General features: G+C 44.9%; 7 protein-coding genes and 1 long non-coding RNA gene across 10 annotated transcripts in view; 1 reads left to right on the plus strand and 7 right to left on the minus strand.

The window, feature by feature from the left end:
- LOC123055351 (uncharacterized) overlaps window positions 1-3,726 on the minus strand; it is a 4,631-nt gene extending 905 nt beyond the window's left edge. The window contains exons 1-3 of one of the 3 annotated variants that reach the window (XR_006426629.1): window positions 3,415-3,726; window positions 1,624-2,794; window positions 1-1,138 (exon numbers count right to left, since the gene is read on the minus strand). The exon at window positions 1-1,138 is cut by the window's left edge and continues 905 nt beyond it. This is a non-coding gene — a long non-coding RNA (uncharacterized lncRNA). Of the gene's footprint in view, window positions 2,795-3,414 lie in introns of all 3 variants that reach the window. The other 2 variants (XR_006426630.1, XR_006426628.1) reach the window with 2 other exon arrangements.
- Window positions 3,727-6,361: 2,635 nt separating this feature from the next.
- Window positions 6,362-8,007, minus strand: LOC123050791 (cationic peroxidase SPC4). The gene is made up of 3 exons (XM_044473524.1): window positions 7,665-8,007; window positions 7,129-7,323; window positions 6,362-6,997 (listed from the first exon to the last, which is right to left on the minus strand). The coding sequence occupies exons 1-3, from the start codon at window positions 7,959-7,961 to the stop codon at window positions 6,467-6,469; spliced, it is 1,023 nt and encodes a 340-aa protein (XP_044329459.1). The 5' UTR covers window positions 7,962-8,007; the 3' UTR covers window positions 6,362-6,466.
- A 4,741-nt stretch (window positions 8,008-12,748) lies between these two features.
- On the minus strand, window positions 12,749-14,401 carry LOC123050792 (peroxidase P7). The gene is made up of 2 exons (XM_044473525.1): window positions 14,077-14,401; window positions 12,749-13,700 (listed from the first exon to the last, which is right to left on the minus strand). The coding sequence occupies exons 1-2, from the start codon at window positions 14,329-14,331 to the stop codon at window positions 12,930-12,932; spliced, it is 1,026 nt and encodes a 341-aa protein (XP_044329460.1). The 5' UTR covers window positions 14,332-14,401; the 3' UTR covers window positions 12,749-12,929.
- A 4,264-nt stretch (window positions 14,402-18,665) lies between these two features.
- On the minus strand, window positions 18,666-20,049 carry LOC123050794 (peroxidase 2). The gene is made up of 2 exons (XM_044473526.1): window positions 19,738-20,049; window positions 18,666-19,637 (listed from the first exon to the last, which is right to left on the minus strand). The coding sequence occupies exons 1-2, from the start codon at window positions 19,990-19,992 to the stop codon at window positions 18,873-18,875; spliced, it is 1,020 nt and encodes a 339-aa protein (XP_044329461.1). The 5' UTR covers window positions 19,993-20,049; the 3' UTR covers window positions 18,666-18,872.
- Window positions 20,050-23,549: 3,500 nt separating this feature from the next.
- On the plus strand, window positions 23,550-24,931 carry LOC123050795 (serpin-ZXA-like). The gene is made up of 2 exons (XM_044473527.1): window positions 23,550-23,948; window positions 24,071-24,931. Exons 1-2 carry the CDS (start codon window positions 23,550-23,552, stop codon window positions 24,929-24,931), a joined length of 1,260 nt encoding a protein of 419 aa, XP_044329462.1.
- Window positions 24,932-31,983: 7,052 nt separating this feature from the next.
- Window positions 31,984-37,017, minus strand: LOC123055352 (peroxidase 31). Its single transcript, XM_044479348.1, has 2 exons — window positions 36,717-37,017; window positions 31,984-33,123 (listed from the first exon to the last, which is right to left on the minus strand). The coding sequence occupies exons 1-2, from the start codon at window positions 36,969-36,971 to the stop codon at window positions 32,350-32,352; spliced, it is 1,029 nt and encodes a 342-aa protein (XP_044335283.1). The 5' UTR covers window positions 36,972-37,017; the 3' UTR covers window positions 31,984-32,349.
- Window positions 37,018-38,495: 1,478 nt separating this feature from the next.
- LOC123050796 (protein NRT1/ PTR FAMILY 5.10) lies at window positions 38,496-46,600 on the minus strand. Its single transcript, XM_044473528.1, has 3 exons — window positions 46,395-46,600; window positions 46,073-46,290; window positions 38,496-39,890 (listed from the first exon to the last, which is right to left on the minus strand). Exons 1-3 carry the CDS (start codon window positions 46,534-46,536, stop codon window positions 38,610-38,612), a joined length of 1,641 nt encoding a protein of 546 aa, XP_044329463.1. The 5' UTR covers window positions 46,537-46,600; the 3' UTR covers window positions 38,496-38,609.
- A 16,155-nt stretch (window positions 46,601-62,755) lies between these two features.
- Window positions 62,756-70,097, minus strand: part of LOC123050797 (protein NRT1/ PTR FAMILY 5.10) — a 7,734-nt gene continuing 392 nt past the window's right edge. Inside the window, exons 2-3 of the mRNA XM_044473530.1 lie at window positions 69,939-70,097; window positions 62,756-64,151 (exon numbers count right to left, since the gene is read on the minus strand). The exon at window positions 69,939-70,097 is cut by the window's right edge and continues 59 nt beyond it. Coding sequence (XP_044329465.1) covers window positions 62,871-64,151; window positions 69,939-70,097 — 1,440 coding nt within the window. The 3' untranslated portion in view covers window positions 62,756-62,870. The remainder of the gene's footprint in view (window positions 64,152-69,938) is intronic.

The following is a 70,097-nucleotide window of genomic DNA, read 5'->3' on the forward strand; positions in this document are numbered from 1 at the left end:
AACTAATAAAGCGAGAAAAGTATAGCAGTGCACAAGGCTGATTAAAATACCTAGTTATTTTAGTCACAGGAGCTTGTCCCTTGCCTTTCAATCGCTCCATTTGTGTTTTGGCTTGCTCTTTTCCTTGTGCTTCCTTTGTGGGTCACTCACTACAAAAATGAGACTTGTAAGCTTAAATCGAACAACAAACCAAGCATGTAGAACTATCAAATAGTGTAGTTGTAGCACACTCTACCATGCAACCAAATCAGAAGCCCAAGAAAAATGATAAGTACCAGCAGAAACCAACCAAACGAAATGGACCACATAAATAGTCTGGAAGCACCTAGCTCCTATGATGCAGCGAGGAGGAAACTGGAAATCATATGCATCTCGCCATCATATAAAGATGTTCAACCTCATCTTTTTTGCGGGGAACAAATATTTTGGATCCGTGAGAAGGATTTCTGGATACCTGTGCATGTGCTTTATACATGGTACCGCAAACCAGATGGAAGTTCGTGCTGGAAGCATATGATCAATCAAAACACATAATAAACAACATTTTCGCCTATATGAATATCTATAAATTTATATCAAATTTCAAGAGCTTCTCAACAACAAATTGAGGAAAAACATATACATAAAAACAAAGAAAAATGTGTTATAACTGTATATGTAAAATTTGAACAAATCAAATCAAGTGTTTATTTTGTTTAACACCATCTATTGATTGAATGCTACTCCAACTATAAGGAGTTTGTAAAGTATGAATTGTATTCGGCCAATAGCATGTCACATATATAATAACATCTTATAGGCCAACAATGCCTGGGAGCAATATATCGATGCATCCATGATACAACTAATTTTCCCATACATAAGAGCTAAAAAGTTTTATTCTACGATTAATGAGCAAATTGAATTCCAATAAGTATGCAAAGATGCAACGGGCAGGAACTTTAAAACATTTGCATTAACATGATTTATACCAAAAAAAACACCCGGTCAGTACCAGAAGCAATAAGTAATGTACAGAAACATAACGAGATGAAACAAAAACCTGAGGCGGGAAAGCCAACCTTGGTGGGAAGACAAATAACCGACGAGCCAACAGAGGGGTAGACGGCAAACCAGCTGAAGATACCAACAACTGGACCTGCAAAACAAAAGGAGAAAGGGAAACAATCTGTAAGAGGTGCCTACAAAGAGATTCCAAGGGCATGAATGATCTACAGCGTAACAGGTAGAATAAGGACACAAGAATTCAGAATATATGAGCAAGCAACAAACAAAAAACCTACTGGAACCTGAGTGTAACTTCCATTTTACTGGATGGTTAGTTAGTTTGCACTTTGCAGGCACCGGTTAGCAACAAAAAAAACCAATGACTATGCATGCACGAGCGACCAACCGAACAAAAAGAGCAGAGGCATAAGGAAGTAAACAAAAGACCCACTGGATACTGAAACCACATGCTAATTTTACTGGATAGCCATCTAACTTGCATGCATCGGTGAGCAACAAAACAACCAACAAACCTGACAAGGAACCTACCCTGCCAGACATTGAAACCAGAGGCTAATTTTCTTGGATAGCTAATAAACCTGCATGTAACAGTGAGCAACAAAACAATCAACCGACCTGACAATGAACCTGCATGTAGTAGCTTCTTAACAGGTACGACCAAGTAGCAAACAAAAGAACTACTGGGCCCTGAAACAGTAGGCTAATTTGACTGGAAGGTTAACCAACTCTGCATCAGGAAGAACACACACTAAGTGCACATACTAAAGCAGGAGCCAATCTTCAATTGTTGGCATGCAAATACGTATAAGAACTCTTCGCATGCACAGATCAAGACTGAAAAAAAGAAAGAAAGGGGAACCATGGTAAATGCCAGCGTAGACCATGAACAAAAACACAAAGAACAGAATCAAGTAAAATGTATGAACCGCAATCCTAGACGTTGCACAACAAAGGGCAACCGTCGGCAACGTTTGTGAACATATCAGCCTTGGCTCCGTCATAACCTTTCTTATTTTTAACTTTTACATCCAAGAGTACTGAAAAATGAGAACAAAATATTCACTTTAATAAAAAGAATACATAGCTAATTTAAGGCATCGATGTAAATTAAGAACCTCAGGATCAGAATCATCTTGAGACTGTCGTTAGCATCAAACAGAGAATTTTCAGGATGATATATGGAAGAAGTAAATTGCTATCAACCAACTTTTCTTCCCATACAAGAGTCAGATTACTTACTCTGACGTGCTGCGATAGAGCACTTAGTCCAAAATCACCTTGAGAGTGCTGTTAGCATCAAGCAGAGGCTTTCCAGGATGATACATGGAAGAAGAAAAATGCTATCAACCCACTTTTCTTCCATAGAGCATATCAGTAACCACCACGCCACACTACCTTCAGATCACGGTGATAAACGCCTCTTGTATGGCAGCAGTCGACAGTGTTGATCAGCTGCTATAAATATTTCCTCACATCTCCTCTTTCAGATCACAACAAATTAAGCACATAGTCACAGTGGGAGGCACAATCCACAATGTTCACTAAGGTACCTGCGTCTCCTGCCGCCCTTGCCATTGTCGCCTCCCCACTGGCTGCACCTGGGAGTTGGCCATCGCCGTCTGCCGCCAGCTGAATGGAGGTGGTCGCTGGGCGAGGGCTCGTCCATGGCAGCAAAGAAGAGGCGTCGGCAGCTTGGATCCATCCTGATTCGTCCCCCTCTATTCGTCAGGGAGAGAGTACATAAGCTTCATCACCATGTGTATCTTTTCCCTGTTGACCATCTCCTCTACAAGACACGCCAATTAAAAGTGGAGATAGTCATTTACATAGTCGAAGGGCAAAGCATAATTTTCAGAAAGCAAAATATAAGTAAACTATGGGGGGAAGATGACCAAATATACTCTGTTTTCCTTATACTGCAGGTTCCAAATTCGTACACGTCACACAAAAAAAAAATCAATTCGACAAGCTAATCTGGCAAATTATTGGCACACGATAATTAGTTAAAAGCTAAAACATCCACCACAGCCAAGAAGTCACACGTTTGCAGCAAGGAACCAGGGGCCCTTGCGCCATCATTGAACCTCTCCTAAAGTAGAACCGGCCCATGTCCGATGTGTATGCCAGAATCGCCGGCAGGCATAGAACAGATCTCCAGCAAACCATAGTTACGTGAGGATCAAACATATGAGCACTACAAATGCTTGATAAATTCACCAAGGCAAGAACTGGCCGTACAAAATCAGGCTAAGAGACATAAGGAAAACGTAAGAGCACTTTTCACCAGCTTGAGCTTGCCCGCGCGCTGTCCTGGTTGACTCTGATTTGAGGGCGACGTGAGGAGGCAGGGGAGGAGGGGGTAGGAAGAGGATGAATCAGAAGGAACGAAAGGGATGGAAGGAAGACCTGCGATGGCGGCGTCCTTCCCTGCCTCGTACCCTCCCCAGATGGGACCCGGGGCAGCGCTCCCGCCTCCGTCTCTCGCGCCCGAGCGCGGCGCCTCTTCACAGCTGGACGCTGCCGCCACCGCTCCTCTCGTGCCGCTGCCGAGGCCGCATCCGCCACTCCCCCGCCTCGAGCCAGCCGCCGCCGTGGAATTTAAGCGGAGGAGGAGAAACGCGAAGGGGGGGAGGCGGGTGGAGAGCATGGAGGAGGGGACGCGGGGCTCGAGGAAACAGGAGACGAGGGGAAGGGGGGCTCGAAGACGCGAGGGATTGGGCTAGGGTTTTCACCACGCGCAGCACGATCCATCCCGCACGTCTCACTTTGTGTACATCAAACCCAAGAAAAACAATCTCATTAGCTGGACCCATGTCTAACGAGACCCACTTGACATTCACCATTGAAGAAACCATGTACGTGAAACATGGATTAACGGCTGAGCAGCTGCCAGCGGTAAAAAAAGTAGGGCAATTTAGCTATCGAGCGGTCCAGCTTACCTGGCGATCGCAAGCCCCTCGTATGGGCGGGTAGCCTAGCGAGATTTATAATGTAAATGATCTTCATACGGGAATAAAATCCTTCATGCGATCTCTATATAAATTGCTGTGCAAATGCTACTTCTACAAATTCCCGTGACAAGAAGGCACGTTCATCAAAGACGAGATATTCCAGAGACCAAAGGACCTGCATAGATCATATCTTCCATGACTTTTTCTTTTGTTCATCACATATACCCAAACTCGGAACCTCCACCACTTCATCTAAATGGGTCCCCTGTTAGTGACAGATGAGATTTTCAAGTTGAGAAAGGAAACAAATCAGAGATGGTCTTTATCGGAAAAAAGTGTTTGTGCATGGTGTTAATTAGACAAGCTCATATAATTTTTGGAATGCGGTCCCTTAGGGCCTGATTCATTACAAAAGGTCGAACAAATATGCCCGGTTAATTAGCGGAAACCCGGATGAAAACCGTTACAACACGCCCACAAGGAAAGGCACATGGCCGACCTGGTACCTACAAGACCCACACACACCACCAAGGAAAGGACACCGTCGAGGTTGCTAGCAATGTCATCGTCATCACCTCTCCCTGAGCAGGCGACTACGACTTCGACGTGGATGACCCATCAAGACCCCTCCGAACGAATGGTACACGAGAACCCTGCTGGCCAAAGCCAAACAATCGGCCGCGGGCGTCGAGGATGAGGCAGCTCTGACCTTGATGACAAGCCTCGCAGGAGAAAAGGAGCACACCTTGCACTGACAATGTCCGATTTGCCCATCGCATGGCATCGTTGCCGCTGTGTCGCCCCGCAATGCTGTAGCTCCGACTTCACGCTCAAGAGCATGCCAAACGGTTTACGATGAAGGCAAGCCACAACCGCGTTCATCTTGCAACCATCATTGCCTCCACACAAGTCACAACGCCACTTCCGCATCGCTAGTCAGGCACCTGCCGACCACGATGTCATGCACGTCCAGCCCCGAGGGAGTGTAGGAGGGATCAAAGTCTTCAAGACGGCGCCCCCAAGAGGGAGAGCGACGTTGAAGACGCCGCCGCCACCCGATCCTACACAAGGATCTTGGCTTTCACCTAAAGAACTCGATCTGAGAGAAGAGGATTCTTTGATCTCAACGGCGCCTCCAAGAATGATAGCGATGCCCACGGGCGTCACCACCACCGGCTGGCAATCACCGGCTAGACTTTCGCCCGGAGCAGTAGAACCTCACTCCAACGCACTTGGCCACCACAAACCAGCAACTCCAACGCTCGAACCTCCACTGGCCCGCACATCCCCTACACAACAACCGCACCATTGTCGTACATGGACCACCACTGCAACTCGCTGCCATTGATGCCGGCCAGCAGCACCCGCGGTGAGCCAGATATGGCCACACGCCAGACCCAACACCCCTCCACCGCAGGGCAGCCACCAGAGGAGCTCTGCTCCCGGCAGCGACGTGCACGCAAGCCGCACGATGCATGAGAGCTGGGGTCGGAGTCGGAGAGCTGCCACCCCATCCCAACCAAGCCGGACGGATCTGAGGCGGAAAGCCGAGGCCGCCGCCACAGAACACTGGGAGCCCGAAGAGCCGTCGCCAGAAGCAGCAACAGGAACCAAGAGGAGGACTGGAGGGGCCACCCACCGGATCCAAGGACAAGGCCACCGGGGCGTAGCAGTTCGTCGGTAGCCGAGCGACGAGGGCGCGACCTCCCTCCGCAATGGATGCTCGTCTCCGCGCCGGGAAACGCCCCGCCACCGCCGTCCACAACGCGGGCTTAGCCTGGCCGCATCCTCCGGCAGCGGCGAGGGGAAGGGGAGGGGAGGGGGGTGTGCCGGCCGGTGACTACGTTCCCCCGAGTCGCATGGGAGCGACATGGGCGTCGGACTATAGTGTCCCGCAACTCCTGTAAAAACTTTGCAATATAGAACAGAATCAACAAACTATTTTGATAATAAGATTCCGAACCGCGAACCAACCTGTGGTTGGATGGTTAGAGGGACTGTGGTATCCCCAGCCCATCAGGGTTCAAATCCTGGTGCTCGCATTTATTCCTGGATTTATTTTAGGATTTCCGGCGATGCGCATTCAGCGGGAGGAGACGTTCCCGTCGACGACGAGGTGCCTACGGTGACTTCGTAAATCTTGAGATGATATGCCGGCTCAGTCTTTCGGAGATACTCATAGGGATAGGGTGTGCGTGTGTGCGTTCATAGGGGTGAGTGTATGCGCGTGTATACGAGGGCTTGCGTCTATACTAATGTTCAAAAAAAAAAGATTCGGAACCGCCTCCAACTCTGATACAGTTTGCAAGTACTAGAAGTAGTAAATTTCGTGTGATAAAGGGGTAGAGCCAGGCTGCTACTCCTTCTTATTACAAGGAAATTAACAGTCGTCTTCAACATAGTTACTATGTGATCTCCTCTTATTTTGAACATAAAAAAAAACGATCCCATCTGAAGGAAGCAGAACGCAGGCAGCAAACACCTCCTAGGTTGGACGCACGATGAGACTAGTAGCACTGCTGGCGGATGCGGCCGACGTTCCCTTGAGGTCCCTGGAGCATCCCCATCTTGCTCATGGAGCTGCCGAACTGGTTCCAGAACCACCACTCATTGTCGGCAAAGTCGTTCACGTATCCTCGGGTAGTCTTGTTGAGGAGGAGCTGCACATCGGAGGTAAGAACCCCCTTCCCCTGCTTGAGGTTGATGTAGTACTTGTTGTCGAACTTTTCCGGGGTGGTAACATCGAGGTCCTGACGGCGGTTCACGTCGGTGGTGCAGTTATCTTGTAGCCTTCGAACAAAGTCATCAGAGTCGGAGTTGGGGAAACGGTCGCTGAAGGTGGCGCAACGAGCTTTCCCAATGGTATGCGCACCAGAGAGCACCACGAGGTCTTTCTCGTCGAGGCTGCGGCTTCTGAAGGCAGCTATAAGTTGGTCAATGCTGAAGGTGGGGGGCGGGAGCTCCTCGACAAACCTCAGCGGCGCGGGCTCGAAGCTGTCAAGCCTACCGAGTGGCACATGGTAGGGTTCGCCACCTGACTGCAAGTTGCATTAAAGCATATGATTTAGCGTGCGGATAGGGAAAACAATTAATCTTTCATATTTAGTAACAACAGTTAAGGAAGTTTAGCCACATGCTCTGTAATTTTTTTCTTCCAAAAGTGACATACCGCTACAACGGCGTCGTGAGTGGCAAGGGCCATGATGTCGGCGCAAGAGACGGTGGGTCCACAGGCTTCGTGCACCTTGGCGCGGATGTCTTCCATGAGGAACGCCACTTTCCGCCTGATATCTAGAGAGAGGTTCGGCGGCATTCTCATCTCACTCCATGGAGTTCCCAGCAAAAGAATTGACGCATCGCATCCCTGTACACATACATACATTTATGTGTATGTACAGAACACAGTTTTGTGTAAAATAGTTAGTTAGCTAGCTAGGGTTACCAGCATGTTTAGTTCATGACTAACATTCCCACAACTAATCTTCAGCTAAGTGTGCTAAAGAAAAGTGTAATGTACAAATTGGCAGCACAAGTGCGGCAAGAGTTGAATCATATATATATGGCCATGGCTAAGAAAATGTGGCAAGCCACAAGTGTAACAGTGCACTAAACCCATAAAATTAGACCTGAGATGTTGTTAACCTACGAATCGAACATGTTTTGCATACTTAATTACCCGGAAGAAGCTCCACTAAAAAAAAGTACCTGCGGGAAGCAGTCGTGGAAGAACATACGGAGGAGGTCAGCGGCGATGGTGATATCTCCCTGTACGGCTTCTACCACGGCGGTGCGCACGATGCCCCGCAGATCGGGGCACGACACGTCATGGTAGTCCGCAGTGAGACCGTCGGCTATGGTCACTACTGGACGTGTACTATGGTACTGGCCATCGGTAGTCATGGAGATAAGCTGATCCGGCCGCGTGGATGACAAAGCTGCTGGGAAGAGCAGCGCGGCGACGACGAGTCCTATCATGGCTACCATTGCTCTACTGCACGCCATCGAACTTTCCTAGCTCTACTACCAGTACTGCACTACTATCTGGGAGTGTATCTTCCTTACGCCCAGGATGGTGTTATTTATAACTCAACAAATAGCTACAGGGTTGGAGATCGAGAGAGGGCAGGTCCACCGATAATGGAGGGAGAGGTTGAAAAGACCGAAACGCCCTGTTAGTAGCTCACTCATTTCATTAATTAAGATCATGACAAAATCATCTAAAAAATTCATAAGATCGTGGTAAGATCAGGATAGATTATAACATGGAGCATCTTCCTTTCTTTTTTAGTTTTTGTGTTCCAGATGCAATTGCCTAACTTTGGATCCAGCATTTAGTATTAATCTACTTTATACATGTAAGAGTTTTTTCTAACACAGTACAAATGTAGATGCTCAAACATATACAGATACACTCACCCCTATAACCGTATGCACACACCCTACTCCTACCAGCACCTTTGAGAGACTGTGGTGACACATCATCTTCAGATTAACGAAGTCACCGCAGATACCTTTGTAGTCGATGGGAACATCTCCTTCCAGTGAACGTACATCCCCGGAAGGCCTGAAATGAATCCAGAAAAATGTGAACATCAATGACAAGTCTAGAACTTGAACTCTGATGGGTTGGGAAAATCACTATACTCCTAAACATCCAACCAAAGGTTGTGTACACGTGTTAGCCATGTTTAGGAATTTTATGCTTACTTGATCATATCCTTTGGTGGAACCGTTCTCTTCTCACTTCTTTCTCCGAAGGCACCTTTCTTCCTAACCCGAATTGTAGTTTATTCCTCGCCTTTTCGTTTCACGATGATTCCCTTCCCCCATCCGATGCCAATGTTTCCCACTCATAAACTTGTTAGGTCCAAAGTACGGAGGTTTGCAGTAAGTAACATATTTCGTTTGGTGACCCTAATTTGTCAATGTACAAGAAACGATGTACAAGCAATTCTCTCTGCAACAACTAAAGGAAAATATCTTGTGTGAAATAAGACATCAATCAATAATGGAGTAAGATAAAAGAACAAGACCAAATTCCCCGAGAGCTTTACTCCATATGGTAGCGCATGTCCCGCAGTCATTTGCATTACTTAGATGGTGACAATTTAAGGATATTTGCATTCCAAAAATACCAAAAAAAAACCAAGAGTTTTAGTTGACTTTGCATTACTTGCAAAATAAAGAGCATCTTCCTAGCTCTATCAGTTCCGTGATCCACATGGAATTTGCTAGGTCTCGAACTAGAATTGGTAACAGATGGATCAACAATGGATCCATTTGTTCAGTTATGGCACATGCAGAGGCCGGGTGATGCTCATCATGCTTTGTATCTACTTGATGCTATATTTTGAATCAATAAAAATGCCCTTCATCGAAAAGCTATGGCACATGCATCCCTGAGTCAAGAGGTAATTAAGCTATGGCGCATGCATTTGATCCTGGTAATTTGGCCCTTCATCGAAAATGTCTGAAGCTCGATTTATCATCTAAGCTGGTTATTGTACCTGCGTATGTCTCTAGTCTACACAGAGTGTTGAATTGTGTGTATTAGTAAGAGCCCACGATTTAGTTCATCTCAGCTACCTAGCTCTATAGCTGGTTTGGCCACGGCCGAGATTGGCAAAGTTTGGATCTAGCTACCTCGTTTGGGCGCTAATCAATTTGGAGACTGGTGACGTCCTGAAAATACAACAATCCCTAATGACATTATATACTCTTTTATGTTCGTGAGCTGAAGATAATGATTATGAATAAAAGAAGTTTTCTCTTCCAGTTTCGCGCTCTTGTCTTGCGTGAGCGCGTGGTTGCCACGTATGAATTTTTATCACATGGATTGATGGAGTCGAGCTACACACGGCGTGCAAGCCTGGATGCCTCGTGATTAAGTTAATCTAGGATTCCATAACTCTACATGTGGCTTGTCGACTATGTGTCAACCAAAAACCAGGCAAGGTACGTACACCTGCTACCTAAGGAATCGTATCTGCCAAACAAATGAGTTAATGCCCACTTCTACAGATGTCTTGATGTCCGTGAAGGTGATGAGGTGGTGGGAGGACGTGTTACAGATCAACTTTTGAGATTGTGCCGATCTCAAAGATTTTCGCTGCTTAATCGGCAATGGGCTCTAGCATCCTACCTTGCTCAATCAGCAAAAGGCTCTAGCAACATAATGACTTGTCCCCCGCAAAAAAAAATGGACTTGTTGACCTGTGTTGGTTTTGATCGAGTTGATGCATGACTATGCAATTAAGTTTGATCAAGTTTGTATGTGCATATATGAAAGCGAATATGAATGCACTGAACAATTCTGATGTGAATTCTCCACGCCAACTATCCAATCTAAGTCAGTAGCTTGCTCTATTACCGTAGTATTGAGTGTCTGAGCGAGTGCGTGTGCCTTCCTCACGTCTCCAGTGGGTGGTGTTATTAAGTGATCCTTATCCGGGCTGGAGAGAGGGTGAGCACATGAATCCATAATGGAGAGAAGCAAAAAATCTTGAAATACCATTAGTATAGTAGGACACTCATTATACCATATTATATTGACATACTACGATAAGGATGGATAAAAATAACTATTCTTCATGTCCTAGTTTTGTGTTCCAGAGACGATTGACCAAGTTTGGATCTAGCTACTGGTTTCGAGACCTTTACATGCATGTACTCCCTCCGTTTTTGAAAAAGTGTACTTCCAATTTTGTTGGAGGGTCAAACTATCTCAAAATTTGACCGAGTTTGTGCAAAAATATATCAATGCTTGTGAAACCAAATAGGTATATGACGGAAATATATTTTATCATGAATCTAATGCTACTAATTTGATGACATAATTGTTGGTCTATTATTGTATATATACGGTCAAACATAAAAAAGTTTGACTTTCCAACAAACTTGGAAGTACACTCTTTTAAGGACGGAGGGAGTAATATTGAGTGTTAATTAACACATGTATTGATGATGGATCGAGATCACAATTAAAACACGACGTGCATTTCTCACATACAGGATATGATGTCATATCTATAAAGAGGGAACCTTAATTATACACTGATTAAGGCTGGTGATCATATGGATCGATAATAGACAGAAGAACATATAATGAGATACCCTAGAGTATTAGCATACAAAAAAGAGCACTCAGTATATTAAGATCCCGAGAATATTAGGATGGATTAAATAAAAATATCTTTATGTATTGTTTTGTGTTTCACATGTGACTGTTTGTGTTTTGGATCTAGCCAGAGCACTTTGATCTACTACAATGCATTGTTTACACATGGATCGACAATGGATAGAAGGGAAATTAATTAAGCTACCATACCATGTGCATGCTTGGTCGATCTTGATCTATCGTGATGATCCAGAAAATGCATTGTATTTAGTAATTAAAATTCTAGTAATATGAGTCAGGATTAAAAACTTCTCGATCAGATTCCATAACATAAGTCTACATGTGGTTTTGGTTGGATGCCAATCTGTACTGTGGGATCAAGTTACAACATTGGAGTCTATGTTCAGTTGGTTCATTAGCGTTCAGTAAGGTACTTTTACGGTGGATCTTGTTCTGGCCAAATTCTATTGGAGTTGTGTTAGGGAGAGCTTCAGGAAACTCTAGAGTAGTTCATGGTTTACACGGCCTAAACCATAGAATTGCTTGGAGGGCATTTGCGACGTTTTCTTGAGCACTATGGATTTGTCGTTATGAGCTTGCGATTGAAGGTGTTATTCTGAACCATCCCATTGATCTAGTTTCCTTTAGATTTGGTTGGCTTTGGGAAAAAGGAAATGACAGGCGACGTTGAGCGTGGTGTTGGGCAAGATTAGAACTATGCACTACATCAACATAAATGAAGCTTATTACGCACCACAATAGTCTTTATTTTGCTTTGCCCCTAGAATTTTTCTCCTCATTTGAGCCTCTTTGTATTTAATTTGTGGATACCCTACTATGTCCCTGTTTGAACTTTGTACTGTTACCTGTTTGTGGCTTTATTAACTTAAGGTCGGGCGCTCTCCTTGGTGGCACGGGAACCCTAGATGCCGCCTATAGGGCCTTCTCTCCTGTCCCCTATGCTTCGTCGCTGCCGGAGAGTGTGCCGGTAAAGTCCATGCTGACTCCAGGAAGGTGGCGCGGTGGTGTTGTTCCTTTCGTGAATGCGGTGCGAAGGTTGCCGTGTGGAGGCCCGTGCTGGCTGACATGTGGCTTTCGTGGGATGTTGTGTCTACGGTGCAAAGGTTGCAGTGTAGATGCCCGTGATGGCTGACTGGTGGCTCGTGCAGGCCATTGTGGCTGTTCCCGGGTGGATGGCCGCTGGATCTAGGTCCCCATCCCTAGCGGCCGCGGGGGAAGGAAGTGCTTTCCCATCTCCGGTGGTTGCGGTGGCAAGCATGCGGCTTGAAGGCCAGGAGGCAGTGTGGGGGCGGGGAGGTTTGCCTAGTGATGTCGGGGAGACGGTGGTGTGCGGCCCGCCTCGCCGGCATATATGGTACTCTGGACCATTATTCCTGAATCTTGGTGCAGCATGTATTGAGGCCGATGCAGCATTAGCAGTGTTGCTCCGGATACACAATCGGTGGACAACGACTTCAGACAAAGGGCATGGATGTGCACTGGCGGCAGTGGATTTTTGGCTGGATTGGAAATCTCTGTTGAGCTGGAAATTACATTTTTAGGGTGTATATCCGAACATATATATATTTTCCAATGCGGCTAGGAATAGCTTGGTTGCACTATCTTCTGATAAAGGAACAACAGAATCATCGACAGCTTGACAACCAAACCGAAAAGATCCAAACATATTGCGTAGTTTTTATTACCATTATTTCGCAAACCGAAGTATAGTCCATAGGAAAACATAGATTTATTGAAATGGAGATATAAAAGCCAGACAAGAATTCTAGCTAAGCTAGCTCGCTCTTATTTCATGCACGCATGGAAGGCCGTTAACGACATATGATGGGATCTCAAGCTGATGCCGCGAGATCAGCAGTAGGCCCCTTCGGGCCATGCAAGTTGGCCCAGAAGCAGCTGTACTTGCGGATCTCACCATTGTTTCCGAACTCACTCGGCAAATGTGCCATCTTCCTCATGGAGGTGCCGAACTGGGAAAAGAACCACCCTTGGTCCTGCGCAAAGCCGTCGACCAGCCAGCTGGTGCTGGCGTCATGTGTGAGGGCCATGTCGGAGTTGAGCACCCCCTTCCCCTCCTTCAGGTTGTTGTAGTACACGTTGTCGAACTTCTCAGGGGTGGTCACGTCCAGGTCCTGCAGATGGTTAGGGTTTCTGGCGCAGGTGCCTTGGAGCCAACGAACAAAGTCGGCGTTCTCTCCAAAGCGGTTCTTGAAGCTGCCGCAGCTTGACCTCCCGATCGTGTGCGCACCGGAGAGGGCCACGACGTCGGTGATGTCGAAACCGCGACTCTGGAAGGATTCGATGAGCTGGGTGGCGTTGAAGTCGGGGCCCGGCAGCTGCTCTACGTTCTCTCTGGGAGCGGGCGCGCGGCTATCCAGTAGACCGAGCGGCACCTCATAGCCTGGCACCTCGACGTGCATCACGGCCTCGCGGGTGGCGAGGTTCATGATGTCCGTGCAGGAGACAGTGGGCCCGCAGGCGTCTTGAACCTTAATGCGAATGCTCTCAATGAGATACACTGCGTTCCTTCTGATTCCATTGTTCTGAGGCATGTTCAGCTCGCTCCAGAACTTGTCAAACAGTAGAAGCGACGCATCACAGCCCTGCATGCATAGTGTTTGTGGTTACATATCCATAAATCCGTGGATCCGTCCATCAAAGTTGACAGAGATTTTATTATGTCTAAATACACTCTCTAAATGTGCAACAAAAATACACTCTGAAAAGTGAAACTTGTACTTTTCACCAGACTCAACTGTTTAGCAAAATCGTATGTCTGGACATAATCAGCATCCTCCTGAAATCAACCTTTTTTTTACCTTAGCGACAAAAAGGCCCCCAATTCAATCGCTTGAAACTGATAATACAACCAGCATCCTGTCCAGCTTAACCGCACAACACTCTCCAAGCTACGGCGCACTTAACATCTCTCAAGGCCAACAAGGTAACAAGTAATAAAAGGTAGCTAGGGTTGCGTACCTGTGGGAAGCAGTCATGGAACATGACGCGGAGGAGGCCGGCGACAACACCGATATCCTCCTTGATTGCTTCCTCCACGGCGTCGTGCACCATCTGCCGCAGGTTTGGACATGACTCGTCGTGGAAGTCATAGGAAAGGCCGTCGGCGTTGGGCATAGAGATCAACGATGGCGCCGCCGTGGACAAGGCCGCCCGGGACAGCACTGCGGCAACCAGGCCTACCATGGCCAACATTGCTGCCCTGCTGGGCTTCATTGATCCTATTCCTATCCTACCTTACCGAGGTTGAGCTAGCTATCTTGCTCTACTGCCTGTGTAGTGTGACTGTGAGTGGGAGTGTGCCTTCCTCACGTCCAAGAGTCGTTTATTTATAGCACAAGCACATAGCTTATGCCGATCAAGGCTAGCTGGTGAACACAATGGATCATCACTTATGTCAATAAAAAATATGGTGATAGGGGCGAAAAGACTCACGTACCCCCGAGTTCCAGATTACAATAGCTATCGCGAAATGTATTTGTGAGTTTGTGATCATGTATGCATAAGCTAATCTTGAAGAAAAGGAAAAAAAATTGCTGCCAGTTTTCTACTCTCGCATGATTCCACATGCATTCAGAATTGTTAACACATTGGTCGATAATGGATCGCATCGTCGTGGCAAGCTATGCGCGCGCGGCGTGCACGGATCGATCGACGATGCGCCCTCACATGCCCCTTGATGACCAACTAATTCTAGTATTCCGTAAGCCCACGAGGCCTCTGTCGACAATCGGTGTACACCCAGCTAAGGTACCCCTTACCCCTAAAAAAAGGGCTAAGGTACCACTTATATTGGATCTAAGCTCAGATATTTTTCTAAGCACAGATATTTGCACATACGATATTTTATTTTAAGGTGTAAGGGCAACTTCAACGCCGTGCAACAATTTTCTGCACATATTCTTGTGCAGGCGGCTGCCTTATGCTGGGTAATGTGGCTAACCAGAAATGATTTGGTTTTAAAAATAAATGTGTTTTTTTCTCCTTTGCAGGTTATTCATGCATGTACGCGATGGCTCCATACTTGGTCTATCTTGCAGAAGTCGGAGGACAGAGACATTTTTATGATGGCGTCTACACGGCTGGAGCGTACGACCAGGGAGGTTTTCTCCCTCCAAGGATGGCGGTGTAATCTCCGTATAGGATCTTCCCCACCCTAGGCTGGATTGATTTAATTTTGCTGCAAAACTATTTTTACTTTTTGGTCGTATGGACTTGTTGGCTGTGTGCATCACGTTATGCAGAGGCCAGGCATTCTTTAGATGCGGTTGTATCACCTTGATAAATCAATTCAACGAAATGTCCTTTATCGAAAGAAAACACCGTGCATCAAACCGGACATAGACATCTGGACAGCACGGTAAGAATAGGTTGCGTTGTCCAGCGTCGTGCATCAAACGTCGGTGGATCGGTCAGCGTGTTCAAATTCTCGCAAGCCAGAATCAAACCTGGGAAGGTTTCCGGGCGTCCGGATAGCCGCCACGTAGGCGTCCGACACCCCAGGTCCAGCCAAAACCGAGTAGGAGCCCGCACATTTGGACATTTCCACCACTTTTCCGCGCGAAAGCGTGTCCTTTTCTCCCGCTTCGCTGTCAGCCGTTGCGATGGAGCCAATCGAGACGGTCGTCATCAAGCCGAAGCCGGAGGACCCATTGGTGGTAGCCGCCCGCCAGTGGACATGGTGACATGCAACACCCGCCACCACAAACAAAAGAAGAGGGAGGACACTTGGGCGGGGGGTGGTCACCCAATACCTCCTCCGCAAAAGCGTGTGAACCGGCAGTCCCCGGTCATGCAATCGCCAACTCCCGGGCCGGCGCAGCTGCGCTACCCTACAACTCGGCCCGCAGCAGCAGTCTGCATCCACCATCACCACCGGCCAGCAAGTGTCGTTCAACGCCAATCTTAACGGGGACTACACCTTCGTGGAGCCTCAGTTGTACTCACGGGCCCACACCCTTTGGTACCCGATCTCTATTTCTTGGAATGTCTCAGACAATCGCGGTGGTGGATGTGGAGGAGGCATTGATGAACATCCATGACTGCGGTGTCCATGAAGACGTGCAATTAGAGGACTCTCGGCTGGACCCAGACATCCAGGGGAAGCACATCCAGTGAATGCACACCCAACAACTAGACGGTGACCAGACGTACGGTGATCCAACTGACATCTCGGCGACGGGTGTGGGCCCAAAGAAGAAGAGGTGGGGAATTTCAACTTAAAGGAGGATGAATTATTGGTTAATGCAAGGTTTTCCACAAGCATTGATCCGATTCATGGCACAAAGCAAAGGGGTGGAACCTTTTGGACAAGTGTACATGCTTGGCTCAGTGAGTAAAAGCACTATGATCCCTACTGCAAGTAAGTGATCCGTGAGAGAAACTTGAAGTCACTCACTAATTGATGGTACACCATTCAAGTGGCCACGGGCAAGTATTGCAGCTTTTACAAACAATTGCAAATTCGGTGGCTAAGTGGCGCGGAACTCCAAGAGATTGTGAGTTTTTCTTGCTCTATGTGTGTTCGTAATTTTCTGGATATGCTCTGTTTGTTGATCATTTTGCCGGATATGCTATATGTGTTGTTCATTTGGCCAGATATGCTCTATGTGTTGGTCATTTGGCTGGATATGCAACTTGTGTTGGTCATTTGGCTAGATATGCTCAATGTGTTGGTCATTTGGCTGGATATGCATCTTTCTAAACATGTCTATTCATTCTAGGTCGTTCGTGCTTGCATATTGTTCCTTAGGACGGAGAAGAAGCACTCCTCTTCATGCATTGTTGGTTGAACTTGAATGTGCGCCCTAAGTGGCTCAACGTCACTGCCAATTCATTCAAAGCCGTTGCCATGGACAGTGTAGATGAAGATGGTGAGCCAATAAAAGAATACCTTGCTCTCGTCAAAAGGATGGCTAGGAGCGGGGGAGGAAGTGGGAGGAGGAGATGGAGAAGCGAGAAGGTGCGACGGCCAAGATGATGGAGAGGTTCGAGGATATCATGACGAAGAAGGAGGAGGTATGCGTCAAATGCAATGACACGAAAGAGGAAGAGAAGACCGAGGGGTTTGAATACTACATCTAGGCGCAAGCCAAGAAGATGATTAAGTTTTTACCAACATAGGTATGTTGTGCATAGTTTTTTTCCGCTCATTTTGCCTTGGCAATTTAGCCCTTCTTTTTTCCAATACCACGATTTTTTCCTCAATTTATCCATGCAAAACAAAAATTCCCATCATAGTGGGCAGTCATCTTTTGGCGTCATACATACGCTTTCCCATTATACAAATACATTCTTGTACATATTTTTCCACTACAAACAGTTACCATGCTAACACCATCAGATTGAGGGATAGGATCATTTTGGCATAATCTACATAGGGTTGTAATTTCATTTTGCATGCACTATTCCAATCTTGCCATTTGCCTTGCAATTTGGTTCAAATTTTTGTTTTTTACATACACGGCAAAACACCATGGCAACTATAGCTAAAACACCATGGAAAATTTTAATTTGCATATGCCATGGTTCTTATACAAAGCATGAGAATTATAGAAAAACACCATGGCAAATTTTAATTTTCATATGCCATGACAATTTTCTTCTTCTTTTTTGTGTTTTTTACATACATGCCAAATTTCTCACACAAAAAATGGCAAATTTTGATATTAATTTTCCTAGGTAATTTTGTTTATAATTTGTGTTCGTATTGTTTACTCTATCTTTCCGTGGCAATTTCCATACAAAGCATGCCAATTTTATTTAAAACACCATCACAAATTTTAATATACATCTGCCATGGAAATTTTGTACATAATTTGTGTTATCTTACATAAACGGCAAATCTCTCATGCAACATGGAAATTTAAATTAAAATAGCATGGAAATTTTTAATTTGAATCTGCCAGGGCAATTTTTTGTTCATATTTTTTTCTATATTGTTCATTCTTATTTTTCAGTGGTAATTTTTGCCATGTCAATTTCTGAACATAAATATTTGCCATGGCAATTCTATAATATTGCCATGTGGGTGTTATCAGAGATGTTGCTAGAATATTCTTGCCATGCTTTTTCTTTTACAAATTAGAATGTTAAAAAAATTGCCATTGTGGGCAAACCGTAAAATAGTTCAATCAACTCGAATGGCAAATTTTCTGGAAATTTTCATTTGCATTATCAAAATAGTTCGGCCAGCTTCATTTAGGTGGCATTTTTTACATTTATTTTGCAAATTCACCTTCCGAGCCATGGCAAATTGCCTTTGCTGGAAAATGCTACGTTAGGTCAGTACGCTGCCTTTCTCAACGCCGCCATGATGCTACCTTAGCTTGTGATGTGCACTGTCGGTAGCTTGTGAATGGGGGTGTGGCTTCCTCACGTCCAAGATGCTGCCATTTTATAACAGAGGCAGCTGGCTCTAGTTAACCAGAGTTGGAGGCAATTAACCGGAGTTGTTGAAGTAATTAAAGTTCGTGGGCCCAGGGAGCAAAGATATCGGTAATGGATCGAGCACGCTGACAGTAATTAACTTTCCATGACACAAAGGATAATGAAAGCTAAAGTAAGGAAATTAAGATAGTTTGTGAACTGAAACGATACAGGGGGCCTGCCTAGTGGCTCTATGCTACGTGGCCATACGCTACTTGCAATCAAGCAAAACATAAGCTATGTAGCAAGCTCTTATTACATGCATGGCATGACATGCCGTTGATCATACATGCAGTCGACGGCGCTAACGGTATGATCAATCTGATCTGTCAAGCAAAGGCCGCAAAAATCTCAGCGGCGAGGACGACAGACTCTCCATTCCCATTGCGCCTGAAGCAGTTGTTGCGGATCTCGCCGATGTTTCCTCCTGGCAAATGCGCCAGCTTCCTCATGGAGGTGCTGAACTGGCTAAAGAACCACCCCTGGTTCCCGGCGAAGTTGTTGACCCAGTTCCTGGTCTCGCCGTCCTGGGTGAGCGCCATGTCGGAGTTGAGCACTCCCCTCCCCACCTGAAGATTGTTGTAGTACCTATTGTCGAACGTGTTGGGGGTGGTCACGTCGAGGTCCTGCAAGTGGCCAGGGTTTCTGGCGCAAACTTGCTGGAGCACGCGGACGAAGTCGGCGTTCTCCCCAGCGCGGTTCCTGAAGCTGCCGCAGCTGGCCTTGCCGACGGTGTGCGCACCAGAGAGCGCCACGAGGTCCATCTTGTCAAACCCGCGATCGGCGAAGGTTCTCACGAGCCGCTCGACGTTGAAGTCGGGTCCGGGCAGGATCCCGACTTGTTGGGCCGTAGCAGGCGCGAGGCTGTCTCGGCGGCCAAGCGGCACGTCATAACCCGGCAGCCTGGACTGCATGACGGCCTCCTTGGTGGCGAGGCTGGTGATGTCGGCGCATGACACGGTGGGCCCACATGCGCGGTGCACGGTTGCGCGGATGCCCTCGATGAGGTCGAGCACGCTCCTCCGAAGCCCACCGTTCTGAGGCATGTTCTGCTCACTGTTGCCTCCCGTCAGCAGGATCGATGCGTCACAACCCTACACCCCCACGATGCACGCGATAAGTTCAGCCAGTACTAATGATGATAATGATACTTTTGAAATGAAGTGCATTAATAGTGTTGGTAAATGTACGCACCTGAGGGAAGCAGTCATGGAAGAAGAGGCGGAGGAGGCCGGGGACGACGCCGGCATCCCTTGCCATCGCTCCCTGCACGGCGTCGCGCACCATGTTCTGTAGGTTGCTGCAGGACAAGGCGTGGAAGTCGTAAGACAGGCCGTCGGGAAGGGGCACGTCGGTGGTCATGGAGATCAACGACGGCTGTGAAAGGGCTGAAGTGGCAGCGAGGCCCATCATGGTCAGCACCATCGCTGCCCTGCTCAACACCGCCATGATGCTACCTTAGTTAGCTTGTGCTGTGCACTGTGAGTAGTAGCTTGTGAGTTTGTGAGTGGGAGTGTGGCATCCTCACGTCCAAGATGCTGCCATTTTATAACAGAAGTAGCCGGGTCTACTTAACCAGAGTTGAGATACTTAACCGGAGTTAGGTGGAATAATAGATTGAGCATGATCGCGCAGTAACTGGGAAGCTACGGCATGTAAGTACCCGTGCATCACGTGCATGGTTGCATGTAACTCTCCAACTTTGCAGGTAGCCAGTACAGATGATTTTTTTTAAAAACTGGCCAGTACAGATGATGATTATATATATCACTAGATCGAGCACCGACGGTACCTGGCTAGCTGCATCGATCCTGCTAGTTAAGTTAAGTTAAGCAAACAACTCCGAGACGATTACACGTGCTCACTCTGGTCATGGCGCCTTGACCAAACAAGCTACAAAACCATCTGCATTCGATAAGAGAGAAAAACAGCACGCATGCGGCATGAGATGTGTCATCATGGACATGGACAAAAATGGGCTTGGTGAAATGCCGACATGGGCTCAGAAGATCAACGGATTTCGTAGTTCGACCTGAGAGTAATAAGGGCACCACTGGATAAGAACGTATCGGTTACTAAAAAAAAGGATGAGAACGTATCCGTTGAAATGGGGCAATCAGTGCACCCATTGCTCCCCTTGATTTTGGACCGCTGGATAGAAAATTGAGGGATACGATTTGCCTGGAAGATGAGTTGCTGTCGCATTTGCCAAAAAAAGAGGTATTTCTTCACAATAAACCCATAGACCATACAATTAATCTGGAACATTTGCAGTAAGACCTCGTGTTTCATCAAAATCAACCCACTGCAATGCAACAAAAGAGGTGCACTTGATCTACTACTAACTCCAGGATTATGTATCAAGTTCTTTGATCTAAGCACATGATTTGTCCAAGTTCGAGACCCTGGGAGGTTGTAATATAATCCAGTCTCTAGTGTTGCAGGTAGGCAGTACTCCCTCCGTTTTTATTTAGTCCGCGTATTAGCTTTGGTCAAACTCAAGCTTTGGAAACTTTGATAAAGTTTATAAATAAAAATATTAACATATACAATAACAAATCAATACCATTAGATTCACTATTGAATATACCTTCACATAATATAGATTTTTAAGAAGTTTGACTTTAGTCCTACGGTGAACACTGGGTAGCCAAGTGTGGGGAGGATAACTATTGAAAGCATATAAGTCGTAAGCCCACCCCAACATGAGTGCATAGCGATGTTGAGAGAGATAGTAACCATCATTAGTTTGATCAATCTCAATTCCCATAAAATAACTGAGAGAAAATCAATCTGACATCTTGAATTGCTCACTCAACTTTTTCTTAACAAAAGTAATTTACTTCTGATCATCTCCAGTGATCAAAATAAAATCTAATATGTAGAGTAAATAAAAATGGAGGGAATACTAATTAAGACTAGGATATACAAACTAGATTGAGCACGGAAGGTGCATCGATCCAGCTAACGAAGGTACACTAAGCAAACAGTGCCAATCATGCCTGCCACGATTCCGCATGATCACTCTGCTCACGGCGTCGTTAACCAAATACCCATATGCAAAAATGGGCTTTGTGAAATGCCTAGGCGTGGGCTCAAAATATGCACCGGTTCCGTAATTTGGTAGTAGAGAGTACAATAATGATACATTTGGGGAGCTGCCTAAAGTCGGTCTTAAGAGCATTGAGACATTTGAATGCATGGGCCAGCCCATTGCAAGGTCCATTAATCATAGCTTTTGTGAAGGCAAGGTCAATTAGCCCATTAGCAAAGTCCATTAACACATACATACATACATTAATATAAACAAATGGAAAATACTCGCATACCCCCCTTTTTTAACACATTACAATTGAAGTCGCTCGAATACAGGGACATACACTCATCCCTACGAACACACGCACGCACACCCTACCCCTATGAGCACCTCCGAGAGGCTGACGAAGTCACCACAGACGCCTTCATTATCGACGGGAACGTCTCCTCCCACTGAATGCACATCACCGTAAGGCCTAAAATAAATTCAAGGAAATGTGAGCACCAATGTCAAGTATAGGACTTGAACTCTGATGGGCTGGGAATACCACTATCCTCCTAACCATTCAACCACAGGAGGTTCACCTCACATACCCCTATTGAAATGTTGATGTACATATAGAAAAAGTTCAACTCATTTTTTTGCAACATTCTTGTAAACAAAATATACCCATGTATTAAAAAATCTATATTCGAAGTTCATAGATTTATAAGAAATGTTCAGACATGTATATATATATATATATATCGGAAAGATATTCAATATTTATGAAAGAGAGTTCATGTGTTTATAAATAAATAAAACATGAATGGAAATAGAAATAGTTGAAAAGGGAAGAAAACGGAGAAAATAAGAAAATAAGAAGCTTTCACAATGCTCATAGCTAACGTATTAGTAGTAGTGACAACAAGGAAGACTAGTGCTAGCTCGAAAGTCGATAAAAAAAATATAGCATGTGTGTTTCCTTGTTTCTTCTGTTTCCAGAGAGCTAAAAAATATTGATTTTATTAACTCATAATGAATTTTCAAGAAGATGCAAAGCATAATGAGTATACAACCGACATCTGCATGACTAGGATGCCCACAACCAACACAAACAATGTTGCATAGTAAAAAAGACATACTGACAAGAGTAAAATTGTATGATACAAAAACTATGCCTATGCTGGGGATGGTCGAGGTCCTACCCATAGACTATGCCGCCAGCCCGCCACCATTTTGGTTAAAACCCTCCTTAGATACAAGCTCCAACTGCACACCATGTTCGAAGCTAATGTGTACATCAGTAGATAACTTGTAAGGGAGATGAACTAGTACCATTAAAAATAATAACATTTCTACATGGCCATAGCGACCATACCCCGCTCGGAGAAGGATTATCCTGGTCACCCGCACCCCTTCTACTCGCAAATAAATACCAAGAGTCTTGCCTTGTTCATTTCGCCGTTTCACAGCCGCTCACGCCGGCCCCTTCTCCCTCTAGCCCGTTTCGTATGTCGGTCGAGCTCCTTTCCCCCGACCAGCTCGTCGCCGGTAAGCCCCCCGAGCACCCCTGGCTCCGTCAGTTTCAACATCGTCCCTCCACGCGTCGTTTTGACATGGTCATATTACATATTGTCCAGGAACAAAATTAGACCCAATAAAAGGGAATAACACAGGATATGCACACAAAAATATGAAAACAATACCCAGAACATAAAATATGTTAGAAATCAACAAGCATTGTATGAATGTCGGAGAGTACTTAATACCTTGATCATATGAGAACATTGCTTGGCGGGGAGGGGGGGGGGGTCCCTGCAATGGTCCACATCATTCCTAGAGCGAGATGCAACTACGACTAGGTGGACTAGAGGCCACAAGGCCCGAACCCAACGGAGATGACCGGGCGGATATAGTGGGGTGGGGGGGGGGGGGGGCTCGCTCGCTCAAGCGCCATCGTGCACAATGGTGAGCGCAACTATCGATCATGGCCGACGCAGTCCGTGACGGGCAGACGGCCCTGGCGCTCCGGCTCGCCAAGCACCTCGCGGAGGACGGCTTCGCCGGCAAGAGCAAGAACATGGCATTCGCGCCTCTATCAATCCACGCGGCGCTTGCGCTCGTTACCGCGGGGGCGCGCGGTGCCACGGAGGCCCAGCTGCTCAGCTTCCACGGCGCGCCGTCGGCGGCTGATCTGGCCGCCTTCGGGCGGCGCATGGCGGATACCGTCCTCGCCGACCAGATGGAGGATGAGAGCGCCCCCCGCGTGCTCTTCGGCGGCGGTGTCTGGGTCGACGCTTCTTGCGGCGGGCTCAAGAAAGCCTTCCGGGACGTTGCCACCAAGTCCTACAAATCGCAGGCTCGCACCGTCAACTTTGCCGATGATGTAAATCCTATCCTTACCATTTTGTTTCGTTCGTCAATTCTATCTTGTGTGGAATTTCTGCATACCCTTAGATCCATTATAGTATTATATACAATTTCATTTGCCAATATATATATCTGCAGCCGGAGGAAGCAGTGGAGATCATCAACGACTGGGTGAAAAAGGCCACGAACAACCTCATCAACTCCCTCTTTTATCCGAGCGACATCAACGCTGACACCGCCCTCGTGGTCGCCACCGCGGTCTACTTCAAAGGCCTGTGGCGCAATCCGTTCCACCGGGCCAACACGTCGCCTCGCCAGTTTCACCTTCTCGACGGCAGCTGCGTCAAGGCAAAGTTCATGAGCAAGTCTTCTCAATCCCAGTTTATCTCTTGCTTGGATGGTTTCAAGGTTCTCAAGCTTCCCTATCTGAGCCCATGGAAAACCAAGGCAGATGCCGCCCACGCAGCTCCTCTCAAGCGTCGCGGCGGTCCAGGCGCCGCTGCAGCTGTCGACGCTGATGACACTCAGTTCAGCATGTTTTTCTTCCTCCCCGATGAACAACTCGGCATCGCGAACATGGTGGACATGATCACTGCTGCGCCAAGCTACCTGCAGAGCATCCTACCCAAGACGATGGTGGAGAATGTCCAGGTTACGCTGCCCAAGTTTGAGATCTCCTTTGACTGGGACCTTGGAAAGGACCTCCAACGGCTGGGGCTCTCGCTGCCGTTCTCTCGCGACGTGGGTGACTTGCGAGGCATGTTCCAGAAGCCTGACATGCGGAGGCCCATGTTCGTGACTAAGGCCATGCAGAAGGTGATCATCAAGGTGGACGAGGCAGGGACCGAGGCCGCTTCGATCATGCGCGGGTTTTGTGGTGGTGGTCTGCCGCCGGACATGGTTCCGTTTGTTGCCGACCACCCGTTCAGTTTCCTCATCATGGAGGAGCGGTCTGGAGTGATCGTTTTCGCCGGCCATGTCCTTGACCCTACCAAGTAATCGGCGTTAGCATCAAGATTTCAGAAACTACCAGCTGCATGGGAGCTTGGCATGATGGAAATATTTTGCTCCTTTCAATGCTACCCTATAGTGTATCGAATTGATTTCAGTATTACTACTGAGTACTGCAGCATTGAACTCTACTATGTAGTAATCCCGGAACATGTTTCAGTATCGTTTCTCTTATTATTACTAGTATGTTTTCTTATATATCTTGGTTATTTTTGGAGAAAAAAGCATCAAATAGCTGAGTGCATTACAATTTGAGAAAATAGGAGACACTACAGTGAGTTAATCTTTGAAATGAAGTAAAAGAAAAAAAAGGTCCATAGATAATTACTATCAGTCATCTCCTTAAATTTACTTCATTTCCTCATGATAATCCCCTTTACTTTCTTTACGTTAAGAATGTAGTGACGTAGATCCAAATGTAATGCACTAGTATATCGTAGTAGAAAAATATCTTGAAACCCTATGGAGCAAGGCACTCGTTTTGGTTTCCCTAATAATTCAGCTGCATGCTATTGCTCTTGACTATATTGGTTCGTCATTTTTCTGCAACTTTGTACATACTTATTTATTTCCGTGAACAACTTAAAAGTTGAATTTTCTAGTTCGTTACATGTGCAAATGTTTGTCGTTATGCTGGTTTCTGTAGTTAGAAATCTATGGGGTTGCAATTGCATTAAGAAAATCTTAATATTGATCTCCGAAACAATTTAAACTAGATAGGCACAATAGTTCTGGTAGAAAAATATTGTGCTTGTGGCGCTGCAAGAGGCCGTTCCTTCTGTATTTTTTGGGGTATGTTCTTGAGGTTTGCCGCGATAGAAGTGGGAACAAAGATTGAGAAGGAAGATATGTAGAAGCTGCTGTGGCGTGCTATTTGCAGGTGGCCACCTTGGTTGTGGAAGCACAGAGCTGGAGCTTGCTGATCAGGTCGAGCTCATCAGCAGTGCAAGAATCCAATTGACGTATGCTTGTAATGCATTGCAAGCTTGACATTAGGACATAAGAGAGATGATTATGTGATCAATATGCATGAGCAGATTGTCAGTTATGTTACCATTATGTCAGATCCCCATAATCCATATGCAAGGAAGTGGAATTGGGAACTTCCTTTGTCAATATTATAATCGTTCAACATCTGCACTATGCGAAATATATCGTATATTGAAGTCTGCATGCTATCCATTGCTACTTCACTGCCCATTATTGTGAAAAAGTTTAGTCACAGTATCATAGAGCATTGCATATCGACCATAATGGCATACAAATGAGCATATGTTGCCTACTCCGCATGTCTACAGGGACGATGAGTCAACACTTATTGAGGCAAATCCCATCAAGTTTCCCCCCCTTTTGTCACCAATAATACTTCATAAATTATGGTCTAGTCCATCTAATGCACACTGTGGTCTTAGTGTTCTTTCATCTAAACTTGCCAGTGATTAGGTTGATCAAACGGAGATCCAGTGTACATCTACAAATAAATTAGGCAACCAAGATACAACATCATAATGAAATTATTTATCTGATATAAAATTATCTGTCACAAGAATTACACACATGATCATAATGATTGCAAGTGGCTCATGTATCTACATTTATACATCCTACTCTCACGTCTTATATACTACGTACAATGTGGTAGTTACCCTCACGTCTCATATACTACAATGTGGTAGTATAAATTCCCTCATAAAAATGTGGTAGTGTAGTATAAATATTACCTTACCATTCTAAGTATGTTCATGCCCATAGTACAAGGGTAGAGTACTCAAACCTGATCAGGGAGCGGTGTGGCAATGATCGACGAAGAACTGAAGTAAACTCCCATACGTCAACAAGCCGAAGATAGCTATCAAGCACATATTTCAAATCGAAACACAAATACCTCAAATAGATGGTGGGAAAAGGTCCTATAAAATTCGATGAATTTTGGCGTAATATAAAGGTTGTGGCCGGAGGGTGGCACCAGCGAAATCATATGGCTCCCACGCGGTAGAGGGTACAGCAAGCCCCCTGGCCATGCATACTAGCCGCTCTAGCCTTGGGTGGGTCCCAATGCAAGGTCGTGGAGACTGGAGACACGACACTGATAGGAAGAGGATGATTGAGCACACAGAGGAATTTAGAGGACAAGACGTAAGACATGATTCATCAGTGCCTAAGGTTATAGTTGTGCTTTCTCGTGTGTAAATCGGATTAATTGTGCATTAGGATAATTATCAACAGAGATGTATTATAATTATTATGCATGATTATCTCATCTGATTTTGTATGACTTGAATATGGATCAGCAGCTTGATTAAGACAAAATTACGTAGCTATAAGAGAAGTAGCTAATGCACTGCCCTGCCAGAACAAACATCAAACCCGTACTAGGTTGATAAAGGCTAGTGAGGCATATTCTTTTAAGAACAGCAAATGAAAGGCATCTTGGTCTTAGTACAAAATAACCACTTGCAAACATATGTGTACCAGGAAAGGAAAGATGAAACAGAAATAGTTGTCTAAAAAACTTACTATCTTTTCGCATCAGCAAAGAAAACATTCGAGCCAACGAAAAGGACCTGGCTATTCAAAAAAAAAGCAAAGGACCTGGTTTTGGATTTACAGACCTCATAACAAAGAACGCCCAAAATGATTTTATTTATTTATTTTTATATTGATAGTTACGATTCTTAAAAATATGCAGGCTTGATAAGATGTTATTATAGTTGCACCTAGAGTTCCATTTTACCCAACGATGGAATACCCGCAGCAATGTCACGCCTCATCATTGCATGCTCTGTTTCATACAGACACCAAACAGAGTGTGAACTTGGTAGCTCTGTTTCACTCAGACACCAAACAGAGTGTGAACTTGGTAGCAAGAGGAATGGATATGATGGCAGCACCGAGCACAATGCCAAATCTACGGTGCGAGATGGAGAACCTAGCCGAGTGTCCCCGAACACATCGGATAGCCCGCCAACAGTCCTGTACTACACCAAAACAGCCTCCAGATAGCACATTGGACGCGCCCCGTGAATACACTTCCCACATCACGGTCCATGTTGACCTGATCGGTTGGACCACATGATGGTGTAAAACATCCCAACTTCCAACCACTACTCCTTAATTAGGGAAAATTGTGTCACAAATATACAACTATGGGGTAAAAATTGATTGAGTAACAATTGCTGGGGCTGGAACTAGTTGATCATTCATCTCATATTTGTATGATTCAATGAAAACACCAAGGTTTTTCTTCCTACATTGCTCTTACATGTCAAAGGCACTGTGTGTATAATAATCCAAATGAAGCGAATTTTTGTATATTCACTTGAAAAAGAAGGCAAATCTAAACAAAACAACTCAACCGACAAGTAGGACACCCCTTCCTAGGATAAGATCCAATATTCTGACCAATGGAACTTGGACAACTTGTGCACCATGTATGCACTAGGAAAACTTGTGACCAATTAATGGAATTGACGTGTAGAATCTCTTATTGTCAAATTCTACTAGCTTGAAAGGACCACCAAAAATAGCTTGGTACTGAGTTGCAGTGATCACCTTTGGTGGCGGGAACGAATATGAGCTGAACCCTGAAGAAATCTTCTGGCGCCGAGGTGGGTCGATTTGGAAAATCTGTGGTTCATCGCCAGGCATGTGCGGCGGCAGCAGTGGCGACACGTATAGTTTTCCTTGGGATGATCTGATGATCCCAGTCTGGGAGAAGCTCTAGGCGGAAAAACTCCATTGCTTGTCATCCATGGTGGCGAAGAGTACACGCGGCACATCTGTAATCATGATCATGAGCATGTGGACTCCTTCGACACTAAGGCTCAAGGAGGCGGTCACGTTCCACGGAAAGAAACGCTCGTTGCGTGCATTCCAGCGGGTCGATCCCAAGCATATGGTGACGTACGTGATTGATGGGAACTTTGCGACGTCCCCTGTGAAGGGGTGAAGGAGGCAGACATTATCGTTATTGTCTTCATCATCAGTGTGTCCCCTGCTCCGCTTCAGGAGGAGGAGGCCTTCGAGGCGGCTGAGAATGCAGTGGTCATTCAGAAGAGGAACTCGAGGGCAGACGAACACTTTGGTGCCGAGGTTGAGGAATCGTTTCCTGCCAGTGCCGTCTCTAGGTTGTCGTGGGTCGTCCTCGGGCAGCATCAACCACTGGCGCGGATGGAAGCGCGGGTTGATGATCCCGCGGCCGCGCGGGTGCTGGACCGCAGGTGCGTGCACACGGCTCGGAAGCGGACGTAGTGGAGCAAGTCCCTGGCCAGCAGCCAGCCGACCAGCTGAACCAGATCCGCGGGCATGGACGTTAGTGAAGACATGTCGTCGGAGGAGCCGGTGGCGGAGGCCGACGTGATGGACGCCGGAGGGCGCCTGGAGGCTGCAGTTCGCCCGGGAGGAGATCGATTGGATCTTTCTTTACCTGCCGTAGCCGTCTAGATCGAGTAGCACCGTGGGAGGAATTTCCTTTTTTCTTTGAGTAACCTGGGAGGAATTTCCTAGTACGATACAGATCGCCTTTTCTGTTTTTGACGAGAGATAGCCTAAACGACGAAGAATTCGAGATGGGCCCCTGAGATGGCTCGGCCCATTAGGATATTCGCTCGGTTGCGCTGGCCCGCTCGTGCCGTTCGCGGCTGGTTCCGAAAAAAAACATACACGTTTTTTGGGGAAAAAATAATAAAAAGAGTTTTAGAAAGTCATCGACACTGACAGGTTTTCGGGGAAATTTAAAAAGTTCTCAAATTTAAAAAAATCACAAAGTTAAAAAATCATGAACTTGAGAAAACATTCACGCATGAATTTGATAAACAGTTCATGAGTTTGAAAAGATTCAAAAATTTACAAAAATTCATGAATTTGCAAAAAGGTTCACGAATTTGATAAAAGTTTGCGAACTTGTCAAACATTCACGAATTTGTACAAAGTTAAGCATTCTTAGAAAAAGTCGCAAAAGGGATAAAAATAAAAAAGAAACAAAAAACCAGAAAAGAAATCATCAGGAAGCTTCTGAAAGCATCACAAACCCAGCAGGAAGCTTATAGAAGCTTCACAAAAAAGCCGGTCGAGGAACCTAAACCGGCAGATCACAAGGTAGGGGTCCTAGGCTAGGCGTCCGGGAGCGATGGTAACAACACGGAGTTTACCAGGTTTGTGCTCTCCAAGAAGATAATACCATACGTCCTGCTTCTGTTTATTGTGTTAGGTGTGTACAAATACATGTATATAGCAAGAGGCTCTGAGTACAAGAATTCCCCTCGGTTTACATAAGTGCGACAACAAGGAAGACCAATGCTGGCTTCAGAAGTCCACAAACCAAAGATAGTAAATGTGTTTCCTTCTCTCCTCTATTTTGTCCAAGAGCGCACAATTATTATTTATACAAGGGGATCGGTCTCTGTATGGTGGGGGCATCATTTTGTCCATGTGTCGGTGGTGCGGCTGGGGCGTTGTTTTTTCGGCTTTGCTAAATCCGGTTGAATGAGTCGTCGTTATGTCTCAGTCGATGTTATATTCATGAGATTTTACACGAAGATCCATACAAATTTTTGTTTCTTTTATAATTTTTTTACATGTTATTTGTATCTAAATATGATTATGCCACTTAACCGAGACTTGGTTAAGCTTGAGCTAACTGAGATATAACCACACCCTTTGTTTTTTCCATATGACAAGTGTGGGGACGAGGCATCATGTTCATGGAATGTTGTATCTTTCTGCTCATGTGACTTGGATTGGTCATCTTTCTGTAGAAATTTTTTCATGAATTGAGCGTCTCACAATATTTCCCAATTATCATCCAACCATTACTGTAGATAATTAAAATTTGAAAAAGGAAAAAAGTGCTATTAATCGTTTTGTGCATGCTCCTTGGATTGCACGGTTATGGAATTGAGAGTGCCAGTGAAGATGGCATGGATCGCAATGAAGGTCATGGAATTATTTCGTATGGTGGAGTCTCTCTGTTTATCATCTCATAGACATGATTGCAGGGGGAAATAGTCGATCAAGAGAAGGCAGCAGCACACGATACAACCACGCGTCATCTTCTTTTCTGGAACCTCCAAACGGCGTGTGGTTTCTTCCCAAGTGTTCCTCCCTTCGCAAGGAAGGTTCCCATGCGTCCAATCAACATATTAAAAAAAAGGATTTTCTAAAATATGCTCCAAATCTCCTTATTCTGGAGGTCCTGGTGAAATGAGACAAAAAATGCGCGAGCAATCACGGTAAAAATGTAGAAAATATTAAGTCTACCATGCAAAAACACTGACTAGAACATGATGCAAAATGCACCCATAATTGCATTATTACCGTACTACTATATGTAACCCTATTGTAGGTTGAAGCGTTCCTACTCCTCTGTAGAGGAGCCGCACGTATATACTGATCGTAGGCAGAAAGAGCCTCTGTTGTGGCTTACAAGTTTGTACCGATTTCTAGGAGTTCGGTTGTTACACGAGAGGAGGAGAGAAGGATAGCTACGGGAGAGAAATAGAGATAGAGCTAGTTTGAGATTACAATGTGAAGTTTATCTCTAATTCTAACACCTATAACCATGAGTGACAGAGAGAGTGAGTGTGTGTTCCTCACGTCCGAAGATGAGATGGTGCTATTGTTAGCCAAGTAGCTTGTGCTGATCAGGGTCCAAAGCAGCGAATTAATAGGCTTTGGAGAGGGAGCACATGGATAATGATGGAACTAGTTTGCGACGAGAAAAAGGACAGATGGAAAAGACCAATAATGCTATCCGCCCTGGCTCTAGCCAGTTCCCAACTGAAACCCGACCCAAAAGTTTGAAGCATGTGGAACGCATATTTGCTTTGACGATTGTTGCGATACTATACTTATTAATAGATTACTATTATTTATCCTTGCAGAAAAAGTTTAAGTATTACGAAAAGTACCACTTTATATGAGACTAGGGCTAGTACGGAGCATGTTATTTTCGGATCAGGTCTATATCGCAACATTAATTCTTTGCGGTGCTCTAAAACATCAGATGTTTGGGTCTCCCATTGCCTTTGATTAGCTTACTATTTGAGCAAAAAAGGAAAACTATAATAACTTACTTCTCCATGAGCTAAAAACACAATCTTACATCTCCATTAATTTTCATGACAGAAACAGGCGTAAAACCTAAAGGATGGAAAACAGTTGTAAGATAAAACTTGAGAGCAGCTCCCAACAACAGAAAGCTGCCTGGAATAGTTGTTGAGCTGAGACGATACAAGGCCCCACAGGCCGAGTGGCTCTAGACTAGGTGGGCATACAAAAGCTAACTGCAATCAAACAAAAGATAAGCTAGGCGTACTGCTCTTATTACATGCACATATGGCATGACGTGCGGTCGACGGATGCACATTAATTTATGCGGTCGATGGTGTGATGCATCTGATGATCTCTCAAGCCGAGGCCACGAAACCGTCTGCGGTGAGGTTCCTCACCAACTTGGGCCTGAAGCAGTTGTCGCGGTACTCGCCATTTGGGTCCACGGGCAAATCTGCCATCTTCTTCATGGCGGCGGCGAAGTGCCCATGGAACCACCCCAGATGCTCGTCCTTAGCCCAGTTTTCTACAAAAAATCTTGTTTCCTGGTGTTGGAGGAGCTCCATGTCGGTGCCAAGCACACCCAACCCTACGAGGAGATTGCCGTAGTACTTGTTGTCGAACACGTCGGGGGTGGTAACATCGAGTATGTGCTTCTTGTCCCCTGATCTGGGGCAATTCTCTTTGATTGCCTTGACGAACCAGGCAGGCTCCCCGGTGCGGAATTCTAGGCTCGGGCAGGTTGCCTTGCCGATGGTGTGTGCGCCGGAGAGCGCGACTAGGTCACCCTTGTTGAAGCCGCGGCTGTCGAAGACCTGGATGAGATCCCTGATCTTGGCATCGCGTGCGGGCAGGAAGCGTCCGACCTCGGCAAACGAGGCGGGGCGCTTGCTGTCCTTGCGGCCAAGGTGCACGTCGTACCTTGGTGCCCCGGACATCATGAGGGCGTCCCGGGTGGCGAGCATGGTGATGTCGGCGCACGACACGTCCGTGCACTTGGCTTCGCGCACGGCATCGCGGATACGCTGGATGAGTTGGAGCGCGCCCTCGTGCAGCCCTTTGTTTTGGGGAAGGTCCTGCTCGCTGGAGTAGAGGTGACTTGGTTCCAGCAGGAGCGATGCGTCGCAGCCCTGCACGATGGATACACAAGATGTACATACTTATACTTGATAAATGGAGCTGCTAAAAATCAGTCGACTGAGACTTGGTAAAGTCTCAATCGAATGGCAGCCGTTCGATCCAGAAGCTATACGATTCGCGCAAGCGCCCGTGAAAGTCACCAGCGCGTGCTTCCTTTTCAGACTAGCTGGTTCGGCGGCCCGTTTATTTATTCTTTGTTTGTTGTTGGGGCTGGGCTGCGTGATGGGACGGCCGTTGTCAGCTGGGCTTTTTCCATGTTGTTTTTTCCAGTGATCATTTTGCCTGCAGCAGTAGGGAGACACTACTACGGCGGCTTTTCTCATTCTTCCACAAGTACATCCCTCTTGTGCTGGATCCATTCAGATCAGAAAAAGGAAACACAGGGCTGACCATCAGTACTCCCATTGTTCATTCTTTCTGTTAGTGTTTTTCAATGATTCATTTTCGCCAAATATACATTTAACTTACTTACCCCTCAAAGAACTTGATACAAAACTATTTTTCTCCATTTTGATAGGCAAACTATTTTTCTCTTTTTTGTTAGACAAACTATTTTTTATTTTTGTTTCATTTTTTGTTTTCTTCTCATTTCTTTTTTTGTTAATTTGTTTTTTGTATTTTTCTTTTTTACCAAACTAGTTTACTTTTTTTCACATTTCCTCGGTGGACAGAGAATTAGCTAAAACTCAGTCGATTTGGGAGATGTGGATTCCGGTCGTCGGGTTCGTGTATTTTTGACGGATGTGTTTTGTTTACGGCCTAACTGATGCATTGTTGTGTTGGCTTTTCTCTTTCTCAGGATGGGTTTTTATTTCACGCTTTTTGAAACAAGTGAGAAGGAGGGGCTAGTTCATTTCGCCCGCATCATTGTCTTCCTCCTCATTTTTCCTCTCTTCCTTTCAATAAGTGGTGTTCTTTCCATAGCTAACGGGTCACTGATTGTCAAACTCGCCAGGAGGGGGGAGGGGTGATATCTACCCCCGCGCATGTTGTCTCCATCAACTTGAAAAAAATTTGGTACATAGAGCAAAGATGACTATTTTGTCTAAGCCTAGTTGTCTTTTTTTAAAACTTAGTTTTTTTACTTTTATAATTATTAGTCATTGACCAACTGTATATGCCTCAACTTATGTAAGTGTTACAACACACACGTGACGGGCGCATTCTTGACTTTTTGTTTCTTTTGTATAGAGAGATAGTGAGGTTGTCTGTCTGATACTAGGCATGCAACTGCAAGTGTTGCCCTCGACTGCAACTAACTTTGTTTTATCGGAGGACGGCTAGAGAGACAGGCAGTTGCGTTGCTAACACCAGGCATGCAACTGCAAGTGTCGTCTTCGAGTGCAATTGCATGTCTACTCAAATGACTACAACTAACATTTGTTTTAGATGAGCGACGAGAGAGGGGGCAGTTGCATATCTGAGACTAGGCATGCAACTGCCACGCTTGGCCGCAATTGCATGTCCCCCAACATGGTTGCAACTGGACCTTTGTTTTGTTGAAGGGGGCGGGCTAGTTGCATGTCCGACACTAAGAATGCAACAACAAGTGTCGCACCCGATCGCGACTGCATGTCTTGTAACCCGACAACAATTGGACTTTTTTGTTCTGTCGGAGGGGCGCCGCTAGAGGGGGCGGGCCAGTTGCAAGCCCGACAACAGCCCCGCAACTGCAATGTCCCCAACATGGTTGCAACTGGGCCTTTATTTTGTCGGAGGGGGCGGCGGGAGAGGGGGCGGGTCAGTTGCATGTCCGACACTAGGCATGCAACTGCAAGTGTCGCACCCGACCGCAACTGCCTGTCTTCTAGCCCTACCGCCACTGAACTTTTTTGTTCTGTTGAAGGGGGCGACGGTAGAGGGGGCGGGCCAGTTGCAAGCCCGGTAACATCCCCACAACCGCAAGTGCCACACCCGACCGCAACTGCATGTCCCCCAACATGGTTGCAACTGGACCTTTGTTTTATCGAAGGCGGCGGTGGGAGAAGGGGCGGGCCAGTTGCATGTCCGACACTAGGAATGCAACTCCAAGTGTCGCACCCGACCGCAACTGCATGTCTTGTAACCCAACCACAACCGGACTTTTTTATTCTGTCGGAGGGGGCGCCGCTGGAGGGGGCGGGTCAGTTGCAAGCCCGTCAACAGCCCTGCAACTACAAGCGCCACACCCGACCGCAACTGCATGTCCCCCAACATGGTTGCAACTGGATCTTTGTTTTGTCAGAGCGGGCGGCGGGAGAGGGGGCGGGCCAGTTGCATGTCTGACACTAGGCATGCAACTACAAGTGTCGCACCCGAGCGCAACTACATGTCTTGTAACCCGACCGCAACTGGACTTTTTTGTTCCGTCGATGGGGCAGGCCAGTTGCAAGCCCGACAACAGCCCCGCAACTGCAAGGGCCGCACCGGATCGCAACTGCTTGTCCCCCAACATTGGTTGCAACTGGACCTTTGTTTTGTCGGAGGGGGCGGGCCAATTGCATGTCAGACACTAGGAATGCAACTTCAAGTGTGGATCCTGGCTGCAACTGCATTGTTTCAACATGGCTGCAACTTAGTGGCGTTCTGCCAATTTTTTATGAAAATACTATTGCACGCCATATCTCAACTGTAACTACATGGTGTAACATAACCCACAACAAGGGATACAAGTACCAGCAACTAGCCGCTCCCTACACCTTCATTATCTTTTCAAATACACATTTAATATTTTAAAATATATGGTGAATATTTTTAAATCTTTTTGAATATTTTTATAATTACACAACTATTTTATCAATACACGATGGACATCTTTGAAATGTACAAACGCTTTTTCTGAAGTATAACGACGAATGCAAAATGTGCTTCCTTTTTTTGGTGAACATGTAACTAAAAATGAAATATAATAAAAACATTGAACAAACAACAGGGAAAAATAATCAGAAAAACCAGGACATAGAACGGAAAGCTAGACAACACGCAAAAATGAGAACAAAAATGATACACATGTGCACATTAGTCGGACGCATATAGTTGCTTATCTGTCGATCACAGGCAACTAAATTGTCTTCTTCTTTTCATTTTGTTTGTTTTTTATTTATTTTCTTTGTCACATTAAAGATTTCTTTATCATTTAAAAAAATAACTAATATTTTTAAAAATGATAAATAAAGGAAAAATAACAAGATGAAAAGAAAAGAAGGAACAGAGCATTAGCAATGCTAGCGTAAAAAAAATACGAACTACATCGTGCTGTTAGCAATACACCTAATGGGACAATGTTGTAGCGATCCAGTAAAAAACACAAATAAAAAAAGGAAAAACAATACAGCCCAACAACAGCCCACGTGGTGAGGCAACACAGGCCAACGCAGGCCAACAGTGAATGTGAACTCCAGCCAAGCGAACGGAAATTAACTTACCACTAGTCTAGCGATGACGTCAATCGACTTAGACTTCGTGAAGTATAAGTCGACTGAGACCTAGACAGACCCCTTGATAAATAGTAGGAGTAGTAGGTAATGATGCAGAAGCCGGGGGTTCCAACCTCCTTTTCGAAAAAAAAGGAGTAGTAAGTAAGAGCACACAGGCAACAACGTACGTTAGGGAAGCAGTCGTGGAAGAAGATGCGGAGGAGGCCGGCGACGACGCTGATGTCGTTTCTGCGTGCATCCGCCACCTTGTCGCGCACAATGTTCTCCAGGTTGGGGCAGACCGTGGCGTGGACGCCGTAGGAGTGGTCGCCGACGTTGTCGGTGGGCATGGAAATGAACTCCGTCGCCGCCGCAGCAGCAGGGCAGACCAGCGCGGCGAGGAGGCCCATCATGGCCAACACCATTGCACCGCTCGACGCCATCGGTCAAAGCTCAGTGAGCCTCTGCTAATGAGTGAGGGAGTGAGTGAGGGAGTGAGAGTGTGGGTTCCTCACGTCCAAGATGCTGCCATTTTATAGCGGATCGAGGCACTCACTCCCTCACTCAATCAACCGATGTGTTTGGTTTTCCCACGCCTAGTCGGACGTCCTCTAACTATCCTATCCATCCTTTTTTTAGGGATTAATATCCTATCACCATCCAATATAGATCCGAGGGCTGATGACAATTGTTTGCACTTACAACCTGCAGCTATCACAGTTCTATGCACTATCCCGCAACCTTTTCGGAAAAAAAAAAATGCACTATCCCCCAAAGCCCAGATGCACCGTCTATGTTCCACCCCGATCAGATCCAGATTCTGTTTCTCCTTCTCCCTCATCGCCGCTCTACAATACCTCGCGGTGCTAACTAGTAATATTGCCGTTCGTCGCGGTCTGCCTCACAGGAGAGTTCTTGTTTTCTTTCCTTTTTTAGCAAAAAGGAAGGGGTTTCGTTGAACGCTCTGTGATCTGAAAATTATTTTATCTTGTATGAATGCCTTCAGCTCCGGATTCCGTGTGTTAATGATCTGTGATGTGGATTTAACATGTGGAAATATTTTTCATGTTCACGATGTATATATGTGGTTGACCCGTGATTCGAAACCGTGAAGGATTTTGGATATATTTTTTAATTTTAGTTGAATAATGCGTACATAACCATGGCTTGTTAATTTTGTTTCTTTCCAGATTGTCACTGAAAATTTGCTTCACGTTATTTTCTGAAAATGTTTACCCTCATTAGTTCATGTTGAGAGAGAGAGAGACCAAGAGTCCTGACTTGGATATGCTGGATGATGATGCTCGGCATGGTCCTGTCCATAAAAAGGAGATTGTGTACGCAGTTGAGGAATAATCTGCTAAATCTGAGTTGTTTCCTTGCAAACTGTTAGGGACTTGAAGACATGAACTGTGATGAGTTGAGTGTTCTTTCTGGAAAATTGCTGCACGGATCTCGATAAAATGTCTGGTGGCGCATAGCTAGTGGACGTCCAGTAAGGTGTTGGATTTGAATTTTGGAGAGCGGAGATATCGATATTGGATCTAGCAACTGGGAAGCTATTATACATCACGCACTCCAATAGATACTCACACGGCACCGTAGTAGGTAGTAGTTACTTACGATCAAGTAGGAAGCGTTGCAGGCGGCAAGTGCAGATTAAGTAAGATACGCACACTGCACCTAGCACTGACGGCACTTAACTTAAGCGTCGTTGCAGGCAGCAAGAGTAGACCTGCTAAGGTAAGTAATGCCACGTGATTAATAGTCCCAAGACGATTAATGTGGCGTTGTTGACCAAACCAAGTGGATGCTTTCGATAGTTAAGAAAAATCAGCATGTAGAAATGGGCTTTGTGAAATGCCAAGTAGTACCATATTAATTAATATAGCGCTGGCGTATGCAGATATACATTTGTATCTACCCAATTCATGGAGTGAGAAATTCTTTGTAGCTCATCGATCACCTGGATTTGTAGACACGCATTCATAATTTATCGTCCCAAATTTCAGTATACAACAACATTTTTGTAAGGGAATGGCAGGAGCTCTGCATTTTGTAGTACATGGTAGGTCCTTGCTTCAGCGGAGCCTCTTGTAGCTGTAGACGTAGGTGCTTGCGCACCGGAGGAAGAGCGCCAGCTCAGTGGCGCTGAGGCCGGCAAGCAGCCAGTAGAAGTAGTCGAGGTGAGCACGGTTGAGATTGTCCGCGAACCAGCTGTCGCCACCACCGCTGCTGGTGATGCGGTCGATCAGGGAGATGAGAGCGCCACTGATGAAGTTGCCCATGCCGATCACGCTATAGTAGAGTGCCATGCCCAAGCTGCGTAGCTCACTGGGCATCTGGTCGTAGAAGAATTCCTGCATCCCGACTTCCGCGAACACGCCTGCCACCCCGATCAAAACATATTGTGGCACCAACCATGCCCAGCACATTGGCACTGTTGCGTCAGCATTGTCCACCAGCTCATGCTCGCGTGCTGTCTCAAGGCGTCGTGTTTCCACCAATGCCGCCACCAACATCGTAGCCAGGGTCAATGTCATGCCCGTGCCAACACGTTGTAGTAGCGTCAGACCCGACGGGGTGCCTGTCGCGCGCCTCAGCATCGGCACCAGCACACAATCATATATGGGGACGAACAACAGAGTTGTTGCAGGCCCTAACATCTGAAGCGCCGCCGGCGGTAACTCCAGACTGCCAAAGATGCGGCGGTCCAGGGTGCGGGCCTGCTTGTTAAAGAGTGTCATGAACTGCGCAAACACCACACCATATGCCAGGCACGCCGCCCAGATTGACAGCAACCGTACCACGCCACGCGCCTCCTCCTTTTTTACCGCATCCTCTTTTTGTTCTACCTGGTATTCTTTTTTGTAACCAAGCAATGAGCTCGAAGTGGCATTGTCATGTTGGGCTAGCGCGGCAAGGCTACGAGCAAGGAGGGCAAAGGGGTTCTCAGCACCGGGAGTGGGTGCATAGAGGCGGTATGTAGGGGTGCCAAGGAAGAAGACAACTAAGGCACCGAGCATGATGGCGCAGAGCATGCCAAACCCAATTCCCCAGCCAAGGTTCTCCTGTATGTAGCCGACTACACCAACAGAAATAGTGATACCTACAGCCAGTGAGAAGTACCACCAGTTGAACAAGGAGCTGCGGGCGGCGCATTCCCTGGGGTGGTTGGAATCGAACTGGTCAGCGGCAAAGGCCAATGCATTTGGATTGTCTGCGCCCTGCGCGATGGCGATGAGGTACAGGGAGGTGTAGAAGAACACCACCCGCAGCGACAAAGGATGGGAAGAGGTGTCGCCCGACAACGATGGATGTTGTGCCGTGAGCACAGATGCTAGAGTGATCATGGCATACCCCTACACATGTAAAAAAATAGTTGTCAACGTTTGCTTAATGGTCCACCCATTAATAACAATTCCAAAACTGCAAGAAACATTTTCTACATGTATAATTTGAAGATATGTTCTAAACCAGATTAGTAACGACAGAAAAAAAAGGCTCCCACACCTTACCAATCGGCTTCTGAAAGGGATTTGTGAGATACTTGCTCCCTCTCTCTCAGTTTACAGGGCGTGCGCGTACCCCTAGGTCGTCAATTTGACCAACCTAATACAAGTCATATATTACAAAAAATATACCAATATAAACTTCAGATGTTCTATTTTCAAACGGTATAATTTTTTTGTTATATAGTTTATATTAGGGTGATAAAATTGGCAACCTAGGTATACGCGTAGGACTTGTAAACTGAAACAAAGGGAGTATCAAATTTAAGTGAATATGTCTAATACTTGCATTTATTAATTCCATGATTTTCATACATGAGAGAAACTTAATGAGACGTCAGGCTCATCGGACGAATATAACTCGGACACAAATATGAATGTCTTGTCATAGATATTAGGAAATAATATTGTGATTTTCTTAAATTCATACAATTGCATATCACCCATTTTAACTTCAAAGTATATGTTCTCAAACCGTAATCTAAAATACAATAGAAACTGCTTGTTTCTTATATTACAGTTAGTAGTCAATTTTTTTATTTAGGTTGGAATGGATGGATAGGGCAATTCCTTGTCTTTCAGAAAATCTCTAAAAATTCTACATCATAAAAAGTTTCTTCTTTCTTTAAATTGCAAAAATTCATGGTAATTTGATTACACATCTTTAGTAAATTCAATTAGGCTTTAATTCTAACACTTTATCCACTATGAAATCTCCAAAAGTGCTCCCTTTGATCGAGTTTGTGAGGTCTGTGAATAACTTCGGCATTTTCCAAGGGAGATAACTACTTATCTTATTAATACCTCCCTCTCTCTAGCTAATTAATGTAGAATGGCAGACAACACTTGTGCTTGCAATGGATAAATCAATTGATCATGTTACACAACTGATAACTACTACATGGAGTGGGTGTTTTTCACGCGTAATTAACTACACATCCTAATATTAGTGAATCGACCTCGATGGCCCTGGATTTACAAACATGAAGGTAGGGAGTACTTCTTAATTAATGAATTATTGTTTGGAATTATAAATATATTATCTTCAATGTAAAATTTCAATGGCCTCGAATTCTTTTCACACAACCAAAAGGTAGATTTCCTAAAATCCTACTACCACGACCTCATCTGTACCCCCCAAAATCACCTATTGGTGTTTTTCCCTCCAAGACATTTGCCCTACCTCCATTCCACAACTTTCCTGACTCGATGCCCCTTTGTCCAACTAGGAAGTGTACTATGCCTTTCTACATATGAACCCCAATGTTAGCTCTACACTAGATGGTTCTGGGCCCAGTTTCTACAGAATGTAATAACACTTCATAAAATACATAGTTCTCCCCTTCTTTCGGGACTTTCACAACCAGATTGTCCATGTAGTGGGTTTCAATAGAGCACATACGGTTCTCCTTCGCAAGGGCATCATTGGTAGATCTGCCAATGACTATTGACACATCCCTCTCAAAAATTGTCTACCCAAAGCCATTGCCAAGCTTCTAACTACCAGTGTAAACCCCCTAACCCCCCTCCTTACTCATGGTGATCAAGCTGGATTCATCAGTGGCATGTCTACCCGAGCGAATTTTATTTACGTGGCATCACTCCAGAAAGACACTCACTATGATCTTCAAGACACGATTCCCATAAAGCTTTTGACTCCATTGTTTGGTACTCGCTTCTCCTCATTCTTACACACATGGGTTTCCAACCAGCCTGGTGCTCTTGGATTCACACACCACTCTCCTCCAGTAAAATGGTGGTCCTCCTAGGTGGTGTCCATGAAAATTGGATTAACTGCAAAATGGGCTACATCAAGGTGATCCGGTCTCCTCTTACCTCTGCATCATTTTTTTAGACTTAGTACAACACCAAATGCTCATAGCCCACGCAGATGGCCTTCAACGCCCCACCCCGCAACCCTAACATACCCCTACCATCCCCCAATACGGAGAAGACATGCTGATTCTATCCCACACCTCCTAGAGGTTGATAACCAGTTTAAGACTATCCTCGATGACTTTTTCTAGCCATTGGTCTTTCGTTAAACGTCCACAAAGCCACCTTTCTCCCCATTTATTGGAAATATGCACTAGAGGCAACAATAAATTGATTATTTTGTTATTTTTCATGCTCATAATTAATTTTATATTTCTATGATATAATAGGAATGGTTATTGAATGTGAGATTCAAAGGAAAACTCAGTTGCATATGTGAAAACATAGACACCATAAAGATCCATGATCTAGCCTCTAGGACTAGCTTATATTGTTGATGATCCTTTTTACGTGATCATAGGCATTTTCAATGTGACAAGGATGCCGAGAAAATATTGTTACGAGATCAGTGGTGTTCGATAGACCAGACTTATGAACTACTGCGAGATCGTGTCGTATAATTATTATTGATATTTTCTATGAAGTGTTATCATTTACTTGCGTCCTTGGACCATGAGAATATCATAGACATGTGTATCAGATGGATAATTTTGATTTTGCCAACGTCACACCATAACTGGGTTATTATAAAGGTAGATGACGGGTATACCAAAGAAGTATGTCACGATGCTCGATAGTTCAAGACTGGGATTAGCTCCTCTGGCGATGGGGCACTACAGTTTGGGCCCACTCGGTATTTCTCTATCCGACATTGTCTGGCCAGACATAGTGATTGACATCACAGGGATACAAGAATGTAGAAACAGAAAAGAGAACAAAATTGGTAATGAGGATAACTGGGTATAGTGATCAAAGTGTTGATCACGGGGATACCACTAAAAGTCTCGCATCGGGTTTTATAACATATCCCGAAGCAAAGAGAATTGTACGCGATAAAGTCAGGTTGGATCAATGAAGATCTTCGTGAATATGTGAGAATTATTAAGGGTGTCTAGACCTATTGATACTTATTGACCGAAGGGTGTTCTAGGTGATGTCTGCATGATTTCAAACCTATAGGGTCACACGCTTAACCACCATTGATTTCCAAGAGAACTAGGAGATAATTGATTGTGAAAAAGGACTTTTGAAGGTGCTCAAGATGATCTCAAAAGTGTCCCGGGAAGTCCTGGAATGTCCCCGTGATGTCTAGAAGTGCCCCGAAAGTTGTCAAAATGTTTTAGAAGCTACTAGGGTGTTCTAGAAGGTTCCTCATGGAACTACGCCCTACTTCCATGTGGGCAATGCCGCCCATAGGGTCTCATGTCGGCAGCCCCAAGGGAAATTTGGGTGGCAATGTGACCTTCGCTACTCCCACACAATTGTTTATAAACACACCAACCCCTCCTTCCTCTGGATAACTGCAAACAACCATGAACCCACTCCCTAACAAATCTCCTTTGTTCTTAACAGTAATGGTCTTACCACCTTCTTCTAGGAATATACTTGGCTCCTAAGCCAAACCCCTTATGGTGTCTCACAGATCTTGCAAAACGGGCTATTGTCTAGCTTATGAAACCACATTACTAATGTTGCCTTGTTCGAGTTAGATGTTGTGCTATCTTTATTGCATGATTTTCCTCCAAACGACAGAAATGACGAATGATTCCTAATCCGGCCCCCTTCCCCTACAAGCATTCTTACTCCTTCCTCACGATTGAGCAGGACAAAGACTCCAACTCCCCTCTTATTTGGAACTCCAAGATGCGAGGCAAAGTATAATTTTTTGGGTGACTACTTTTTAAAGATGGACTAAATTCAAAATGCAACCTCTTACACAAGAACATCCACAATACATCCTTCCCAAGATGTGATGCCCGCTGCGAGGATGTACTCAACTTATTCATCCAATGTCCGTGTGGTAAGGCTCCCAATGCCCACCTCCATTGACTGCCTTTGGGATGTCCTCTTCCGGCTCATCCTCGACAATGACTTATGGCCATCGGTGGCTCTTTCCATTCCGTGGAATACTTGGGACTCCAGGAATTCTTGCGTCTTCCACAATGAAACACACTTTTTTTTGCTTCATGGGAAAAACTTCTGATCTATTCATCAAACAATGTGGGAGTACAAAGAATACTAGATGTGAGAGAAATTACATCCATGTCTATAGACAACTAGCGACGATTATAAGCAGCGGAGCAAGCTGAAGGCACGCCGCCTCCATCGCTCCCGCCTTATGAGAACCGCATATCGGAAGGATCTAACTTGTAGGCACACTATCGCAGCCAAACGAAGACCATGTCCAAGAAGATCCAGCAAAGACAAACACCGATCTATTCCCGCGAGATCCGCCGGTGAACACCTCCTCACCCCCCCCCCCAAATGCTAAACGCTCCATCAGGGCGGGGGGCCAGGATGGGAGGGCCTTATTCCATCTTTAGGGAGCCGCTGCCTCCTCACCTTCCAAAGCGGGATACGAACCCTAAACATACTAAAAACCGAGCAGGAGTGCTCCTGCTGTCAAGGGTCGGGATCCACCATGCCTCCATGGCCTAAGGCTATAGGAGATGAGACAGATCGACAGTAGAGACAGAGGGAGGCGGTAAAAAACATGTCGCTAGGGAGTCGTTCGATGGAGGATGAAAACTTGCACAAATACTCAAAGTTTAATGAAAGACACTCTGTTAGTATCACTATTAGGAATATTCTCATCGACTTCATTCTTTGGCCCTTTAGAGTTAATGGGTATGTAGGGTTTGAGCCCCAATTATCCCTACCAAAATTTTTGTATCGCCAAAACAAGGGAATTACCAAATATCTGGAAAGCACCAATCATTTGGATTGCAACCATTGCCATTTACCAAATATTTGGCAAAATGGATAGACCTGTTCGGTTGGCAACTAATTTTCTTCAATCCTAAGATCAGGACCGGTCAACTACAAAATGCATGCAACTAGATCTCCACCCAGAAAAAGAGTTGAGACATGAATGTGAATCGCGATAGAAGAGATGATTGAGGACTGAGGTGGATTTGAATTTTCTTACGTACTTGTACCAAATCCATGCAGTACATGAAATATTGTCACCAGAGTTTATCATGAGAGGATGGCTGAAAAAAGGAAATGAAAAGATCGGAAAATCTGAAAGAAAACCCTGGATGTTCAAAGGGAGCTTCTTTACATGAACATCAAAGGGAGTTGCCACCCAAATATTTGGCGAAGGATGTCTGGCACAAGCTAATACTTTGGTAAGGTGGGCATCGGCTTGAAACCAGAAGTGCGCAATTGCGGCTGTCCGTTTGATTGTTCAAAAAGATTATATATAAGAACATAATTTGTACAAAAGAAAGTGTTAAATTTAAAATATTGGTACTATAATGTTTAAGGTCATCATGGTCAATCTTCCAAAGGAGAACTGCCAAGAATAAGTAAAGCCTAACACATGAAGGACATTTAAGTGACATGTACTTTAAAATGTAGCAGAAATTCATAATTCGAAAACAGAAAATAAATAATTTTGAGGTATGTTTTACTCCCTCTGTCCCAAAATAAGTGTCTCAACTTTGTACTAACTTTAGTACAAAGTTGTACTAAAGTTGAGACACTTATTTTGGACGGAGGGAGTATATCATAAGACATCCATTCTAGGAACACATATTACTTAATTTGAATTTCAAACATGCCTATATTGGACTATAGCTTTAGGCTCATAAACTTGTTAGACTGTTGCCACGAGGCAACGCTAAAACCTTGTTAGTGTTATTCTTTTAGATCTGTGGGCATTAATAGTCCTTTCGCCGAAAAAAGTAGTCATTGCCCCTGCCGTTGTTCCTTGATTACTTAAAGATAGTTCATACAAATATTTTTTTATATATGAAAACTACATCACGTCATTATATAATAAATACATACATGATTGATCCGTATCAGAAAAAATCCATATTTGGTGACCAACCTACCGTTAGTTGATGGCACATCAGCCTTTTTGAAAGTTGCATTATTGCATTCTACTCCACACAATCGATTATTTTTAGATTAAATAGATTTGAAAGCAACGAGTTTCGGTATTCAAGGTCGTGGCCTACTGATTGTGCCGTAAGTAGAAATGTTGAAATAGTTAAAAATGAAGGAGGATTTCTACTTGGTTTCCATACCAGGACGTAGAGAGTGCCGGCGAGGATGATGGATCGGTAGCGCCCCAGCCACGAGTCGGCGACGAAGGCGCCCAGCAGCGGCATCAGGGTGGCCGTTCCCGACCAGACATTCACGGCGGCAGCGGCGGCGGCGTTGGAGTGGCCCAGTGGCCCCGTCATGTAGGTGATCAGGTTCGCCGACACGCCGTAGTAGGCGAAAGCGCTGGCGACCTCCATCACTTCATGTATGCCGCCGGCCGGCCCGTATTCATTGCTGATTAATTAGTTGGCGCCACCAAATCAAAAGCTTATCTAGGACGGTGCGTACGCGTGTAGTACATACCGGCGACGAAGAGGGCGGAGCGCCACCCGCCGGAGGTGCTGCTGTAGACGGGGCGGCCACGGAAGTCGGAGACGCCGGCAAGCGGTGGCTCATCGACCGCGTCTTCCGTAAGGAAGGGAGCCTCCGCGTCCACCATTGCCATCTTGCTACACCCCTCAGTACTCTACTCTGTCAGAGCTAAGTAGGCTCCAGCTCTGTCTGCACTGTCAACGCGAGACAAAAATCTTTGCCAGCTTGGCTTATATATACGCTGCTTGTACGTTGTTGGTTGGATTAGTTACAAGACTTGAGAGCAGCTAAATGGCTCCCGAGTTCATCTGAACCTGCGCGTGAACAGTAAAATCAAAAGAAATACTAGAAAAAATCAAACAATTTTGATTTTTTTTTTGCGTGGAAGATGTGTTAGTGCGTGATGTTCGTGCCAAATTTCAGCTCATTTGGACATCCAAGCTGCTCTCAGGAAAAAAAACAAAATTGGAGACTTTGAAAAAGTTTACTGTTCCGGACCGATATTTTTTTTTTCTGAGAGCTGCTCGGACACCAAATATGCTGAAATTTGGAGCGGACCTCACACACTACAATGTCTTCCATGCAAAAATAATGCAGAACTTTTTGAATGTTTTAGTATTTATATTGATTTTACTGTTCACCGATGAGCTCGGGAGCTGAAATGGATATTCGACAACACTTCCCATTCTTTTCTTTCTGAAGGAAAAAAATTCTAATTAAGTTATAAATGTATATAGAAAAATTAATGTACTAGCTTGGCATCACGGTGGAGTTTTTTAACCTAGTACCTAATCCCTTGTTCCAAATATATATCAGATCTATTATTAAATGTACTTTCGATGTGTTGTAGATATAGACATTTTTTAATATAGATACGGTCAAATATACAGAAGTTTGACTTAGGAAAAATCTAGAACTTCAATTATTTGGAAAGAAGGAGTGCTTTCACATCTTTTATAGCATTGATGTTGGTCAATATCTTGTGGCCTTACCACCTTGCTCGGGCGTGATTATTTGTCCAAGACGATGACAATGTGCTCACTCTATTCATCAAGACGGTCCTTATGTGCAATCACGTGGAGTACCAACATTCGAAGTACATAAGATATTTTCCCATCTAAAGATTTTAAAGCCAACGACAATCGTTTGATGGGTTCGTAGAAGTAGAAATATCTATAATGCGAGGCCATTTTCCCAAGAAGTGAAAACCAAAAGGAAAACAAAGGTTGCATAGTAAGTTAGTGACTAACTTATGCAACAACACAAAAACATGGGTTCAACCTGGACACAAACACCAGTAGGAAAAGAGACTTTTACCCCGGTTCATAAGGGCCTTTAGTCCCGGTTCTGGAACCGGGACTAAAGGGTCGTTACTAATGCCCTAGCCCTTTAGTCCCGGTTCTTACACGAACCGGGACTAAAGGCCGTCCACGTGGCCGGTGCGGGGAGCCCAGGCAGGAGGGCCTTTGGTCCCGGTTGGTGCCACCAACCAGGACCAATAGGCATCCACGCGTCAGCACCTGGCAGGAGCTGAGGTTTTTGTTTTTTTTAAAGGGGGTGGTTTAGGGGTTTTGGGGGGTTAATTTAGGTATTTCATATATTGTGTTAGCTAGCTAATTAATAGAGAGAAGTGTCCTCTCTTATCTCCGTGCTTTGTCGACGCTACGTACTATATACGTATGGAGAGGAGTAGACACGCTAGCTAGTAATCAAATGAAGGAAACAGAAGATCGTCATGAACATATATATATATATATATATATATATATATATATATATATATATATATATATATATATGCATACAGAGAGAAGTGATATCGACCACCTCTCCTTCTCCGAGATATTGGTCGAACAACAAGTTCTCGTATATCTATCCGACACTACCGGCTACATATATACAATAATTATCTCTTACAATACAATCTCCTAATTATATTGTAGGAACACAGGGTCCACATAGTATTCTCCGTTTTCAACGATCACGTGGTCAAGGAAGAATGCCGCCAATTCCTCTTGAATTCCTCGCATACGATCTGGTGCTAGGAGTTGATCCCGCTTCCGAAAAATCTAATTTGAAGAAGGGGGTCAATACATATATATATGAATAAATGAAACTCAACACAAATGATGGTAATAAAATAAAATTGTGAATATTATTGCTTACGCACTTCATATTGTTCTTCAGTGTAGCCCCGCTCACAGGTATGGTAGCGGATGGACTCGCAAATGTAGTATCCACAGTAATTATTCCCGGGTTGCTGCCACAACCACTTTACAAGAAATAGAGGTCAATCAAACTGATAAGCAAGCATGCTAAATGGTATTGATCAAACTAGCGCTTGAATCACTAGGAGATGCGCGGAACATGCTACTATAGTACTTACTTTCGGGTGTCTAAATTGCAGCTGGTTCGGCAGTCCCGGGGCTTTTGAGATGAATTTTCTCCAAACCCTGCCAGACAAGGAAAACAATTACTTGATATCAGGAAATGAACAAAGTTGCTGATATGGTGGATAATGATCGATTTTAACTTACTTCTGGAGCATTTGAGTCATGTTCGCATAGTTCTGGGGATCTTTTCGTCTCGAGTCTAAGACGGTTACTACTCCCGGCTCAAGCTTAATCTCTAGGAGAATATAGTGGAAGCTGCGCATGCATGCATAAGTCATCAATTACATTACTATAACCTGAACTAATAAGGGAAACCGAATATGCAGAAGACAGTAACACTCACTTGAAGTTGTAAGGAAAGAGTATTATATCTTTGTTTTGATTTATTACCAACGATTGTAGCAAGTTGGCCTCGGTATCTTTGGCATGAAATTTAACCTCATAATCATCTATGAGATTTGTGTTAATGAACCCAATATCACCGATTTGTCTTTTCTTCAATTCGGCGATGTTCAATCTGCATAATATAGCGAGGATAAGTATAAATACATGCAATGAAAGAGCTGACCTATATAGAGAGACTTAATGACAGAAGTAGTACTACTTACAGACAGTAGCAAGTGATCGTTGTTTTATCGAGGGACTTTAGATTGTAAAACTGGAAGAAATCCTCAAATGGAACATTCAGCAGTTCAATTCCAACGAGGTCATGCTCCGGTTTAACTCTCAGCGTTAAAGTACTCATCCCATCAGACTCTCTGCAGGTTTTCATGTACCAATCATGTAGTCTTCGCATCATCGTACTTAGAGATTTGACATCTTTGACGAGAGGCTTCCCGTAATGGTATTTGTGTTCGTCCACCTCCATGATTTCATAATGTACATCGTCGGGCAGGTAATCTTTGGCACCATACCCGGATCATTAGCGACGATGTCTTTTGACACCTTGAGCGGGGGGCACGATTGGTTCTCTTGTTCGCCGAGCTGGGCAATTTTTTCCCCAGCTCGTCGTTCTTTCATCCTTTTATCACTGACAGTACTTCCCGACCGCTTCGCTTCGGCATATGCCTTTGCAAGAACGCGCTCATAGTTTCCTTTTGGCGGAGACTTTGGTGGTTTTGTCAGGGCAGCCAGAGTGCGCTTTGCTTTCACCGGATCTACCTTCTCCTCCGGAGGTGGATGTTTCTTTGCTTTGACCCCTTCAAAGAAGTTCTTCACTTCGGCTCGCACGATCTTCGCGTTCTCCTCCTCGGTCCTCTCATATGGTAACTTCTCTGGAGTCTTCAGAGAAGGACCGAATCTATATTGCCTCCCGCCTCTGGCAGCTGTACTGCTAGACGCCGGCAGAGCAGACGGAGCGGCTGTGGCTGTCTTCTTTCCTTGCTTACGAGGCGGAGGAGAAGGACTACGACGCGCCGGAGCAGCCGCAGCGGCGGTGGGTCTCTTCCGCCCTTGCTGACGAGGCGGAGAAGGAGGAGGCTGGCTGCTCTGGCGCGCCGGCGCTGGCTGAGAAGGAGGCGGAGTGCCGCCACGCGCCGGAGAAGGAGGCTGAGTGCCCTGATCACTCGCCCGAGGAGGAGGCGGAGGAGGAGGCGGAGTGCCCTTACTCGCCGGAGCCGTCCAGTTCGGAAGCTTGATGAGCTCCTTCCGCCATAGGCATGGAGTCTTCAGAGCTAAACCCAGCCGAGTCTCCCCTTCACCGGTAGGGTGGTCAAGCTGGAGGTCCTCAAATCCCTCCGTTATTTCATCCACCATCACCCTAGCATATCCTTCTGGAATCGGCCGACAGTGGTAGGTTGCGCCGGGTTCAGTAGGTAAAACAGAGCCAACAGCCGCCTTGACTTTCAAGTTCTGCCATTCCGCCATAAGGTGGCAATGTTGAGACTCCGTGATAGCATCCACGGGGTAGCTAGGAGTAGCCGCATGCTCCAGCTGAGGCAGCTCGGTGGAAGCCACGCTGCTTCTACGCTGAGATGGCGGTGTAGCTTCGGGGGCAGTTTCGGCATCTCTATTGCCGTCTCGTTCCTCTAGCACTTGAACCCTTTCGTGCAGACGCTGAATTTGGATCTGCTCCACTTTTTTCCTCCTCTCCTGGGTTCTGTAACCGCCCGCGTCCGGAAAACCAGCCTTCCACGGAACGGAGCCTGGCGTGCCTCGTGTCCGTCCAGGGTGCTCAGGATTCCCAAGGGCCATTGTGAGCTCGTCGTTCTCTCTGTCTGGAACGAACGTCCCTTGCTGCGCTGCATCGATATAGTGCTTAAGCTTCTTGACGGGTATTGCAAGTTGCTCGTCCGTCCAACGACACCTCCCTGATACAGGGTCCAAGGTTCCGCCAGCCCCGAAGAACCAAGTCCGGCAACGGTCTGGCCAGTTCATTGTCTCTGGTTTGATCCCTTTATCAAGCAGATCCCTCTCAGACTTGGCCCACTTAGGCCGGTCTTTGAGGTAGCCACCTGACCCCGTGCGATGGTGAAGCTTCTTCTTCGCAACATTCTGCTTGTTTGTCGCTGACATCTTCTTACTCTTTTCCGATGTCTTGTGGGCCACAAATGCGGGCCAGTGATCTCTGATCTTCTCATACCGGCCGACGAATTCTGGTGTCTCTTCTTTGTCGACAAAAGTTTTCAGCTCATTCTTCCACCTCCTGAATAGGTCTGCCATCTTCTTAAGAGCATGAGACTTGATTAATTGTTCTATAACTGGCTTCTCCGGATCCTCCTCTGGCAGTAGGGTGAAATTTGCCTTCAGCTCAGTCCAAAGATCATCTTTCTGCATATCATTGACATAAGACACCTCAGGGTCTTCCTTCTTAGGCTTATACCATTGGTGGATGCTGATCGGGATCTTGTCCCTAACTAGAACCCCGCACTGAGCAGCAAAAGCATCCTTTGTCCGGAGGGGTTCAATCGGTTGGCCGTCGCGCGCGATTCCTGTGATCTCAAACCTTTCATCCGAGCGCAACTTTCTCTTCGGGCCTCGTCTCTTTACCGCAGTTGTGCTCGATCCGGAGGGCTAGAAAAAAGAAGAAAGACGAGTGTTAATTAATATGTGTACATACCAAAACAATGAATGCATCAATTAGCTAGTCAGCACAGGCTTAACTAATATATTTACCTGGCCGGACTCTGTTCGGTCACCGGAGCCGTCACCACGGGCTCCTTCTTGCACCAGCATTGGGTCACCGGAGCCATCATAATCATGTCTTTCCTCCTCCACTCTTCGATCACCGCAGCCTGCTTCTTCACCCTGTTCTTCCAGACCATCATTGTCGTTAAGATACGACAAGATATCACCTCCGGCTAAGATTATGTCCCCCAACACATCTTCTGCTTGCTCATCTCGTTCGTGCTCCATTGTTTCTGCAAATATTACAACATGGCAATTATTACACAAACATGACAGCAGGTGGATATATTAGTGCAAACGGAGACCTAGCTTATTCCGGGTTTGGGGTGGCCTAGGCAACGCTTCAAGGGTAGGGGCGCGGCGGGAGGGGGTAGGAGACCGACATCGTTTTTTTCTAGGGTTTGGGTGTCCTCGAGAGTTTTGGTCGAGCGAGAGGGCCGGGGGGTGCTCCCGTGGTATAAGTTATCACGGTCGAGAGGGATTATACATATCGACCGTCCATCATGTCGAAGTTATCTGGGAGGGAGTTATATATATCGACAACGACGACATACATACACGGGAAAATAATGTTATCGGGGAGGGGGTATATATCGACCCCCCCCCCCCACGTGTTGAAGTTATTGGGAGGGGGTTTTATATCGACAACGACGACATACATACACGGGAAAATAATGTTATCGAGGAGGGGGTATATCGACCCCCCCTCGTGTTGAAGTTATCCCTCCTCGTGTTGAAGTTATGGGGAGGGGGTAATATCGACAACGAAAACATACATACACGGGAAAATAATGTTATCGGGGAGGGGGTATATCGACCCCCCCACGTGTTGAAGTTATCAGGAGGGGGTTATATCAACAACGACGACATATATACACGGGAAAATAATGTTATCGGGGAGGGGGTATATCGACCCCCCCTCGTGTTGAAGTTATCGGGAGGGGTATATATCGACTACGCCAGACCCGATAAAACATAAGAAAACGAAGAAGAAATAAAAAGAGGAGAGAAGAAGAAAGGAATAGAGGAGAGGATTGAAGAAAAAAAAGAAGAAAAAAAAGAAGAAAAAAAAGAGGAGAAGAAGAAAGGAATAGAGGAGAAGAAGAAAAAATAGAATATTTTCTAAAAAAAATTCTTCTCCTCTATTCCTTTCTTCTTCTCCTCTTCTTTTTCTTCTTTTTTCCTCTTCTTATTTATATCTCCTCTTCTTCCTCTCCTCTTCTTCTTTCTTTCCTCTTCTTATTTTCTTCTTTCCTATCCTTCTTTTTCTTCTTCTTCCCTTCCTAGCTAGATATATAAAACTTTTCTAAAATTGTAACTTTTGCATATATAAAACTTTTCCATGTGGATCATCATTTCTCATATATATCGAATATATATCCATTGTCATATATAAAAACTTTCTATATATGAACAAAAAACTTTCTATGAACAAAAAAACATTTTTGACATATATATTCATACATTTTGAACATCTACATACATAAAAAAAAATTTTGTTCACATATACATTATAGCCACATACACATATACATCACATATGAACAAAAAAATTAAACTAATAAAAATAAAAAAACAGAGCCGGGGCGGCGGCTAGGACGATGGCGCCGGCGGGGGCGGGGGCGGCGAGGGCGCCGGCGAGCACGCGCGGGCCGGGCAGGGGGGCTCGGGGCGCCGAGGCGGCGCGCGCGAGCAGGGGAGCATGAGGCGGGGCGGCGCGTGGGGGCAGGGCGACGGCGACGAGCACCGGGCGGCGACCCGTCGAGGCAAGGGCGCGGGGCGACGGCGATGAGGAGCGGGCGGCGACGGCGAGCACGGGCAGCCTGGCGGCGACGGCGAGCACGGGCAGCCTGGCGGCGTCGGGGGCAACTGGCGAGGTATGTCGAAAATTTCCTAAGTGTGGACTTATATAGCAAAGTCTTTAGTCCCGGTTCGTGGCACCAACCAGGACTAAAGGTGGGCATTAGTCCCGGTTGGTGCCACCAACCGGGACCAAAGGCCGCCGCTTCCCGCCCTTTGGGCTGCTGAAAAGAGGCCTTTGGTCCCGGTTGGTGGCACCAACCGGGACTAAAGGGGGGGCATTGGTCCCGGTTGGTGCCACCAACCGGGACCAAAGGCCTTGCGCTGCCCGCGGCCAAAAGTTTAGTCCCACCTCGCTAGTTGAGAGGGGCTCGGAGTGGTTTATAAGCTCCACTGCGGCTGCCCTCTCGAGCTCCTCTCAAATGCAGGCTTACGGGCCAAATGTCACACTGTGCTGTCTGTTGGCCTATTGGGCCTTCTGCGGGCCTGAATCCTGGCCCAGGTTGGGTTTCTAGTCGTATTCAGGCCGTGGTGGCCCAATAGGTGGCAGTTTTTTAAATTTTTTGCATTATTTATTTTCTTTTGTTTTTGCTTTATTTTTTAATTCTTTTTGCTTTTAGGTCAGCAAAATTATAAACTGTCTGTTAGTGCCATTAGTTTTAGAATACATATAAACTTTCTATTAGTGCCATTAGTTCTTTATGAAAATTCTTTTTGCTGTATTTAATTTTTTTATTTTCTTTTTTGCTATATTTATTTTGTTTTATTTCTACTTACAACAAAAAACTTATTTATTTTATTTTATTTTGTTTCTAATTACTTATTTATTTTACTTTATGATAATTCTTTCTGCTATTAAAGTTTCTATCAAAAAAAGTTCTTTATGAAAATTCTTTTTGCTTTTAATGATTAAAAATAAAAAAGAGGCGCAATGCGCGTTGATTTGCTTCAAGCCTTTCGGAATAGTGTAGACTGCACTGCACATAGCTCGATGCAGTCTACCTTATTCCTCAAGGCTTGAAGCTAAGCAACGTGAGCATTGCGTCTCTTTTTCATCGTCTCTGCACTCAGGGCTTATAAACCGCTCCTAGTGCCTCTCAGCTAGTGAGGTGGGACTAAGAAACTGCTTAGTAAGAAACTCTAGTACCGGTTCGTGCCATGAACAGGTACTAAAGGTGCTCGTGGGGCCACAGCCTTATAAGTACCGGTTCGTGGCACCAACAGGGACCAAAGGGTGGAATTGGTCCCGGTTCGTGCCACCAACCGGGACCAATGGCCTTGCACAGCGGCGTGGTGGTGAGTTTAGTCCCACCTCGCTAGCTAAGAGAGAGCCACACCTGTTTATAAGGTGCGGTGCGCCTGAGCTGTCGAGCTCCTCTCTAAAGCGGGCTTACGGGCCTAACCTCTCTGTACATGCCTGTGGGCCTACTGGGCCTTCTGCGGGCCTGAATCCTGGCCCATGGATGGGTTTCTAATCATATTCAGGCCGTGGTGGCCCAGTAGGTGGCATAATTTTTAATTTTTGGCCTGTTATTTTTCATGCATTTACTAATTATTTTGAGCTATAAGACCCTAAAATTGAAAAGCATTTCAAATGAACTCTGAAAAGGTTGAAAGTTGGCATGGTATCATCATTTCATCCACATAGCATGTGCAAGAAAGTTGAGAGGGTTACGGCAAAAACTAGATGCACTTCTTGTACAAAACGGACAATGGTATCATACTCGTCTATTACAAAGTTGGCATGCTATCATCATAATAGTTGCGGGAGAAAGTCTTCACTTTTTCTTCGCTTGTGTCATTTGCTTATTGCGCCGTAACCATGGATAATCTTCATCGTTTATCAGGATGCTTGGGTCAGCCTTGACTTTGAAGGGAGGAATTTCATGAAACTTTTCATAATCTTCAGACATGTCTGTGTTGCCCTCCACTCCCACAATGTCCCTTTTTCCTGAAAGAACTATGTGGCGCTTTGGCTCATCGTATGATGTATTCGCTTCCTTATCTTTTCTTTTCCTTGGTCTGGTAGACATGTCCTTCACATAGATAACCTGTGCCACATCATTGGCTAGGACGAGCGGTTCGTCAGTGTACCCAAGATTGTTCAGATCCACTGTTGTCATTCCGTACTGTGGGTCTACCTTTACCCCGCCTCCTGACAGATTGACCCATTTGCACTTAAACAAAGGGACCCTAAAATCATGTCCGTAGTCAAGTTCCCATATGTCCATTATGTAACTATAATATGTGTCCTTTCCCCTCTCGGTTGCTGCATCAAAGCGGACACCGCTGTTTTGGTTGGTGCTCTTTTGATCTTGGCCGATCGTGTAAAATGTATTCCCATTTATCTCGTATCCTTTGTAAGTCAATACAGTCGAAGATGGTCCCCTGGACAACGAGTACAACTCATCACAAACAGTGGTGTCACCTCTGAGACGTGTTTCCAACCAACTGCTGAAAGTGCTGATGTGTTCACATGTAATCCAGTCGTCACACTGCTTCGGGTGTTTGGAGCGCAGACTGTTCTTGTGTTCATCGACATACGGGGTCACCAAGGTAGAGTTCTGTAGAACTGTGTAGTGTGCTTCAGACCAAGAATATCCGTCCCTGCATATTATTGAGTTCCCCCCTCCAAGCGTGCCTTTTCCAGTCAGTCTCCCCTCATACCGCGATTTAGGGAGACCTATCTTCTTAAGGCCAGGAATGAAGTCAACACAAAACCCAATGACATCCTCTGTTTGATGGCCCATGGAGATGCTTCCTTCTGGCCTAGCGCGGTTACGGACATATTCCTTTAGGACTCCCATGAACCTCTCAAAGGGGAACATATTGTGTAGAAATACGGGCCCCAGAATGAAAATCTCGTCGACTAGATGAACTAGGACGTGCGTCATGATATTGAAGAAGGATGGTGGGAACACCAGCTCGAAACTGACAAGACATTGCGCCACATCACTCCTTAGCCTTGGTATGATTTCTGGATCGATCACCTTCTGAGAGATTGCATTAAGGAATGCACATAGCTTCACAATGGCTAATCGGACGTTTTCCGGTAGAAGCCCCCTCAATGCAACCGGAAGCAGTTGCGTCATAATCACGTGGCAGTCATGAGACTTTAGGTTCTGGAACTTTTTCTCTGGCATATTTATTATTCCCTTTATATTCGATGAGAAGCCAGTCGGGACCTTCATACTGAGCAGGCATTCAAAGAAGATTTCTTTCTCTTCTTTCGTAAGAGCGTAGCTGGCAGGACCTTCATACTGCTTCGGAGGCATGCCTTCTTTTTCGTGCAAACGTTGCAGGTCCTCCCGTGCCTCAGGTGTATCTTTTGTCTTCCCATACACGCCCAAGAAGCCTAGCAGGTTCACGCAAAGGTTCTTCGTCACGTGCATCACGTCGATTGAAGAGCGGACCTCTAGCTCTTTCCAGTAGGGTAGGTCCCAAAATATAGATTTCTTCTTCCACATGGGTGCGTGTCCCTCAACGTCATTCGGAACAGCTAATCCGCTGGGACCCTTTCCAAAGATTACCTGTAGATCATTGACCATAGCAAGTACGTGATCACCGGTACGCATGGCGGGCTTCTTCCGGTGATCTGCCTCGCCTTTGAAATGCTTGCCTTTCTTTTGACACTGATGGTTGGTCAGAAGAAATCGACGATGGCCCAGGTACACATTCTTCCAGCTTTTGTCCAGGTATATACTTTCAATGTCATCTAAACAGTGCGTGCATGCGTGGTATCCCTTGTTTGTCTGTCCTGAAAGGTTACTGAGAGCGGGCCAATCGTTGATGGTTACAAACAGCAACGCGTGCAGGTTAAATTCCTCCTGTTTGTGCTCATCCCACATACATACACCGTTTCCATTCCACAGCTGTAAAAGTTCTTCAACTAATGGCCTTAGGTACACATCAATGTCGTTGCCGGGTTGCTTAGGGCCTTGGATGAGAACTGGCATCATAATGAACTTCCGCTTCATGCACATCCAAGGAGGAAGGTTATACATACATAGAGTCACGGGCCAGGTGCTGTGATTGCTGCTCTGCTCCCCGAAAGAATTAATGCCATCCGCGCTTAAACCAAACCATACGTTCCTTGGGTCAGCTGCAAACTCAGCCCAGTACTTTCTCTCGATTTTTCTCCACTGCGACCCGTCAGCGGGTGCTCTCAACTTCCCGTCTTTCTTACGGTCCTCACTGTGTCATCGCATCAACTTGGCATGCTCTTCGTTTCTGAACAGACGTTTCAACCATGGTATTATAGGAGCATACCACATCACCTTCGCAGGAACCCTCTTCCTGGGGGGCTCGCCGTCAACATCACCAGGGTCATCTCGTCTGATCTTATACCGCAATGCACCGCATACCGGGCATGCATTCAGATCCTTGTACGCACCGCGGTAGAGGATGCAGTCATTAGGGCATGCATGTATCTTCTGCACCTCCAATCCTAGAGGGCATACGACCTTCTTTGCTGCGTATGTACTGTCGGGCAATTCGTTATCCTTTGGAAGCTTCTTCTTCAATATTTTCAATAGCTTCTCAAATCCTTTGTCAGGCACAGCATTCTCTGCCTTCCACTGCAGCAATTCCAGTACGGTACCGAGCTTTGTGTTGCCATTTTCGCAATTGGGGTACAACCCTTTTTTGTGATCCTCTAACATGCAATCGAACTTCAGCTTCTCCTTTTGACTTTCGCACTGGTTCCTCTTGATCTTCAGCAGCTTCCCCCCTTGCAGCATCATTGGGCACATCGTCTGGTTCCTCTTGATCTTCAGCAGCTTCCCCCGTTGCAGCATCACCGTATTCAGGGGGCACATAGTTGTCATCGTCCTCTTCTTCTTCGCCGTCTTCCATCATAACCCCCATTTCTCCGTGCCTCGTCCAAACATTATAGTGTGGCATGAAACCCTTGTAAAGCAGGTGGGCATGAAGGATTTTCCGGTCAGAGTAAGACTTCGTATTCCCACATGTAGGGCATGGACAACACATAAAACCATTCTGCTTGTTTGCCTCAGCCACTTCGAGAAAATCATGCACGCCCTTAATGTACTCGGAGGTGTGTCTGTCACCGTACATCCATTGCCGGTTCATCTGCGTGCATTATATATAATTAAGTGTGTCAAAAACCATTACAGAACATCATGAATAGATAATTAAGTGACCAAATTAATAGAAGTTCATCATCACATTAGAACCAAAGTACATACATAGTTCTCATCTAACAACATATATATAGCTCTCCAGAGCATCTAATTAATTAAACCATACATTGAAACTATGTAAAACATTTCAATGCGAAAACAAATGCGATCATAATCGCAACCAAGGTAACAATTGATCCAACCGCATAATGATACCAAGCCTCGGTATGAATGGCATATTTTCTAATCTTTCTAATCTTCAAGCGCATTGCATCCATCTTGATCTTGTGATCATCGACGACATCCGCAACATGCAACTCTAATATCATCTTCTTCTCCTCAATTTTTTTTATTTTTTCCTTCAAGTAATTGTTTTCTTCTTCAACTAACTTTAACCTCTCGACAATAGGGTCGGTTAGAATTTCCGGTTCAACCACCTCCTAGATAAATAAAATCTATGTCACGCTGGTCGGTATATTTGTCATAAACAATAAATGAATCAAATAGTTATAAAAAGATAATATATACCACATCCGAATCATAGACAGGACGAGGGCCGACGGGGGCGGATACCAAAACCATCGCACTATGTAATAAGAAGGAATAAAATAGTAAGAAAATTAGACAAGTATCTATCTAAAGTAAGAATTTTTTTTCTTTCAAAAAGAAGATAAGAACAAGAGGCTCACCACGGTGTTGCCGGCGACGAGATCGGCGCGGGCAGTCGACGGCGGTGAAGACGGGAATGGGACGTGACGGGCCGCTAAACCTAGACAAATCTCGAGGAAAATGAAGCTTTGAGGTCGAGCTTCGAGAGGACAAAGCTTAACTAGTGTGGCTCGGACATTTCATCGAACACCTCATGTGCATAGGAGGTGAGCTAGAGCACCACAAAGCCCTCCCCTCGCCGGCCAGAGAAAAACAGAGCACTGGAGTGCTCTGCTCGCGGGCGAGGGGTATATATAGGCACCTCATTGGTCCCGATTCGTGGCATGAATCGGTACTAAATCCGGGCCTTCTGTCCCGGTTCATGCGAAGAACCGGGACAAATGGTTGTGGGCCAGGAGCGAGGACCATTAGTCCCGGTTCGTGGCTCGAACCGGGACCAATGCCCACGAGGCCCCGGCCGGCTCCCTGGGCTCACGAACCGGGACGAATGCCCCCATGGGTCCCGGTTTGTAACTGAACCGGGGCTAATGTGAAAACTGCCCTGTGACCTATGCCCTGTTTTCTACTAGTGAAACTATATATGCAAAAGACATGTAGAACCATTGCATCTTATATTATACCATCCATTTGTACGCAACAAGAAAGATATACATCCATGGCATGCATGCAAAAATAACAACACAAATTAGTAAATCTTTAGTCACTCACCATCACACACATAACATTCGAACCATTAGCTTCTCCACCGTGAGTTTGGTACCGGTGACTCTCGCTAGCTGAAGTTCCACGCAGCTCTTCGTCACAGATCATGGTTGCGCATCAAATGGCACCTCGAACTCCAGTGGTGTGCAGCGATGCTCATGAAAAGTCCCGGCCATTGACGATGAGGTGGTGCTCGACAAGAGGGAGAAATGGTCGGAGGAGCAAGGTTTATTTTTAGGGGCCTAAGAATCCGGTTTTTAAAATATTTCAGAAATTCCAGATTTTTTTGTCAAAATGTTTTGAATTCAAAGTTTTTCTTGAATAAAATAATATTTTCATTCCTATTTAAATGGCTTTTCAATTTTCATAATTCCTTTTGGGTTTCGTTTTGGTCCTGTTTTTCTTTAGTCTATTTTTTTTTACTTTTTTGTTTTTTATTTTCTGTAAAATAAACATTTTTCTAAATATATAGGGAATAATTTTCAAATACACGCTGTATTTTTAATATATGTTAAAAAAGTTCTCTTACACAAATCCGATAATTTCTTTCATAATCCCGTTAACCTTTTTTCAAATTTTTATTTTTTTCAAAATTGATGAACGTTTTTCAAATTCATGATTTCTTTCAAAAAAATTGAACAACTTTATTCAAATTCGTGTTTTTTCTTGAAAATTCATGAACTTTTTACAAATTCGTGTACTTTTTCGAATTAGTGAAACTTTTTCAAATGAGTTGAGCTTTTAATTCACATATTTTTATTTTTGTTGATTTATTTTTTATTTTTTGCGCCTTTTTCCGTCGACTGGTCAGCCGGTGACAGAAAGGAAACCATTGCATAGTGGGCGATAGATCACATCGTTTCGCTGGGCTGGCCCATATCTGCACGCGCATGGGCGCCATAAACCCTAACCGCTTCAGAAGGCGCCGATTAGGAGTTCTCTTTCGGATCAGCTTAGTTCCAGGGGTGCGTCTACATCTTGTGCTAGACAGACAAACCGCTCGGTTCAAGGGCAACCTCTACTGGGCCAGCCAACTATAGGATTTTTTTTATCTTTTTTGTTTTCTTTTGTCGGTGCAAGGCCGTTTGTTTTTCATTTTTGTTTTCTTACATATATTAAAATTCGGAAACTTCTCTCTCTCTCTCTCTCTCTCTCTCTCAATCTATATATTTGGGAAAAATAACTCTGATTAGTTTTAAAATAAGGTTCACCATGTATTATATATTGTTCGGGGAGTGATAAAATTTTATCCTCGCGGTTTTAAAACAATGTTCGGATATTAAGGAAAAAATGTTTGTGACATCTTAAATAAAACGTCGCACATTTTAAAAATATTAAAGTGTTAAAAACTTTTGATAATTTATAAAAAAAATTACGCGTCTCCAAAATTTGGTCGTGACATCCTAAAAATAAATTATACAATGTGAAAAAAAAGGTTCAGGTAAATATTTCGTACGATTCAAAAAATGTTAGTGACATTTAATAAGTTTTAACACTTAACAAATGTTTGCATGCTCTAAAAACAATGTTCATGGCATTTATGAAAAATGTTAAATATGGGTTGAAAATGTCCACCTTGAATTAGAAAAAGTTCACTGTGCATTTCATAAGACGTTCAGCGTCTATTTCAGAGGAATGTTCAACGTATATCTGAAAAATGGTCAACGTGTATCTGGAAATGTTCAACCTGTACACGAAAAATGTTCAACGAGTATTTGGAAAAAGTTTGCATGTATTTCAAAAATGAACAAGAAATTAGAAAAAGCAAGAAACAATTACACCATGGCAGTTTTGCTACGACAATCTACAAACAAATGCCTAAGCAAAAGTAATCAATATATAGATAATACAGAAAGCTAAACCAATATTTAACATTATGCATCAACACGGTAGCCATGAAATTCACAGTTTGATGTAGGAAAGGAAAAAAGCAAATGGATTGCACAATGGTTTGCTCAAATTTTGCAATGAACACATTCCGTACCTCGTCTTCCGAGACCAGTGGCATGACATCACCCGTGCAGATTGCTTCCCCATGCTGTTGTGATGGATGGGTAAGGTGTTATTTGGTCATGCTGGGCGATCGCGAGCAGCCTATGATGGCGCAACAGACCGGTGAAGCTTAGGGAGGAGGGCAGGGGCACCACCGGGCGATACGGCAGTGAGGCGGTGAGAGGAGGCCGCAAAGCGCAGATGCAATTGATGGCGACAGCCAACATGTGGCGTACATATACCTGAGGGTTTTTTTCTTGAGTTTTTTGTGGATGATTTTTTTTACGAAGAAAAATATAGGTGATTTGACTAACTAGGCTTAGAGGATATCCGCAAAGGTTATTTTCTGCATAATGGCACATGTACGTAGGTAGTTTTCATCAAGTTTAATGTCGAAGGCGGTTGGCGGCTGTAATTTTATTATGTATCAAATTAACGGTTAGATGTTTCTAGTTTTTAAGTGATTTTATAGCATATTTCTCTTTGTTCTGGTGAGCTCCTCAATTACTTTTATTTTTATACAAAGATAGATAAAAAATACTGTATATACATCCATTGTCAGAAATTTCAGTACGTAACAACATGGTACTCAACTAAAAAAAACATTGTACTAGTGCACATCCACCGGCCGGTAGGCCCTTACTTCAGCGGAGCCTCTTGTGGCTGTAGACATAGGTACTTGCGAAGCGGAGGTAGAGCGCAAGTTGGGCGGCGCTGAAGCCGGCGAGCAACCAGTAGAAGTAGTCGAGGTGAGCACGGTTAAGGTTGTCCGCGAACCAGCTGTCGCCACCACCGCTGCTGGTGATGCGGTCGATTAGGGAGACAAGAGTGCCGCTGATGAAGTTACCCATGCCGATCACGCTATAGTAGAGTGCCATGCCCAAGCTGCGTAGCTCACTGGGCATCTGATCATAGAAGAACTCCTGCATCCCCACTTCCGCAAACACACCTGCGACCCCAATCAAAACGTATTGTGGCACCAGCCATGCCCAGCACATCGGCACCGTTGCCTCCGGGTCGTCCACCAGGCCGTGCTCCCGTGCCGTCTCAAGGCGTCGTCTTTCCACCAATGCTGCCACAGACATCGAGGCCAGGGTCAGCGCCATGCCCGTGCCCACACGTTGTAGCAGCGTTAGCCCCGATAAGGTGCCCGTGGTGCGCCGCAGCGCCGGCACCAGCACACGGTCATATATGGGGACAAACAATAGGATTGATGCAGGCCCCAACGTTTGCAGCGCCGCCGGTGGCAGCTCCAGGCCTCCAAAGATGCGGCGGTCCAGGGTGCGGCCCTGCTTGTTAAAGAGCGTCATGACTTGTGCAAATGCCACACCATAAGCCAGGCACGCCACCCAAATCGACAACAACCGCAGCACAGCACGTGCGTCCTCCTTCTTGGTTGCAACGTCCTTGGCTTCTAGCTGGCATTCTATTTTTGTACCAAGCATTGAGCTTGAAGTGGCATTGTCATGTTGGACTAGCACAGCGAGGCTACGAGCAAGGAGCACGAAGGGGCTATCCGTGCCGGGAGTGGCCTCATAGAGGCGATATGTAGGGGTGCCGAGGAGGAAGACAACGAAGGCACATAGCATGAGGGCACAGAGCATGCCAAATCCAATTCCCCAACCAAGGTTCTCCTGGATGTAGCTGACTACACCAACAGAAATGGTGATACCTATAGCCAAGGAGAAGTACCACCAATTGAACAAAGAGCTGCGGGCGGCGCACTCCCTAGGGTGGTCGGGATCGAACTGGTCAGCAGCAAAGGCCAGTGCACATGGATTGTCTGCACCCTGCGCGATGGCAATGAGATAGAGGGAGGCGTAGAAGAAGGCCACCTGCAGCGACAAGGGATGGGAAGAGGTGTCGTCGGGTAATGATGGATGATGTGTCGAGAGCACCGATGATAGAGTGATCATGGCATACCCCTGCACATGTACAATTTTTAGTTGTCAGTGTTTGCTTAATGGTCAACCCATAAAGAATAAATCCAAACTACAAGAAACATTTTCTACGTGTATATCTTGAAGACGTGTGCAAAACCAGATTACTACCGAGGCAAAAAAAAACACCTTACTGATCGGCTTCTTAAAGGGTCATACACTTTCTCATCCTTGATAACCCCCGTTGTTCCCAAGTGTGAGACAATGACCAGATTTAAGTGAACTTGTCTAATACTTGTGTTTATTTATTCCATGATTTTCATGCCTGAGAGAGACGTACCAAGATGCCAGGCTCGTCGAAGGACTAACTCAGACACAAATATGGATGGCATGTCACAGATATTAGAAAATAATATGGTGGTTTTCTTAAATCCATACAATCACATCAGACCCATTTTAACTCTAAATTATTATTTTTCAAAACATTTGAAAACACATAACCTAACTTACAATAGACATTACTTGTTTTCTATATTGTTTTTAGTAGTCAAATTTCAATTTACGTTGGAATGGATGGATAGAGTAGTCCCTTATATTTCACAAAATCTCTGAAATATTTTACATATACTAATTTTCTACTTCTTTCAATTTCAAAGTCTCACTTAGAATATATCTAGGGTAATTTAATTATAGATATTTAGTAAATTCATTTAAGCTTTAATTCTAACCCTTTATCCACTATAAAATCTTAGAAATTGTGCTCCGTATATTCAGGTTTGCTAGGTCCCAGAATCAATTTGGCAAGGCCAAGGGAGATAACTACTTATCTCATTAATCCCTCCCTCTCTATATATAATTAATGTAAAATGGCAAGCAACGCTTGAAATTGCAATGGATTAATCTACTGGACATGCTATCCAACTAATAACTACTACACAGAGTGGCCGTTTTTTATGCATAATTAACTATTACATCCTAATATTGGCTAATCGACCTTGATGGCCCTTTGGATTTGCAAACATGAAAGTAGGGAGTACTTCTTGATTAAACAATGATTGTTTTGAATTATAAATATATTATCTACAATTTTGAAATTTAATGGACTCAAATTCTTTTCACATGACCAAAAGATAATCTCCTAACATACTAATATCATGACTCTAAAAAAATAATACTAATATCATGACTTCATTTGTACACCCAAAACCACCTCTTGGTGTTTCCCCTCCATGACAACCTCCGTTCCACAACTTTCCTCACTCGGTGCACCTTTCTCCAAAAAGGAAGTGATGATGCCTTTTTGCATATGAAAATTTACGCTAGCCATCACTAGTAGAAAAACGACTTTTAGTCCCGGTTCGTAAGGATCTTTAGTGCCGGTTCTGGATGAAAAAGGTACCCCCTCCCTTAGTCCCGGTTCAACATGAACCGGAGCCTAAGGCCCACCACATGGCACAAGCCCGCGCCGTGGTATGTGGGACCTTTAGTACCGGTTGGTAACACCAACCGGGACTAAAGATTTTTTTTTTTGAATTTTTTGGAAAAAATTGATTTTTTTAATTTCAATTTTCTGAATTATTTGACGACTTAGTCTCTAATCACCCCTCATAACTGCTCAAGTGTACACCACTCATTCCAAATCGTCTAACTTCCCGGCCGGTCAGACATCCTCTCACCACTCCAGCCTGAGCACGATTAATTAACTTCCGAGTTCTATTCCCCCTAGTTTCCAAGTCAGCACTCGTTGTTTTCGTGACAATAGTAAGCTGTCAATCTTATTAACCCTCAGGAGTTTAGCTTGAGTATGAAGTCACATGTTTCACTGTTTGAGTTTGAAACTATTATTCTAAAATACAATAATTATTTAGTTACACTAATATTTCTTGAATAAGTAGTTTGACCATAGTTTGACTAGATTTGACCAAAATTCAGAAAAACTAAAATAATTATTTAGTAGCACTAATATTGTTGAATAATTATTTAGTAACACTAATATTTCTTGAATAAGTAGTTTGACCACAGTTTGACCAGATTTAACCAAAATTCAAAAAAACTGAAATTTGAGCATAACTTTTTTTCCTTTTAGAATTTGAGGATTCTAAAAATTTGCAAAACGTTTTGACATATTATACTTTTTTTCGACATCGTATGCAAAAGATATAGTCGTTTTAGTTTTTTATAACACTTTTTTGCAAAACATGTCGAAATTTATATTTTTAAATTTCCCTAACTACTAGATGTAGTAACATAACTACATCTAGAAGGATTTTAATTTTTGAAGTTTTTATCATTTTCTTTTTTTAACTGAAAAGGCAATAAGGGGGGGGGGGGGATAGAGTTTGAAAATTGCCCTTTAGTCCCGGTTTGTGTCTCCAATTGGGACTAAAGGTTAGACCCATTTAGTCCCGGTTTATGACACAAACCGGGAGTATAGGTTAGACCTTTAGTCCTGGTTTGTGTCACAAACCGGGACTAAAGGGCCTCGTGGGGCCCCGGCCTGCCACCATCCCTTTAGTACCGGTTCGTGGCACGAACCGGTACTAAAGATTCAACACGAACCAGGACTAATGCATAGCCGTTCGAACCGGGACTAATGGTACCATTAGTACCGGGCCAAAATCAAACCGGGACTAATGTTTCTCACGTAAGGTCGTTTTTCTACTAGTGCATGTACTAGATGGTTTTTGACTAAGTTTCTACAGAAAGTATTAGCACTCCATAGAACATGTAGTTCTCCCCTTGTTTTGGGACTTCCACAACCAGACTACCCATGTAGAATATTTCAAGAGAGCATATGATTCTTCTCCCAAGGGCAACAATGGTAGGGCCTAATGGAAGCAAAGAAACATCTCTTTCACTTTGGGTCTTTCGCGATAAAGGACGGGTCGGAGATTTGTTTCTGAGAAGACATCTGGCTAGGCAATGCCAGTCTTCAAGAACAATATCCAGCCTTGTACAACATCGCTCACGATAAGAATAAAACTATTGCGCGGGTGCTCAGTTCATTCCCGCCCAATATTTCATTTAGTCCGGATTTGATTGGCCCCCATCTTACGTCATGGCATAATCTTTTATCCGGTCTGGATTTGATTAATTTGACACAAGGTCGGCATGTGTTTCGCTGGAACCTTACTATATCGGGGTCTTTCACGGTAGACTCTATGTACCGTGCGCTCACGCATTCTGAGGTACCAATGAATAATAACAAGAAAATCTGGAAGTAAAAGATTCCACTAAAAGTTAAAATCTTCATGTGGTATCTTCGTAGGGGAGTTGTTCTAACCAAAGACAACCTCGCACGCCGCAACTGGCCAAGGAGTAAGAAGTGTTGTTTTTGCACTCATGAAGAGACAATCAAACACCTCTTTTTCCAATGCAAGTTTGCACGTTCTACGTGGTCAGTCATCCAAATAGCGTCAAATTTGTATCCGCCCACAAGTGTCGCCAATATTTTTGGTCATTGGTTGGATGGTATTTCAAATAGGTTGAAAACGCTAATAAGGGTGAGAGCGTATGCCTTACTATGGTCGCTTTGGCTATGTAGGAATGATTTGGTTTTCAAATAACAAAAATGCTTCTCCTTTGCAGGTTATTTTCCGTTGTACGCACTCGCTTCATACGTGGTCTACGCTACAACGAGTGGAGTACCAACCGCTGTTCAAGACGGTGTGTACGCGGTTGGAGCAGGTGGCTACGGAGGTTTTTACCCAACATGGGTGGCAGCATAATCTCCGGATCGGTCCACCACCCCTTTCGACATAGGCTTAGTGTCGGTCTATATGACTCTACTGTCGCCCATTTGTTGTTTTTCTTTTTCTTTTTATCAGACTTTAGGTGATTGGCTGTGTGCATCTTAGTTACGCAGAGGCCGGGTGTTACTCATAATGCTTTGTATCCTCTTGATGCTACATTTTGAGATAATAAAAGCGCCCTTTATCGAAAAAAACAATGGTAGGCCCGCCAATGACTTTTGACCTATCTTTTTTCCAAATTTTCCCGTCGCAAAGCCATTGTCAAGCTTCTAATTGAAAGACTAAATCCCGTACCCCTCCTCCTTGTTCACAATGATGGGACTGGATTCATCAATGTAACGTCTACCGCAGAGAATTTTATTTATGCCCATATCTTCTTAGCTGCTATCACTCAAGAAAGGCACCCACTATGACCTTCAAAATCTATTCCCGTAAAGCTTTTGACTCCATCGTGTGGGACTCTCTTCTTCTCATTCCTACCCGTATGGGTTTCCTACCAGCCTTGTTGTCTTGGATTCACACACTACGTATACTCTCTTCTAGTAAAACGGTGGTCCTCCTAAATGGTGTCCCTAAAATTGGATCAATTGCTAAAATGGACTAAGTCAAGGTGATCCGCTCTCCCCTTGCATCTCCATCGTCGTTGCAGACTTCATCGAATATTCAAAGACCACTCAGATGACCTTCTACATCACCTAATCAACCCTAACTTACCCCTACCACCCTCCAGTACGCTGAAGACACACTGATTCTAGCCCACAATTCCATAGAGGCTGACAACCAGCTTAAGACCATCCTCGATGACTTTGCCAAAGCCATTGGTCCAGACATGGCATTAATGTTCCACAAAACCACCTCCGTCCCCATTCACAATAACCCCTACACCGCGATTGACATTGCCACTATTTTTATTTCACGGCCTCTTCCTTTCCACAGACGTACCTAGGTTTACAAGTTTCCCCATCAACGTTCCCTTCCACTTTTCAGCCCATCGCCCACACAACAAAAATTGGCAATCTAGGCATCAACAACGTGCTTCACAAGAATAACTGATTGTTCAGGATGATCACTTTCAAACTGTTGCAAATGCCCCAACCTCCGATGGGTGCAATGCTACCATCGCCGCTATTCCCACGCAGTTGATGATAAACACTCCACCCCCTTCCTCTGGATAACCATAAACAACCACATGCCCACCCTTCAGCAAATCTCCTTTGTTCTTGCCAATAATGGTCTTGCCTCCTTCTTCCGGATAGATACTTGGCTCCTAAGCCAACCCCTTCTGACGCCTACCTGGATATCTACTCCTACTCTACCCACACCACCGCCCTAGTCTCATAGCCTAAGCAAAATCGGATATTTTCCAACCTACGGATCCTCCTTCCAACATTTTCGGCCAAACTTTGACCATCTATATAAATTACACCATATGTTTTATATGCTACAAAAAGGATTCACTACATATAATTTTTATGACATATAGTTTATACTATATTTTTGGTTAACTTCATGGTCAAAGTTTGACACTAAATACAAGGGGGCTTATTAAACCTGGACGAAGTGAGTATTATTATTCTTTTTGATTTGTAGGAACTAGTAACCGTTCCCCGACAAAAATAAAAACTGCGCCTGCCATTGTTACTTGATTATTACTTAAAGATAGTTCATACCACTATTTTTCTTATATACTCCCTCCGTCCCAAAATAAGTGACTCAAGTTTGTACTAACTTTATAAAATAAGTGACTCAAGTTTGTACTAACTTTATACTAAAGTTAGTACAAACTTGAGTCACTTATTTTGGGACGGAGGGAGTATATCGCAAGTACTCCGCATCACGTCATAATAAAACAAATGCATACATGATCCGTATCAGAAAAAATCCATATATTTGTTGTTCAACCTACCGTTAGTTGATGGCACATGAGCTTTTTTTTTTGGGGAGTTGCATTATTGCATACTACGATTCAGGCAAGTCTCATCCGCGCAATCAAGTTTCAGATGTCAAGGTCGTTGCCATCGCCTACTGATGGTGCCGTACGTTGAAATGTATCAAAAGAATTAAATGAAGGAAAAATTACCATGACGTAGAGGATGCAGGCAAGGATGATGGACCGGTAGCGCCCCAGCCATGAGTCGGCGACGAAGGCGCCCAGCAACGGCATCAGCGTGGCCGTTCCCGACCAGACATTCACGCCGGCAGCTGCGGCGGCGTTGGAGTGGCCCAGCGGCCCCGTCAG

The sequence above is a fragment of the Triticum aestivum genome, chromosome 2D, assembly GCF_018294505.1.
Source record: "Triticum aestivum cultivar Chinese Spring chromosome 2D, IWGSC CS RefSeq v2.1, whole genome shotgun sequence".
Classification (NCBI taxonomy): Eukaryota; Viridiplantae; Streptophyta; class Magnoliopsida; order Poales; family Poaceae; genus Triticum; species Triticum aestivum.

What these genes read in the sequence shown, in the direction of transcription:
- LOC123050796 (XM_044473528.1), bottom strand. Translation starts at nt 46,536, where the DNA reads ATGGCAATGGTGGACGCGGAGGCTCCCTTCCTTACGGAAGACGCGGTC. An exon ending in CTCCGCCCTCTTCGTCGCCG is followed by an intron (nt 46,291 to 46,394) that starts GTATGTACTACA and finishes GCATACATGAAG; the next exon opens with TGATGGAGGTCGCCAGCGCT. An exon ending in CCGGCACTCTCTACGTCCTG is followed by an intron (nt 39,891 to 46,072) that starts GTATGGAAACCA and finishes TTACATGTGTAG; the next exon opens with GGGTATGCCATGATCACTCT.
- LOC123055352 (XM_044479348.1), bottom strand. Translation starts at nt 36,971, where the DNA reads ATGGCGTCGAGCGGTGCAATGGTGTTGGCCATGATGGGCCTCCTCGCC. An exon ending in TCCACGACTGCTTCCCTAAC is followed by an intron (nt 33,124 to 36,716) that starts GTACGTTGTTGC and finishes TCCATCGTGCAG; the next exon opens with GGCTGCGACGCATCGCTCCT.
- LOC123050795 (XM_044473527.1), top strand. Translation starts at nt 23,550, where the DNA reads ATGGCCGACGCAGTCCGTGACGGGCAGACGGCCCTGGCGCTCCGGCTC. An exon ending in CCGTCAACTTTGCCGATGAT is followed by an intron (nt 23,949 to 24,070) that starts GTAAATCCTATC and finishes ATATATCTGCAG; the next exon opens with CCGGAGGAAGCAGTGGAGAT.
- LOC123050794 (XM_044473526.1), bottom strand. Translation starts at nt 19,992, where the DNA reads ATGGCGGTGTTGAGCAGGGCAGCGATGGTGCTGACCATGATGGGCCTC. An exon ending in TCCATGACTGCTTCCCTCAG is followed by an intron (nt 19,638 to 19,737) that starts GTGCGTACATTT and finishes GTGGGGGTGTAG; the next exon opens with GGTTGTGACGCATCGATCCT.
- LOC123050791 (XM_044473524.1), bottom strand. Translation starts at nt 7,961, where the DNA reads ATGGCGTGCAGTAGAGCAATGGTAGCCATGATAGGACTCGTCGTCGCC. An exon ending in TCCACGACTGCTTCCCGCAG is followed by an intron (nt 7,324 to 7,664) that starts GTACTTTTTTTT and finishes GTATGTGTACAG; the next exon opens with GGATGCGATGCGTCAATTCT. An exon ending in CTCACGACGCCGTTGTAGCG is followed by an intron (nt 6,998 to 7,128) that starts GTATGTCACTTT and finishes TGCAACTTGCAG; the next exon opens with TCAGGTGGCGAACCCTACCA.
- LOC123050792 (XM_044473525.1), bottom strand. Translation starts at nt 14,331, where the DNA reads ATGAAGCCCAGCAGGGCAGCAATGTTGGCCATGGTAGGCCTGGTTGCC. An exon ending in TCCATGACTGCTTCCCACAG is followed by an intron (nt 13,701 to 14,076) that starts GTACGCAACCCT and finishes CTATGCATGCAG; the next exon opens with GGCTGTGATGCGTCGCTTCT.